Here is a 72089-nt window from a genome sequence, read left to right as displayed (position 1 = left end):
TCAATGGTCTTTGATTTATTAAAGAGGTAAGATATACAGAATATTGTTATACACACATGCATATATACAGACAGACATTTATACATACATACATACATACATACATATATATATATATATATATATATATATGCATATCTTAATAGGTAAGTTATGCAGAATATTATTACATATATACACACATACACACACATGTACATACATACATACATATATAGGTATATCTTAATTGGTAAGTTATACAGAATATATTCCACACACGTACACACACATGCATACACACACATATATATATCCACATATACATATTAATAGGCAAGTTGCACAGAAAATGATTACATATATACACACAAGAACATATATACATAGATAGGTCTACCTTAAGAGGTAAGTTATGCAGAATATTATTACATATAATATATGGAATAATATATATTATTATATTGCTACTTGCAGAGGACTTGCCGGTCATTAGATGGTGTTTTTATAATGGTGGTTTAAGAAACGAGGCAAACAAGAAGGAGTTAGCAAGAGGCAGGGAGGGGCAGTCTCTCCTTCTTGAGCATTGGGAGCAAGTTGTTTGATGCTCTCCTATCAGCTATGCAGGATACTGCTAGAAAAGACAACTCATCTCAGGCTTGCACCTAGGAAAGGCTACTGCAGAATATAATGTGTTATGGAAATAAGGGAAGATAATATTGCTCCCCTAAAGGGCTTCTGCTGCCCTTGTACAGCTAGCCTGCTGATAGGAGACAGCGCAGCTGTCTATCTGAGAAGCATAATCTGGCCTTTAGAAATAAGTGTAAAATCTTATTAAGCAGACCTGATTCATCCTTTTTTGTGCAATAAATCCCAAGGGAGGGGGGGGAGGGGTACTTACTAGGGAAGGAATAGATGACAGCTAACAAGGAGGGCAGTGACCTGCCTGTATCTCAAGACCACATTGCAGGACTAGGCAGGGCAGGACTAGGGCACCAGACATGGGCTCTATTCCTGGTGCGGCCACTGATTCGCGTTATCATCTCTTAGGACACTTGGAGCCAAGGAAGGAGGACCTGTAGGGCCGGGAGGAGGAAAGCTCAATGAAATGGCTGCTTCCTTGGATGAAGGAAAGACCTCCTGTTTGAACCCAGGCTCCTGGTCATTTGCTGTATTGAACTGGAATTTAGGAACGATGTGGTTCACAGTTCCCTTAGGTATCATTATCTTGTTAAAGACACTCACCTCGGGCCTCTATTGTTATATATTTGCTTTCATCTTGGGGGAGCAACCTGGAGGAGAGACACTCAACAGGAAACAGGCTCCCCATGCATGGAGCAATGGATTGACTTCAAGAGGTGGAAGGTGCGCTGAGCTGTGCCCATCCCACCACCTGGTCGCTAAAGCATTTTGCTGGGAAGCGAGAGGCACAGGGTCAAGACTTCTCTGGGTAAGGGGGTGCCAAGCACCTGCATCATCTGCATTGTGGGGAATTGCCAAAACCACTTGGCCATTGAGCTAGCGGTGAGAGGGACCTCCCCACCAGTCTCCTTCCAGCAACTCCATCAAGCAAGACAATCCCAGTTTGCCACAGATGGAAACAGAACCTCAAACCGTAAGAGCCAAGAATTGCATTTACATGCAATGGTTATGTACGTGCTACTTTGGTGCATGGAGGCGTTCATCTCTGTTCGTACAGCTACCCACTGTCTAATCTGATTGTAAGGGTTTTCGGGCAGAGGCTGCATCTGCCCATTGCCCAGCACAGTGCTTCTCAGCCCTGGTGCCTCTGTGAGATCCTTTCAAAGGTGCCGCACCGTATTCGTATGAAGGTGCGTGCAAACATGATTCACAAGATCAGTCCAGAGATTTCAAATGGGAATATTTGATGAAGAATGAAATGAGTAGTGTTGTGCTCAAGGGACATTTGTTCCTGATGCTGAAAAAAAGCACCCACTCATCACAGATGCTATTAATTTGGAGAATATACATTCCTCTCCTTTCTTATAAAACATTTGGGCAAGTTGCTGAGCTCTCTGCAACAGAAGAAGTGCTCTATCATATCTCTGTAGTCCAAAACGGAGTGAAAGCTAGGAGCTGGCATTTTCCAAGGGGTGCCTTGAGTCTAAAGCGGTCGAAGGCCGCTGGTTTAGCAATGAGCCGCTGTCACATGTGGGACTGCTGAAAGGTACTGTAATGCAAGTCTAAATAATAATCTCTGTTAAGGAGCAATTCCAGCTCACAAGACAGTGGGAGCTGTACTGGAGTGGAAGCAGGGATCCTGAAAAAAAGGTAGTTTCTAGTTTTGACTGTGTCAAGGATTATTTTTTCCCAAATGCATGTCAAAACAGAACCTGCCATTTTCCATACCAACCCTTTCACAAAATCTCCTAGTTAAAGTAACCTCTCCTGCTTCCTGACATCCACGGCAGACTTTAGGTTGCATGTTTCCTGATGACACAAGCATGCTATTTGTGTCCGAACAGCAGAATACAGGTGTGGAGATGCCCCGAGTAAAAATCAGGTGACCTTTGGCTAAAAGTTTCCAAACTGTGTGGGGCTTTTAAATAAGAATAAGGTCTTGATCCTCTAGATGACATGGATGCTCTTTAATTTGGGCAAGCCTACGCTGTTGACTGGTCGTGATGTACTGCCATGAAAACATGCCTGCTTGTGCATCCCTGCTCTGCACGTGATGGTAAATGTCCAGTCATCACATTTTCAGCACGGGTCTCAGCCTCAGCCAGACTCCACAGAGCCAAGCTGGATATGCCCAGCCCCTCTCTAATAGCGGTCCCATGCTTTTTATTTTCATATGGGGTAGATGCAAAATAGGGATGAGTAGAGGGGCATGTTTTCAGGGCAGCCCTCCCTGTCACAACCTGATGCAGAGCAGACGTGCCTTTAGTGTCTGTATGTAGATTTGAGAGTTGGTGTCACGTGCAGCTGTTATGGGCACCCCTGTGCAGTGTGCCGCTGCTGTCGGAGTCAATGAGTCTGAACTGAAGCGTGATGCCTTTTAATTCATTTGAATGGTGCTGATGGATCTCAGCGGAGGACAGCACCCAGAGATGTCTCTAGATGAGCCCCAGAATCTTTCCTGTAGAATTAGGTTTCAGTTTTGCTTCCAAAAGTTATAATATTGCAGTTTACATAAAGTTAAATAAACTGACCTCTTGCCTTTTGGTCTGCAGCCATTTCTGTGTACTGTGTACATAAGAATCAAGACAGATACACACGTCAGCGTGCTCACACTTCCAGCGCTGATGCCAACTGAATTTCAGTGGCATATCTGTCATCAGAATTGGGCTTGTATATCGTAGCAAAAGTTACTTCTGTGCAGAAGCATGTGGACCTTTCTTAGGCCAAATTCTCGGAGGGTGTAAGTGGACCAGTTTTTACACTGACGGATCATTGATCTCCTGGTGGATTTTTTCTTGAGTTCCTATGTGTTTAAGGGAAATAGCTTGAAATAATTTTAAGAAGTTCTTTTATGGTGGCAATATTAAGGTGATAAGCTAGTTTTAGTTGGAATGAATTGCCTTTGGTACCAAATATCTATCTATCTATCTATCTATCTATCTATCTATCTATCTATCTATCTATCTATCTATCTATCGAGATATTTGGTATCAAAAGATATACTAAATATAGATATATACATATGCATACATACATACCTACCATATATATACACATATATACATATATACCCCCATATACACACACACACACACCCCCCTCATATATACATACATATATACACACACACACAAATATACATACATATAGATATATATGTATACCTATACATATGCATATACATACATACATACACACACACAAATATACATACATATAGATATATATGTATACCTATACATATGCATATACATACATACATACACACACACAAATATACATACATATAGATATATATGTATACCTATACATATGCATATACATACATACATACACACACACAAATATACATACATATAGATATATAGATATAGTATCAAAAGACACTTTTTATATACATACACACACACACACACATTTATTTATTTATTTGTGTGTAATTGTATGTATATAAAAGCTTCATAAAATTAATTACAGTAGCTTTAGATTTTTTTAGCAATGGACTCATACAACAGTTAAAAGGTTCCCAGTGGAACCAGAATGTGGTTGTGTCACGGCTGCCATAAAGAGTCATTCATTATAAGTATTAAGCACCTTGAATCACATTGTTACCAGAATGATAATCCCATACATGAGGATCGAAAAGGCTACACACAAACTCTGCCTTATTACTGTAAAAAATGCAGGCTGTCCACACACAAATGTGCACACACACGCACATATGCATACACACACATATGGTTTCATAATGTATCTGAGACTGCAAAGAACAAATGGAATTTAGGAATGATGTGGTTTACAGTTCCCTTAAGTAACATTATCTTGTTAAAGACATTAACCTCAGGCCTCTACTGTTATATATTTGCTTTTATTGTTTTCATCCTGGGGAGCAACCTGTAGGAGAGACACTCAACAGGAAAAGAGGGTTCAAAGGTCATCAAAACATTGATTTTCAAGATGGCTGAACGGCTGTCTTGGGAGCGCTGAGCAATTATGAAAAACAGACATCACTGTTCAACCATCCTTTTTTATTAAAAATCTTCCTGTGCCCTTTTAGACCTAATAATTGGGATAGGTCTCAGCTCCTTGTTGTAGATTTTGATAGATTTGTCCCTGTGCACTCCACAGAGGAGAATGTAATGCTTAAATATTTCCTCCTTTCAACCACAGAAAGCTATTTGCTGAGCAGGCCAAATGAAATGGATTCAGAGATATCCTTTGAAAAGTTGCCTCCCCAGATTGGAACGCTCCATTTAGGATTTTAAAGCACGTGTAGGCTTTATTATTTCTGTTTAACCTTGGGGATTTTTTGGTTGCGGTGAAGGCATGTCGAAGTTTACAAATCCTAAAATAAATTTTAGGAATAACTTTCCGAGTTGCATTGCTTGACAAGTCCATTAGTAGATCCCATTAAAAGTCTCTACACATACCTAAGAGAGGCCATTTCAACTCACAACAATAAAATAATACTAATTGCTTTAGGACCCCGGGGTGGCCCTCTCCTCCGCGAGGCTCAGATGACCTGCTGGGGTCTCCATGGACTTATCACCTTCTTGGGTGAAGAATGAAATGAGTAGTGTTGTACTCAAGGGACACTTGTTCCTGATGCTAAAATGAGCAGCCACTCATAACAGATGCTGTTAACTTTGAGAATATATATTCCTCCCCTTTCTTATAAGTGTTGATCATCACTGGAAGATGTAACTGACGATGTAATTGACACTGGAAGATGTAATTGCAGATGTAATTGACACTGGAAGATGTAACTGACATTTCAACCATGAGGAATAGGGCTATTTGGAGTTCTCCTGCTCATTACTTCAGGCTGCCGGCGGAGTCAGGCACACACCACATCCTTTGCAATTGGTTACCTGTGTGAATTTGGCTTTCCTTCTTAATCAGAAGGGTTAGAAACTTCCTTGAAGTAAATGAAAGTTTGGATTCTGGAGCATCAGAGAAGAGCTGGTGGTGTGGCATGATGCTAAGTTATAGCTCAAATCAGAGCCCTGCTTAGATGCCCAGCCAGACAGGCCCCTGCCTCTTCTGCTGGTCCCCAAGCATGTAGGTAAGAGGAAACCCAATAAAATTCTCCTTGTGAGTTTCTTGGGAGCTCTGCTGTCCTTCAAAGTATTTTGCTAGGTTCCTAACCCCATTTACTTTGCTTTTTGTAAGGCATGCAGAGGACGAAGCATTCGTTTTTAGTTACCCATAGGATTAGGAGTGGTGTCCTTCACGCCTTCAAATACTGCAGCAGTCAAATGCAAATGTAAGATTTCTTGTCGTTATTTAGGAAACAATTCTGTCAGTGATATATTAATTACACAAAAGAGGGGATGGGGTTCAATGCACATTTTAGGTGTCTGACAGCAGTTTGTGCCTCTTAAGCTTTTTAGACACTTTTAGTTGCAATGATAGGGTAATCATTCATTATGGCAAGAAAGCAATTCTATATAACTCATGCTTTTGAATGTCTTACGCTCATTCATTGGAGACCTGGAAAGCAAAGTTGTCCAAGTACTTTTCTTTCATAGTGGTCCACTGTACTCTGGCAATTTTCTCCAATATTATTTTAAGAAACTGTGGAATTGTGTTTTAATTATGACTGATGGAAGATTGTTCATTTATATTCCAGGAAGTGGTTGCTTTTTCATTCTCCACTACAGCTAGTTTCTGATTAGAGAGGAATCCAGCTGTCAGATGTGCCGTGGAATGATGAAATATTAAAATTACTGAAAAACACTTTTAAGGTTTACAGTTTTAACATTATTGTTATACCCACAGGATTGCTAGCCCTGCAGGCACATACCATGAAGTGTTGGGCTTACAGTCATGAGTAGGCCCAAGTGAAGTTGCACATGACAAGAGAACAGTTTATTGCTTAACTGTTTTCAGATTAATCATAAATTATATTGATCCCCCATTTATTCCCATTGCAGTAAGTGACTGAAACCATTGAGGTAAATCACTAAAATATGGACTACATTGGCATAATTTCACTAACTTCAGTGGAACGCCAATGATAGACATTAGCTCAAGACTTGGATAATTGATTTCAGTAGAATTGGGCTTTCTGATCCAATTCTATAAATCCTTCAGGACATCTACTTGTAGGTTCAGACTTTAACACTTGAATCAGACCTTAATACTTGATTTGGGACACAGCAGTGTTATGTAGGGTTTGCAACAATACATCATCGCAATGCAGACAGTGAAAGATGCTTAACGGCCCTGAATTCGACCAGAAGACAGGTAACAAGCTGTCCACTAGCTGTTTGCCCCAGATAGCAATGAAGGGTGTTCCTTTATTAATAGAACTGACTTAATTAAAACCATACAAGGTCATGGATTCTTAATTAGTATCTCCCTCTTGGCTTCATATGGATCAAGGATTAAATCATACCAAAAGGATGATGCAGCTAATACTAATTTGCTGCTAATACTGATTTGACATACTAATTTGCTACTGCTGTGAGCACATCTACATGTGCACCATTATTGCACAGTATCTTAAGTTATGCTTGATCACAGGAGGAACATGAGCCACCAGTGAGATACCATAGTCAACAGAGCTAATAGCATACTGGGATGCATTAGCCGATGTGTTGCAAGCAGGGCTAAGAAAGGGATACTTCCTCTCTACTCAGTGTTGGTGACACCCCAGCTAGAGGACTGTGTCCAGTTTTGGGCGATGCACTTCAAAAAAGATGTGGAGAATCTGGAAAGGGTCCAGAGAAGGGCCACAGGAATGATTAAGGGCCCGGAGGACAAACTTTATGTGGAAAGACTGTTCAGCCTGGGAAAGAGAAGACCGAGGGGGGACTTGGTGACCATCTATAAGTATGTAAGGGGTGAATATCGGGAGCCGGGAGAAAAACTGTTCACTAGGGCACCCCAGAGGAGGACAAGGAGCAATGCCCATAAACTCTTACAGGATGGTTTCAAGTTGGATGTAAGGAAAAACTTCTTTATGGTAAGGGTGACCAAAATCAGGAATAGACTTCCTAAAGAGGGGGTGCAGTCCCCAACCTTGGACGTCTTCAAGAGGAGCCTTGCTGGGATCACTTGATCTCAACAGTATCCCTGCCCAGAGCAGGGGGGTTGGACTCGATCTTTCGAGGTCCCTTTCAGCCCTTAATTTCTCTGAATACAAGTATTAAAATGCAAGGAACTAATACACTGGAGAAAGCTCTGATCTTTGAAAGGTCTTGAAAACTAAGGATGCATTACAACTCAAAGCAAGTGGCAGACATCATACTTGGTGTCAACGGGTTAATAGATAGCTATCCAAAAGCTCAGGGGGCCTTCTTTAGGGTGGGTATATATTAGGATTGCATAGTGTCAGGTGCTTGAATGCTTGTGAGCAGGATGACAGGAGCTCAGATGGGTCGTGAAAGAGAGAAAATGACATGGTTCTTCTGGTCCAAGATCAATACTGGATAATATCAATCCTATCAATACTAACAGCATGAAATCTTTATTACAAGAAGGCCAAGACTAAATCCAGATTTCATGGGATGCGTTGCATTCCTACTTGCATCGGTGACCATTACAAAGTCGGAGGAGTTCACCACACTGCTAAAGCCATCAGAAGGAGGATTAGCCCGTAGTCCTGTAGCTCCATAACGAATTGATTCCACCATCTGTGAACTCGGGATCTTGAAAACCAAATCTAAACCATTCTCCCACCCGCAGCTCTCAGCATTCATCCCAGCAGCCAGGAATTTCAAGGAAGCCCTACACTGCCCTGTTTCTCTGGATGGGAGAGAGGAAATGGCTGCATTTCACTGCCCTTTGGACGGGAGCTGTGATGTGAGCGCCACGCAGTTTCTGTTCTGATTCGATGCTACTGCTGTGTTTTCCTTGCATGAAGGGACGCCGCAGGGGAGCTGGGGAAGCTGGCTTCCCAGATGTTTTGTGTGGCTAAAATGACACAAAGCTATCTAAACAGAGGCAAAAGAATCAGGCCTTTGGCATTTCGATCTTCGAGAGAGAGCTGCAAGGTGAGAATCTGGCAATTTTGGCTGAGGCCTCTCTCTATTTTTGGGCTGAAACAACTCTGAAGAGCACTGAACTGTGTGCGTGTTTTTGTAATGAATGTGGATGAGTCACTATGGAGAGATGGTGCCTGGCTGTTGCTGGAACACTGTGAAGAAGTTGAAAACATTTCCAGACTATATTAAGGTATGAGTGGCCAAAGGCTTATTCATGGATTTAGAGATGAAACATTTAGCTTTTCTCGTTTTCTTGAAAACTAACAGCTCTGTGATTGTCTGGCTCCCTTTCAACGCGAGCACAAGCAATTTCATAGAGCAAGAAATAGTAAGGGCAATAAAAGATGAAGCATGCAAGTGCAAAGCATGTCTAAGATACAGTGGCAGGCACCATTGCAAGTCTTATTTGGTTTTCACTTGTTTTTGTCCTATGGGTTGGGCAACTTGGTGTTGAAGGGGGAAAGGGCTGGTCCTTGCCCTTGAGGTTGGTAGTTTGATCACATTCCAGCTGCCACTGCCATGTAGATGCCACTTGGGTGACTGCGGGATGGTATCACCGGGAAAAAGCAAACATTATGAACAGGGAGCGGCAGGGATGCCCAGAGCTTTGCAATGACGATGCCCCTCGGTGCTCATGCATCATATATATCCCTGCCCAAGAGGATGGCTCAATGACCAGTGGAAACATCCCTGAGCTATTTGCACATGGAGGCTGTTCTTATATTGGCAGGAGATAGATCGTCTTTAATTTCTGTGCTTCAATCCTCTTGTGCACGGTTGCCAATTGTATATAGCATCTGTATTGGGAAAGCTCAGAGATGCCAAGTGTGAAGTGTATTTATAGCAACACTGCGATGCAAAATAGCATTCAATCAAGGCACTTGCTGGCCTTCGCTACCTTGTAATCAATCCTGGTTTCGATTTTATGGGTGTATGTAAGGACTAGTCAAGAAGGGAGGCCAGTTGTGCTAGCCCCCGTGCCTACACTGAATACTACAGCTGTGGCTTACTGTGTAGTGCTGGTGTCCTATACATTAAAAGCCTTTTTTGTATAAGGGTCTGATTTTTTTCCAGAGGTTTTTGAGCAATCCGTTGGATTCACTAAAGTCCGAAGGACCCTAGACATCAGGTCCAAAACCTGCTTTAAATCCCAGCTGCAACGATGGGAATACACTTCAATTCAACCAAAAAAAGAACATCTTTCATCGGAGCTGACTCCTATACACCCTGTTGGATTTCCGAACTTGGAACGTGGCTTCAAATATAGAACATGACATTATACACAGCCTGTCAAAACCATTGTACAGAACCCAGGCCAGCTGGCCAAAGCAAACGGGCCTCTCTAATTGCAGGTGAAAAGCATATTTGCACGCACCTTTAAAAAGAATTAAAATGACACGCTCATTGGGGGGCAACATTTTTCTCTGGGTGCCAACAGCAGCTCTTCCTGAGCAGTCCTGTGATGTCAACTTGCCATCTGCAATCATATATTTTCCCTCTCTGACGTGATTTAAATAAGTATTTTGTGCCTGACTGGAATCTACTACAGCTCTGCTTACAGGAGGCCCACCAGGAAGCAGAAACATGAGCAACAGAAATATAGGGCGAGATCTTTAATTGCTACCATCTAACACATGTCTATGGACACAAACTGAGAAATCTGCCATCAAGTCTGCTGGAACCAATAGGGTTTTTTTTTCTTGTAGGGGTTAATGAAGATGAAAGTATCCTGGAATTCAAAATAACCCTTTTAAAATTCAAACTGGTGCTGGCTTGCAAGCTGTCAGCAGACCTCAAGGGGAAAAAGAAGGATCTGGAGGAGTAGAAGGAATTGGCAGCATCTTGCCAGGGTAGTTAGACTCATGGAGTTGGAAAGACCCAGGGACTCATCTAGTCCAAGCCTCCAAACCGACCCAGGGGTCATTAGAGGATAGGTCATAACTTCCCTCAGCTGCTCGTTTCTTTGTCCTGCTCTTCTGACTATTTGCAAGTCTTTTGCTGAGATTTCCTGTGAATTAGCTTAGCTGACCTTTAAACCCATTGCCAATCAACACGAGCAATTGTTCTCCCTCTTCTTTACAGCAGCTTTTCCGAAATATTTGAAAACTATTGCATCTCCCCTTAATCTCCTTGTCTTCATGCTAAGCATGCCTAGCTCTCTCAGCCTCTCCTCAAAGGGCTTGTTGCCAACCCCACCTTTCGTTTCTCTGCATCTTTCTTGAAATACAGTGCCCAGATCTTCAGGCTGGGCTCCAGCTGAGGCCTAACCAGCACCAAACCAAGGGCTATTATTGCCTCCCATCTCTTTCATGCAACACTGCTGTTAATACCACCCAGAATTACATCTGCTTTTTTCTGCAACAGCATCCCAATTGCTGACTCTAGCTGGCCAGGATCTGGGGATGATGGTGGATCACAGCCTCAGCATTTTATTTCTCCTTCAGCCCTGGAGCCTTTGGTTTTCCTTCCCTAGGGGTATCACCATTTGTCTGTGTTGAATTTCATGCTGTTGCCTGTGGCCCAGATTCCCAGTTTATCTGTATCTGTTTGAATGCTAAGTCTCTCTCTCCCTTTTGGTTTTGTGTTATTTGCAAGTGTGATCAAGAAGCTCCCTATTCCTGCATTGAAACTGGTACTAAAAATGCAAAATAGCACCCGACCAGTACAGCCCAGAATGCCACCAGACCAGTACAGCCTTGCGAGCCCTACCAGAGACACCCTGCCCTGCTGACTGTGGTGCAGTGATTTAAAGTTACTCTTTGCTTGTGTCTGTTCAACCAATGCTGTATCCACCTAATGATAATTCTTCCTATTGCACATCTGTTCAGCTGAGGACTCTCCCCACATAAGGGGACATCCTGTAGCCTGACTCTAGCTTATCTGTCCTTCCAGCAGACCACTGCCCAGCCTCCAGCAGTGACCAGCTGCCACAACCACCTCTTGTAGGATGCCAGGCATAATTTACAGCAGCCCTGAGGCTGCTCTTGTTTGCTTCAGGGCCTGCATCAACTTTTGGCTGCACTAAAAGAACAAGAAAACTGGCACTGAGCCACCTTGCCTGACTCACTTAGGCTAAGGACAAAAGTTGCATATAAACCAGCTTGAGTAATCAGAAACTGGTTTAAATCTGTAACAGAACAGAAGCTCAGTGCACGTAAACCAGTTTCAAAATGGCTGAAACTGGCTTAAGATAAACTTGATGAAATGTAGTATCAGACTGAACTGATTTGGGTCAAATCAGTTTATGAATCTTTTATCCCACCCCTTCCTGGGTCAAGTTAAATCAGAGTCCCCCAGCTTTTTGCAGCCCTGGGCTGGGCTGTCTTATCTGCTCCAAGGAGCAGGGCTGGCCCCGCCCCTCTGCTTCCTGGTTGGAGCAACCAGGGCTGGATGACTGGGGGAACAAGCCTGGCTGGGGATGCAGCCCAGTCTACAAGGGGAAGTGGGGAAACTACCCCCACCAGGCAAACCTTGGCTGGGGTCTGAAGTCAGGGAATAGGGTTAAACACCCCTCCCCCTGCTCAAACTTACTGCTGTCTGCAGCTGTGGACTGCAAATCCCAGAAGCACCTGGAAGCAGGAAGAGGAAGTGAGCCACCCTGCAGAGTCCTGCTGTTGTAATTCTGGACTACAAATCCCAGTGCCCTCAGGGGCAGCAGGAAGAGGAAGTGAACACACAGGCAGAGAGCCATGCTCTAGCTCCCCCCAGCTTCTGGCCTGAGCCACTGCAGGCATGTGGCTGCATTTCCTGAATCAAAGTGAAATGTGTGTTCTCTTCTGCTTCAATTTAATCTGCACAGTTTAGACTAACCTGCAAAGACTGAATCGATTCAGCCTTGGGCTGTTTGGCTGTCTGTACCTAGCCTTGGGGTTAGGTATCTTCAGGGAGTTCATTTGGACTCAGGCCTTTATACTTGTTACTCCCAGAGGGAAGTGGGGATGGGAACCGCAGGACTTCCTCGCCAGGAACTAGAACTGTACTTGCAGATCTTGCTTGCGTTGAAGCCTTTGGATGCAACGCTCACTCACCAGCACGTGCACTCTGAAGTGGCCATGGGAAGGCAGCATCTCTGTCAGTGAATGATTATACCTGGCAAAACTAGATGCCATGTAATCTCTGTTCTTCTGGAGAACGCAGTTCCCAATTGCCCGCTCATGCTGATGAATATTTTCTTTTCTTTTCTTTTTCCTTTTTCCTTTTTCCTTTTTCTTTTTGAATAATAAGAAGCTTGTAGCACTTACAAAAACACAGGCCTGGCCGGCAGGTGTTCTCACCCGCAGCTCCGGTAATGCCCGAAGTTCTGCTCTTCTCCAACTCCTGCTGTTCTTCAACCCCGGGCCCCTCTTGGCACCGATACCCAGCAGTTTCTCAAGATCCATGAAGACTTGAAGACGCTGCCAAAAGCCCAGGCCATCTGCCGGGAAGACTTTCTCCTTTGTCTGGCTCTGGCGGGTGAAAATCAGCCCTCAGAGGGATTTTGCACAGTATTTTGCACAAAACTGCAAGCTGCAGGTGCTCCTCTCATTCTTCCCCAGTGAGCTGGTGAGAGGGAAAATGCAGCTGCTCGTTCTGTTCCTAGCCCACGTGCAACAGGCTGCAACAGAAGGGATATTCACCTGGAGGGAGTGTCCCGCGGCGAGCCAAAACCCGGCTGAGCCTGGGAGATTTTGTCCCCCACCCCGAGGACACCAGAACGAAACAACAGCAGCAATTCTGCCTTCACGGTCTGGAAACAGGGTCCCTCTCGGAGCCCCAGCATCTTGCAGGCAGGATGGGCTAGATGCGGAGAGCTGGTGCAGGAGCTTGGCCTTTGGGGGGATGCTTGGGGAAGGTGAGGGAAGAGAAAGAAAACTGCTGCGGGGATCTGGCTGGGAGTGCGGGAGGCTGCAGGTGCCAAGCAACCTGCCGCGGGAGCGAGGGAAGTGAGCAGAGTCCGGCCATGGGAGTGAGCAACCAGGAAAGTAGACCCACCAGCCCTGTCTGAGGGGCACAAAGGGGTGTTGTAGGGGAGGAGGAGGCCGAGCAAGGGCACCAGCAGCAGCAGGAGTGCAGACCCGAGACCATCGAGGGAGCTCCCATCACACCCACACCTGACTGATTACACTTGCCTGAACTAGAGTGACTTCACAACTATGATAGTCAACTGAAAGACTGTTGTTCTGGGTGTCTACGACAGACCTACTGAGACTGTATCCTTTTACACAAAGATGGGATATCCCTGTTTTGTTTCTTTGGGGTTTTGGACCCACATAAGGTTGCCTTACTGTATGGGGAATAGATCTACTGTGGCTCTACCGGGGGCATGAGCACCTACCTATGCGTATATATACGTTGTTACAAAGTTACCTATTTATAAGCATTGATGTTCATTAGTATTAATATAACGTATGATGTTCATAAGTTAATTGAGTTATGAATTAAACCTTAGAATAGATCGCGGTGTACGTATACGAATATACATATTTGGGTGTGTATAAATATCTGAATATAAATTCAGACGTATCTATATCTCTTGTAAATAATAAATCTTGCAAATAGCTACCTGTTCTGTCAGAGTGCTGCTACAGGAGGTATCCCCACACCGGGATCCCGAGGTTCCTCGTTAGCCCAAAGGATCCCAAAAGGACGGATCTAGCTGGTGCCCCCCGGTTGCACGAATTGCCACTGGCAGCGGTTAGTGCCCCACGGCGGGGTGTTACATATGGACCCGGTATCCCAGGGAATTGCAGGAAGGTGCAGGGAAGCATTATAGCAGTGGCTAAATCTCTTCTTCCACCTGGGCAGTAGGCATGTGTCTGCTTGCCAGTTCTCTGCAGGTATGGGACAATGAGCCACTCAGAGGGAAGGCTGGGATTGAAAGCAATGGCATCTGAATGCCCAGCCCCTCTGAAAGCTGAGCCATTTCTAATTAAACCTCATTGTATTAGTGAGTCTGTGCAACTCATGCCCACAAGACGTCGCGAAGGCCAGAAAGCTTTCAGGATTCAGAAACCAACGGCACATTTGCATGGATAAGGAGAGCACGATTACACGAGTGAAGAAACACATCAAAACCACGCACATTGGGCAGGCTCCTATACCCACATGTTTCAGAGCCTCCTAAAAACTCTGGGTGAGGAAAGAAAAAAGGAAGAAACCGTTCTCCGACGGGCAAAGCCATTCCTGCCCGTTTCGGCGGTTCACAAAGGTGACTGGCCACTCCCAGAGCCAGGACCCTGCAGCGGGAAGACATTTGAAGGATTTGGTGTACGAGCGTATACAGCGTAGACCCGCTGTGTTTCTAGTGACGCAAAAACCAGCTCTGATCATTCGCCTTGCTGGCAAAAAATAGGCATTTGCTGCTAACGCTCGCCTTATCAGTACCTCCCCTGATCAGCCATACTCTTCAACTTGAACTTGACCAGAAGTCAACAAGAGGTCTCGATTTCTTCCCTCCCCCTGCCCCCCATCTTTAAAACCAATTTCCTTCGACAGGTGTTTGCTGTGTCTGAGGTTACTCTGTTTATATAACCCTTGTTCCATTTGGAAGGATGAAAAATATCACTCCATTTTATTGTAAACAGCCTGAGTTTCTATTAAACACTAAAAGGAAAGGTTACTAGATTAGTCATAACCCTCCCGCTGCCTCCCCTTTTTCTTCCTTAATGCATAGGAGCCAACAAAGATCCTTCCCTCTGTTGACGTAACAGTGTGTGATGCCTCTGCGAGATGATCTCCGAGTCATTTAAAGAGGGGCAAAAGCCCTCATCTGAACGAGCGGCGAGCTGCAGGCTCTCCGGTGCTCTCTCCGAGGATCTGCTTGCAACGTGTGGGGTCCTTGCGTGCTACATGAGCGCCGGCTATCAGTTTTCAAGTATGAGCTTGAAATTCTGTCCAGGTTTTATCTACTGTTCATTGCCAACAATTTCCATTTTGATTTTTTTTTTTCACTTTTTTTTGACAAACAGCCATGAGTGAAAGCTTGATCATGGAAAGACAATTTTTTATAATGACAGAAACAGAGCCAGGAATCCATGTCAAAGGGCCAAGAGGCTGTACTGCTTTAAAAAAAAACAATAAGGAGAGCAAGGACAAAGCTGAGATCAGTGCATATAAGGTGTAGGGGGGCAGGGAAGGGAGCAAGGGCCAAGCTAGGATGCAGCACATCTATAGCCGGCAAGATGCTGTGGATGAAGTTGAGAGATGTTCGCTGGACCCTGGCGTCTCTGACCCTCTTTTCCATTAGTTTCCCTTTCGCCCAGCGTGCCTGTGTTATGCCTTCCTGTCCTAATGCAACTTCGCCTCGGCCTCGCTCTGAGCATTTCTCTCTGGCATGTTGTAAACCAAGTGAAGTGTATAAATGGGCTCTGCTCAAAGTTGTGGGCCTCCGTCTTAGCAATGGGGCATAGCAACTGACAGGCCCCTAACATAATGCATGTGTGCAAGAGCCACGCTATGAATCATCCGCTGGGTTCAGCCACATTTATTAAGGATCCAGAGTCAGAGCAAATTCCATCCTTGCTCTGGGAGCAGAGAAAGCAGGTGTTTTTTTCCATAAACTGTCCTTAGCACTAAAGTGAACTGCAATAAATTAACGAAGGAAGAGGGGAACAGCAGATGTTAACGTAGGAATCCACAGGCTACGTCTGAAAGATTAAGCTAAATATAGATTGAAACAAGAATGAAAGAAAGATACCTACCTCTTTCCGGATGACAATCAAAGGGTCTTATCCCTTCTTCCCTTGTCCCCCTGTGACATTCGGTTCCAAGATCTACACCTTGCAAGCGTCCTTCGAGCTGCATTCATCTCTCCCCTTCTACCCAAACCCGTGCTGGGCTACTCATGGATCTTGTCAAGTCGAGTCTTACCAGCAATGTATACTCTGCTCCCGGCCAGGCCTTCCTGTAGGCTTTGCTGTTTCCCCGGATTTGCCAAAGGGTGTGAGGGGAGTCGTCAGAGTGTGCGTTGCAGATTATTGTCAGGCTTCTGGAATAAATAATCCCTTATCAGCACACATAGAAAGCTGATTTTTCTCTAATTGTCCGTGGCTTTCCCTAAATACCGTCAGGTCTTCCAGGGGAGGTTGGGTTTTTTTGACGGGGGGTTGTGGGGGGTGGGATTGTTGCACCAGCTCCCAAGTGCAGGATGAGGAGGTGTGAAATCTGCCCATGGAGAATACAGGCGTTCAAAAAAAACCCACCCCTGGAGCCCAAATTGTTTAGAGGGAGAGCTGAATGGAGTCTGATGCTGACCAGTCTAAACAGTCTTTAGAGGTACTTAGAGGATGCCGACGGAGAGGCATTTGAAAGAATTCAAGGCTGTGAAGGAGCCAAACCCCTATTTTATAGCCAGGAGCTGTTTATACCTGCATGTGCAGGGACCATTAGAGTTCAGCTCCTGGATCTAGAAGCCAGTGGATATTTGTAGCCCAGGGAAAAGACCATCTGTGCATCAAGGATTCACATTCCCTGTTCCCCAGGAGCTACCCCAGAAGGACCCAGCTGGAGGAACCGGGACATCAGATAGGAGCATCATGCAGGCAGCACCAGACCCTCGGTGGGGTGCATGCTCTGCCAGCCAGCCTGGCCCAGGCAGGTGCAAAGAGCTGGGGGAAGCTCAGGAATGGGGGGGTGGATCCAATGTGGGTCTGATGGGGGCCGGGAGGGACCTTTCTTTGCCTTCCTGAGGAGCCAAGAGGGAGACGGACCTGCATCAGCATGTGAGGGGCATAAGCTCCGGGCACTTGGGTGTCTTCTCAGCTTCTGCTCTCTGCTTTGGCACTTTCCCCTCGCCCGGGGCAGCGAGATCTCCCGCTGGTGGGTGCTAGGTTGTCCCCCAGGTTTTGAATCAAAATCCCACCTCACTGTGAATGGACAGCAAATACCATCCCGCTCCACCCCGCCCCCCTCTATGGAGTTACCTACACACACACACTGACCTTGATGGAGTTATCTCTTGATACACACACACACACAAACACACTCAATGGCGTTATCACCTGATACACACACACTGGTATTATCTCCTGACATGCACACACATGTGCACACAAACACACGATGGAGCTATGTCCTCATACACATGTACATGTGCACATGCACGCATGCACACACACACAATGGGGGTCATCTCCTCTCACACACACACACACACACATGCTGCAATCTCCTGAGAGGAGAGATAATGGCTCATCCCATGATCAACCTGTTTCTATTTGAATCTCCTACATCTACTTCTCCTTCCCCATCCCTTCCCTGCCCGCCTGCCCCAGGTTACCTAACAGACCTCATCCTCCCAGGAAAAATAGGTACTGTCTGCGCCCCCACCCCCACCCCAGGGATGCACAGTGGTTAAGAGCCACTCTACCCAAAACACCAGGCTGGAGGCAGAAAGGACCAAATCCTAACTGAGCTTCCCAGGCCCAGGGCTAGTGCTCGTGGCAGCACTATGAGTCTCCAGATGGCCAAACTCATCATTTATCTTTGGGTTTGTGAAGGGTGGGCAGGGCTCACCAGGCCTCCTGCACACCTGTCCATCAGGGGCTTGGATGTCGTTGGCAGGGCAAGCTGGGACCAGTGTAAATCCTGGGCTGGGGTGAGCTAGTCTTTTCGGGGGGGCTCTGTGCCCTGGCCTGTGTGTGTATGCAGGAGGTGCTAATCTGGCCTAAACCTGCCATCCCCATGGTGTTCAGTTAGAAACATAAGAACTGCCATGGATGCCTCCAGCATCACAGAGCAGCGTGAACTGGGCATGACCAGGATTTATTTCCCTGCTCCGCTCTCACTTGCAGCCTCCAGCACTGAAGGGTGTAGAAGGTCCTCATTCAGAGGCTGTATCCCTACTTGCCCTGCTCAATAGCTACCGATGCCCTTTTTCTCCAGCAGTCTGTCCAGTCCCTTCCTGCACCTGCCTTCTGGATGCCAGTTCCAAATGCCTTCTGGATACCAGGCCCCGTTCAGCAATGGGGAAACTGAGGCACGCAGAGATCTAGCCTAAGGCAGGGGCAGGATTCGGGTGTCCTTCATTCTTCCAAGCAGCCAGAGCTCCCACGGCAAAGCTCCCTCCTCCCTTCTAGTTTAAAACGCGTCAGGGCGCAGACGGACGCACGGTGGAGGGATCCCGGGTCTTAACAGCGCTCCGGTCCTGTAGCCTCTGAGCCAGTTGCCCCCAAGCCAGCTCCCAGGGCGGTGCCTGGGACAAAACCCAAGCCCCTGCGGGAGCCGATGGGGCTGGTGCTCAGCTCCCCCGGGGGGAATCACAGCATGGCTCAGACATAAAGGTAGCCGATGCGAGTGCAGGAAGTTGGCAGCACCAGGCACCTTCCCCCCCCCCCAGCTTCCTGCTCCGCACCCCACGCCATGCCTGAGCTCGTGGGGGAGAAACACGCTGTGCCCCGCGCCCACCCCATCCCATCCCATGGACTGGGCACTCCAGCTCCAGGGACCTTCAGCCTGGACACAGAGACACACAGCCTAGTTTGTTATGTGGATGATAGAGATAGAGCGAGATAGAGAGACTATTGATCTATCTATCTGTGCGTGTTTGTGTGTGTGTGTGTGTGTGTGTGTGTACATACATGCATGGGTCTGTATGTATAGATACACACATACGCGTATATACATGCACACGTATATGTGTGTATCCTTATATATGAACATACATACACACATCTATATACACATTCTGGTGTATATACAGATAGATACAGTTATATATATATATCATTATCTGTATAGACATGAATGTGTGTGTGTATGTGTATGTGTGTGTATGTGTGCGCGCATGTATGTATATTTATATATCTGCATATTCATGTATGTGTTTGTATGTATATATATATGTATGTATGTATAATGTGTTTATTTATGTCTGGGCATGTGTGTGTGTGTGTGTGTGTGTGTGTGTGTGTGTGTGTATTCATGAATGTGTATATGGATGTGTGTATATATATTCATATAGATAGATGCACAGCCACCCATGTATGCACACACATACATTCATGTATATTATATAGATCGATATATAGAGAGTATCTGTCAAGCTATCCGTGTGTGTGCGTGTATGAACAGGTGTGTGTATGGATAGATATATATATATATATATACACACGTGTTCGTATATACATACCCACATACACATATATGTGTGTATGTATTTATGAATATACATACACATATGTGTGTGTGTGTATTAAACCAAATTGTGTATGTTGTTGTATATATATTAACTGCGTGTGTGTATAAACAAATAAATAAATACACACAAACGTAATTATATATTACACATCTACATGTATACATATACACAGAGACAGACACACGCACACTTTGATTAACCAAAGTGTGTTTGCATGTGTGTTTGTGTATATTAGATAGATGGACATATAGACAGTATCCATACATCTCTTTGTGTGTGTGTGTTTATATGTGTATATGTGTAAATATATAAATGCGTATATACATGTATGCATATATACATGCACACACACATTTGTATACATGTACACACATAAACCCGCACGTGGGTGTGCATGTATATATGAATATACATAGACACACACATATATATACACAGATATTCAGATAGATAGATAGATGTCAATATCTATCTATCTACAAATAGGTAGATACATATATCTATATCTATATAGATATACAGTGTGTACATATCTATATTTACACACATCTATCTATCTATAGATCTAGATCTATCTGAGTATACTGGAAGATTATCTATCTATCTATCTATCTATCTATCTATCTATCTATCTGGGTATACTGGAAGATTATCTATCTATCTATCTATCTATCTGGGTATACTGGAAGATTATCTATCTATCTATCTATCTATCTATCTATCTATCTATCTATCTATCTATACCGGAAGATTATCTATCTATCTATCTATCTATCTATCTATCTATCTATCTATCTATCTATCTATCTATCTGAGTATACTGGAAGATATCTATCTATCTATCTATCTATCTATCTATCTATCTATCTATCTATCTAGATATACTGGAAGATTATCTATCTATCTATCTATCTATCTATCTATCTATCTATCTATCTATCTATCTATCTATCTAGATATACTGGAAGATATCTATCTATCTATCTATCTATCTATCTATCTATCTATCTATCTGAGTATACTGGAAGATATCTATCTATCTATCTATCTATCTATCTATCTATCTATCTATCTAGATATACTGGAAGATATCTATCTATCTATCTATCTATCTATCTATCTATCTATCTATCTATCTATCTATCTAGATGAGTAAATATAGACACCAATATCTATCTATCTATCTATCTATCTATCTATCTATCTATCTATCTATCTATCTATCTATCTATCTATGAGTATACTGGAAATTATCTGTCTGTCTGTCTGTCTGTCTGTCTGTCTGATAGATAGACAAGCAGTGTGTGTCTAGATGGGTAAAGATAGGCAGATGGGTGGGTAGGTGGAGGTGCACTGCGCCGGGCGGAGGCGGCGGTGGCCCGGGCTCTGCGCCGCTGTCTCGGCTCGCTCGGGGCCGGTCGGGGCGGAGCGGGTGGGTGCGGGATGGAGCGGGGCGGTGCGGGATGGAGCGGGGCAGTGCGGAGCGGAGCGGAGCGGAGCGGAGCGCTGCCGAAGTGGCCCCCGCGCCCCTGCCGCCGAGGCGGAGCCGGGGGACGCGAGGGAGGGGAGCTGGAGGGCAGGAGCAGCGCGGAGCCGATGACAGCGCTGTAAATGCCTAATTAACCTTTCCCGAGAGTTCAGCACCTCGGGGGCCGAGCGCGAAAACCAGGAGCCGCTCGCGGCCCGGCCTCGCTGCCCTGCCCTGCCCTGCCCTGCCCCGCGCGCGGCCGGCAGCCAGGGCACGAGGCGGCTCCGTTTGCCCGGCAGTGTGTGCAGGGAGCCGTCGGGGCAGCCCGGACCGGGGCAGCCCGGGCCGTGGCTCTTTGCAGGGCAGGCGGTGGGATGGGGCCCAGGAGGGACCAAGCATCCCTCTGCGCAGCGGGGGCTCAGGCAGAGCTGGAGGGAGGTGGAGGCTGAGGTCATCAAGTCCTAGGCAAGGAGGTCACATCCAACCCCCTACTCAAAGCAGCACCATCAGGTCTCCCCGGGGCAGCTGCATCTTGTGACTGGGACACGGACCTGGGAGCGGAGGCAGGGGCTGGGAGGCTGGGCTGGGGCTACCCTAACCCTAACCCTAACCCTTCCCCCTTTGAGATGCCTCCTTGGCTCTTACGGCACTCCTGGGTGATCACTCAAAGCCCAGCAGCGATCCTGCTGGGCAAACCCCTGCCTTCAATTCCCTCTCTGGACTTAAACCACGTTCTCATCTGTTCCCTTCCTGCCAAGTGCCCTGCAAAAAAAGACTTCCAAGCAGTGGCTTTGAATGCAGTAGCTCAAAGGCACCCAGCCCAGAGCCACGCTGGAGCCCCGCTTATGGCTATAACTTGCCCATCGATCGAGCAAAAATTGTCACTTCTGTCTGCATTAATGCATGAATCTGGCTCATTAGGAAGGACAGATATTCTTTTTTTTTTTTTTTTTAAATCAGCAACATGCAAAAAATGGGGGAAACTCCCCTAACATAACAGTGCTCCAGTCCTTACAGCCTTTTTTTTTTTGCCAGCAGTGGAAAAAAAAAATGAAGCTATTGCGACCACCCATGAAGTTCACGGAGGACTTAGAGACGTGACACATGATTTGCAAGGAAAGGGAGGAGGGGGGAACCCCCAAGCCCACGTTTTAATGATATCTATTTTATTGCCATTTGCTATAAGAAGCACTTTGCATTTGTTGCTGGCTGTCAAGCATGAGCTGTACCTTTCTGGTGCGGATAAAGCAGAGTACAAGAGCCATCCATTTTGCTAAAATAAAATTAAAAAAAAAAAAAAGACAAGCTAAATGGGACTAAGGGGCTGGGTTAGGAGCTTTTCCCCGGGGTGATGGTGATCAGGTCACATGCAGTCGAAGCCGGAAGGAGCCCTGCAGCGAGGAGGCAGGTTTATTCTCAGGATCCAGCTCTAGCCAGCAGTGTTAGCAGGAGGGGATGCTTCAAGTGGTCCAGGACATCCCCCCGGGGAGCTGGGACAAGGCAGGACCCCTCTTTCCCTGGTGCGTGGGGAAATAATTTGCAAAGCGCATTCCTCTGCATCTTGCTGCTGATCAGGCAGGAGGCTTTGCCAATAGCGTTTGCATCAAAGTCTTCTCAACCTTAATGGTGTATGACATGTCTGAGACCAGATATGGCTCCGCTAATCATATTTTAATAGCTCTACCTTTATATGCGGACTGGCTCACGGTGCACACAGTAATATTTTAATTTCTGAGCTCTGATGAGTATAATTCCAAGCAGGTATTCAGTTTCTGCATGTCTAAATCGTGCTCCCAGATGTGAAATGCCAAAGGACTAGAAGGAACAACTACACAAATATAATATTTAATACTGAATGTCAGTTTGGGTGTTCCACTCAATTTCCTGGAAAGATCTTTAAACTCCTCTTATTTAGGTTGAATACCCAATCAGTTCCATACCCCAGCCCTAGCCCAGTTGCTATGTAATTCCGCATAACTAAGTTCTCTAATTTCTGAAATGCAAATGTACAGCAGATGTAGGTGGTGGTAGAGGGGGGAAAGCTCCTTCATTTCCATCACGGCTAGTTCTCAGGGCTCTCCTGAAGCCAAGGGCTGAGAGAGACAGGCTGACTAGTCTTGCAAGAGACTCAAAAGCCATGTAGCTTCTGCGCTGCGGGCACGATTCAAAGCCCATTCAATCAGCCAAGAAGTGATGACAACGGCCTTTCCCCCTAGCCCCCCGTAAGGTGGATGCACCGGTTGGCTTTTCAGCAGCCTGCGTGCAAATCTGCAACTTTTGTGAAGGTCACCTAGCAAATGCATAAGTGGTGGAGAAGCTAATTATCCTCTGGCTAATGAATGAGAGGCCTTGGGAAGTCTGACCACTGCCCTGCATAGTTGACAGTGTTGACTTGCAATTTCTCTGCAGTCCTCCACCTGTCTCCTTCCACCGATTTCTGGTGTTATCCCTACACGGGGAACTGGTTGGAAGCAACACAGATCTCTGGTTGGTGTCTGTACAGCACCTAGCACGGTAGGGGCCTGGCCTGTGGCTTGGGTACGACAGCACTAAAAAATAAATAACAGCTCCCTGAGTAGAAAAGCCAAGGGTGCAATGGTGATGGCTAAGGTTTTTAAGCATGACTGGAGCTACTAGAGGTCTCCATCGCTGAGTGTCCAACTTGAGACACCTCCAAGGGAATCTCCCTTCTAGGGAATCAGGAGATCCAAGCTGGGCACCCAAAAATGCTCTGAAAATCTTCACCAGGTGCTGGATCACCCTTTCATCTTCTGCATCGTCCCCTTTCCTGGAACATGCAACATCATAAAGTGGAACACAAAGGTCTTGAGGCTAAAACAGATTGACTTGTCCTTTCTGTTCTTGCAATGAGGTCTGAAGTTTCCATGCCAATCTGGGGTCCTATCATTAATATTGATGTTGACGTGGTGTGGGGGAAGCACCAGAGATTTCCACAACTTTAAGCCTAGCAATATTTCCAGATCCTTCCAGCAAATGAATTCCATGTGGCTTGTAGGGAGAGAGCGTCTCCGAGCCCCATGTGGTGCATAATTCAACAATTCTCACTTTCTCCATAAAGTAACTCCGGCACACGTATTGTTTTCCAGAAATAATAATAATTTGCTGAGTGACCCACCCTAGCTCTTCAGTTTAAACATCTCAGCTGCCTCGGAAATTTGTTTCCACAACTGGGATCCATGGCCCTAGTCTCAGAAATGGCTTTCTAATGCAAGGCAACAGGCAAATGCATAATCAGCTCCGTGTAGAAGCATCCTATAGAAGAAGTGACGAGCTGGGTGGCAGTTTGGAAATCTCCCTATTCCCAGACCTGCAAGGGATAGCATGATTATTTATTGTGCTCTTTTAAACCTGTGTCTGTTCCAGCTGGATTGGTGGAACTGAAATGTATTTCCACCTTCTGCTAAGGAAGGAATGGATTTACCCCTTATACATGTGGAAACTACTCATTCACACGGCAGAATCAAGATAGCATTAGAAAACCCTCCTAAGGGATAAGTATGGAGGGGGAATGTGCCCTGACTTGTTTTTGCTTCTTTTTATTCCCTTCCCCAACAATTTTCAGCCAAAATAAAATATTGAAAACTTCTCAAAAAATGTAAGAATTGCCATTTTTTTTCTTTAAAAATGGTGTCTTTTCTGTACGCATCAAATTTAGGCCCTATCTTTGGGCACTGTTCTAGGAGGGCTTGGTGAAGGCACCTGAACCATTGGTTTGCCAATGTAGGATTGTCCCTGTGGTTGAATTCCTCCACCCTTGCTCTGTCTCCCACTTGCAGAGGTGTGGCAGGGCCCTCCTAATCCCAGCTGGCATCCTTCAGCTCAAGAGCAGCTGATTTTCCTCCCAGGGGTGGCAGAAGCGGCAGCTGGAGGTCTCCCTCATGCACCAAACCTGCGCGTGCCTACTGGGGCTGGTCCACCAAGCTCATCCCAGCCATCTCCTCTTGACCTGCACACAGTCCTTGGCTAACATAGTATCAGTAAGGGGCTCCCCAGTGGTGGGTTTTTAAGCATGGGGACACCTCTCAGAGCTGTTCCTGCCAGCCCTGTCCAGACTGGGGTAGACATCATGGCCTCGTTCACCCCCTCTGCACATTTTCAAGGCATGGCTTGCAATCATAAGGGTGAAAAACTTACCTTAAAAAATTAAAGCTGAGTTTCTGGAAAGACTCCAGGATCTGGATCTTTAGCCTGTGTCTTTTTGCAACCTCCTCTTAGTTTGCATGCCATGTCCCTGCTTCCCACAATGCTGCGTGGGCTATTTAGCTAGCAAGCGATTCAGGGTGGGGCTGCCTCTTACCCTTTTAGGATCTTAATGTCAACTGGACTTCTGCTAGGATCATTCAAATAGTAATAACTAGGCTAGCCATGGACATTACTAACAGTCATGTATTTTTGTTACTAGAGAGTTGCTTTCTTTCCGTGTTTGCAACCAGTCGCTGTACTAATGAGCCTTGGAGATCATGCAAGTATGCCCAAACCATAAAGGATCCAAGTTAATCACACTCATTTTCTCACATGGGGGGAGTATATGCCTTCATCTTGCGTTCCAGCATTGTTACAAACAAACTTTTAAAAATGTTGTTTTCTCTTTTTTTATGGGAAAGCTACTTATGCGTTCTGCCACATGAAAGCCGTTTTGCCTTCATTTGTGGCTGCGCTGATTACAAAGACGAGGAGATCTTTAATTAAATTGGTTGGGTTTTGTGTATTTCTTTCAAAGAAAACCATCAAAATAGCATTTGTGACTCATTACAATTATAACAGTGATGCTATCGTCCTTGTCTCATTATATTGCTCATTTCGATCAAAACACTGCATGCCAGACGTACCTTTAACTGCTAGTGACTCTGTGCAGCCCTCTCTTGAGTCAGGCAGAGAATACGGCACGATACCAAGATGGAAGATGCTGAGAAATAACTGGGATTAGAGGCACTTGGAGTGAATAGGTTGCACCCCCAGCAAAGATAAAGCAACATGGTTCCAGCGAAGTCGGTGGAGGTATGCCAGTCAAATTCCTCCAAACATTGAATTATGCCAAGAATGGATGTGGCTTCAAGTGCATTTACAGATAACCTATAGCTGGAGTCTGTACTCACTGACGTTACAACAAACCTAAGAAGATATCACTTGGAAATGGGCTAGACCCTCTTTGGCTAGGGGGTCTTCGTCACAGATGTGTTATGTCACCTGCTTCACATCGCTGGCTTAGACCTGCATGTCAGTGGGCTGCCATTTGAATGGTTTTCCCTGACCATGAATCCTGTCTTGTCTCTAGGAAAACAGTTGGGAAAATGGCTCAATGCAAAAAAACAGGAGGAAGGAAAACAGCATTAAGCCATTTTCCCAACTGTTTTCCTAGAGACAAGACTGCACCATTGGATTAGAAGGGATGTCATGGGTCCCCCCACCCAGGCCCCCTGCACAGACGTGGGCTGCACTGCTCCAAAAACATCCCAGATAGTTGCTTATCCAGCCTCTTCCTGGAAACATCCGATGAAGGAGATTGCACAACCTCCCTGGGAAGCTCGCTCCTTTGGTCTACGGCTCTTACAATTCGGTAACTGCGGAAAGCATAACTCCCACATCGCTCAGTATGATTTAGGGTGAAATTACACGGTACGCTTAGACCATATGAAGGGCACTTAAAATGCAAGCATCGGCATGTTCAAGCTCGTTAACTCTTCCCCAGCGCCTTCCGAGCATCTCAAAAGTTATGCCATTTAAGATTAACTCAGGGCCGTGCTACCTAGCTCGTGTTAGGGTAACTTCAGTCTGCTCCACTGCAATCAAATGAGCAATCTGCAGTCCTCCAGCATCCCAGAATGCACCACTCCCAGCCCCGCTTCCCACCCAGAGCAGGGATAGCGCCCCCTAGCCATGCCCCTGCTCACCAGCCCTCTAGTGGCAAGTCAGAGCTGTGCAGGCAAGAAACGGTATTAACCCTTAAGGTGCAAACGTTCTCAGGATGTTCGGGATTTAACACCGTTTAACATCCCACAGATTGTCTGTGCTGTGTCACATGTAACTTCACCCTCTGGCTCAAAACTCTTCTCCAGGAGGACTCAAAGGACATGATGCTTCTTCAAAAGTGCTGAGCAATGGTTTTAATTGCTGCTAGGGAGGCTCAACGTTTCTTAAAACGCAGCCCCCACTGCAGTTTCAGGTAGAGTAATTGGCTAAAACAAGCGCATATGCCCGAACTCTACTCGAGATAATGATACGTGGTCACATCCATTTCCCTGCCAGCTTTTTTTTAATGATCCCTACCCTTCCATTATGTTGTCATGTGCAGCTCTTTAAACAAGGGGCCGGACTCTCTCTGGAGAGTAGCTGCAGGAGGACACAGAGCAACCGTCGCTAAATAATAGCCCAAAGCAAGGGACAGTTTAAGAAATAAAAGCTTTTGGGACAGATTAATTCTACCCAAAATTGCCGCTTTCGGGATCGGGTTCAGTGCCACCGCAGGGAGCGATCCAGCCCGCGAGTTGCGAGGGGGACTCATTCCCCAGGGAAGAAGGCATACCTTCGATTTCAGAGAAGGCTGCTTTTCTTCACAAATGAAAGGCCTCATCCAGCATCTGTCAGGGAAGGCAGCTGGAAATGCAGGATATCGATATCTTTGGGGTCCCCTCGAAGGTCCCGTGCTGAGCTGACTGAAAGACTTAACGGTGTCTCCACAAGTTTTTAACCTGTTGAAACACCCAGGCCTTTATGAAAGGATGGGAAAGAGAGCGAGTTCTGCGGCTAACACCCAGGACTGAGGTTTGGAGGACTTTGGTTTTGCTCTCAGATGTAACACTTCCATTTCTTGCCTGGAAACTGGGCTAATAATGTTCACCTACAAGGATCTGCAATGCAGCAGCACTAAGAGGATGCCCCTGAGATGGCTATTGTGTAGGGAATAGGCCTTGTGCAAACACCGTATTAAGGGGCTCCTCCTGCCCTGAAGACCATATATACCAAACAAGACAGCAAGGGCAGAGGCGGCATCAGCCCTTCGCCTGCTTAGAGAAGCCACGAAAACAGCAGCTGCCCAACCACTGCCATTGCCCCAAGCATTGGTACCATCGAGGGCATGGACCGAGCCAGCTCTGCCTCTGGGATGCTGTACTTGGGCAAAGCCTTTCAAGTGTCTTTTTGCAAAGGCCAGGGGCAGAATAAACCACTTTTGTTCTTGTTCCTATTCAGCGGCTGCCTCAGAAACGATTCTCCCAGCGGGGCACGTGCGTGTGTGCGTGCACGCGCGTGCTAGAGGCACGCCTTTCAGCCCCGCAACCCTTCCCGATCGCTGCTTTCACTTCTTCCAACCCCCAAAGAAAATAACCGTGTTGCCGACTCTGTCCCTTTGATGCTGATATTGATTTTAATTGTCATGTGTTTCCTCGGATTAAGTTTCCGATACCCGAGGAAATCCACGTTGCGGAGCAAGTGACATGTGCGTACAATCAGTCTCAGACAATTTATTTTTACCACCGTATGTAAACACTGTGCTGAAATTGTCACTCTGATTTAGGAGGTGTCAGATTTTTCTGTTGGTCTTTTGTTCCCCCCCCCGCCCCTCCTTTCCTCTCTTTCTCTCAGCCCTCCGCTCCATCTCTGAAATTGGGCATTGCTTTCATCAACGGTGCTCCCAGCAAAGCGATGCGCACATTCAGCCGTGCACCGCCTGTGCATTAATCTCGAGATGGATTCCTGGACACTGCAACTGCCTGTTTCTAGCAAAACTATAACATCTTTTTTGCTTCCCCCCGCCCCTCCTTCCCTGGGAACCATTTTGTGCACTGAAAATAGAAGTATCATTTTAGAGTAAGCAGCTCAGAGGGACGTAATCACCCGAATGCAGATGAAATCACTTAAAATTTTTGAAACTGGCAACCTCTTATATTTTAATTACATAGTGCAGTGATATTCTGCTGAAAGCAATTACATTGTAGATCTTCCCACACACAGACATTCCCAGTTGTGCTCCACAAAGACTAGCGGTTATATGAATCAGGGATCACGTATTCATTTTTTCTTTTTTTTTTTTGAAAGAAAGAAAGAAAGAAAGGGCCCATCTTCTTGCAATCTTGGAAAGAAGTCAGCGTCTCGCCATTTCAGAGGCACGGTAATTTTGCTCACCCCCGAGTGAAATGCGAATGCCCATTGGCCTGGAGAATAATATCGTTTTGTTCCTGTTTTCATAGGCCCGAGCTCTCGCTCCAAAGACATGCTTTGGCATCCTAACCATTTTGAAATGTGTCAGGAAAGATCCTTTCTGTTCAGAATCAAATCCATGCTTCCATTCAATTAAAAAAAAAAGTCTTTCACCAGGTTGAACAGGGCCTCAGAGGCCTGGCTCTGGCCTCCTAAATTGTGGTTGAAGTGTTCAGATCCAGTTCATGGGAGCGATATCCCTTGCCCTCCTTTCAAAATTAGCCCCTATGAATGGACTCTTTTGTAGTGAGGAAAGAAACAGAGAGGAATCACAATGATCTCTTTCTAGCCAGGCCTCCTGTAGCTACAAGTGAGTCAACAAGCCTGGCCGGTGCTGTAGAAGAAGGAAAACAGCAATTTCTTAGTGGTTTCCGTGGCATGTTGGAAACGGCAGGACCTCTTCTGTTACCCAGGTCTGGCACCTCGGGCCTGCTTCTTACCGTTAACTGCTTTCCAGCCGTGAAAGCGAGACGAGATTTAAGGTTCATGACAAATTTCCGAGCAAAGAGGCACCGTCTGTGTCTCTTTAGCAGCGCTAATAGCAGCAAGGCTCGTTATCGGCCTGGGCGGAAGGGTGGAGTGGATTGCCTCCTGATGCCAAGCCCCGTGAAATGGGCAAAGTGGGAGAAACTGGTCGCTTCCTTTATCGCCCTTGGAAGGAAGGACACTGATGATTCATGTTTCTTCTGGGCAACATTTTAGCCCTCAGTAGAAAGTTATTCTTTTTTTCCTGTTATTCTAAAACTAAGTACTTTGCACATTTGGGAAGTATTATTAAATAATAATCTGACTGATGGTCTGTGGTCAGAGTTAATTTCTTCCAGTTTTCAAAGCATCTAATTACACTTTCCTCAATAGTAACTGTCAAAATTGCTTAGAATGTGCAAATACCACTTAAACAAGAAAAAAAAAAAAGCTCCAGTTCATCCCTCCTGAGTGAAGAGCTGGAATGAAACAACTAATCCACAAGATGAATGCAACTCGTGCCTCCATAGTCCTCCATGTGTTTTCTCCTTAATTTATTCCCAGGGGTGAAGAACCCGAAGGGCAGATGCTCAGCTGATGGATGTAGTCAGTTTATGTCAGCTGGGGATCTGGTTGATCTAAGCTGCACCAAGAGGAGTTAAATCAGTCATTAAACCCATCCAAACCCTAATGTCAACACTCTTATTTCAGTTTATGGGCATCTATTTTTGGTTGAACTTCACCCTGCTCCCATGGGCATGGGCATGGGCGCACAAACCAGCGACAGTGAGGCAAAAAGGACAGGGCTTCCCAGAAGGTCATGTACCCTGTGGGACGTGTCTGTGTGTATGGTCTTATCCCATGGCAAAGAAGCCAACCTGTAGCAGCTCAGCCTGCAGAGAAATAAGGGTAAATTTGGCTGGCCTGCATTTACTATGGCATAGGCAGCTACCTACCTATGGCATAGGCAGCTACCTTTCATTTACTATGGCACAGGCAGCTACCTACCTATGGCATAGGCAGCTACCTTTCATTTATTATGGCATAGGCAGCTACCCGCCTTTGCCCCACAGTAACTTGTCCCTATAACTACGTTAAATAAAAAACCTATTTTTATGCCCAGACTGTGTACCTGAGGTTTGTACTCGTTCAATGGTATCAGTTTAAAATCTCAGTTGATATGAAATTGTTGCATCTTGTTTGAAGGCACCCTCCGTAGAACAGGCTGCCCTTTGGAGAAGAATAAGACACTTGTGTAGAAGTAACGTGTGCCCCGATTGATGCATAAAACGGAGGTTCGCACTACAGCACTCACTGCATTTGACAGCCAGCGAAGAGAGGCCGATGGAAAAAAACCCCAACCACGACGAGCGATCTGCAACGTTATCTAAGGCAACACGAGCTCCCCTCGTGCCGTCCCTTGACCTCATGGAACAGCTCTGTGCTAGAGGGAGTATCGCTTGGGATGAAACCACAGCTCACTCTTCATCCCCATGCAGTCATTGATGTAAGACTGACAAGCTCAGGTGACAACTGAAATGTGGACTCCAATAGTTCCTATTTTTTCCACTGGGAATGGGTCTAGGCTGGGTATTTTCTCCCTCCTCCCTCAAGCACAGCTCCTTTCACCAAGATCATCAACAAGTTTCATATCATGCCAATATGCTGTCACAATGGAGTTAGGTGCAAAACCAGGAGCCCAGGGGTTGGAAGGGCTCTGCCCTGCTATTAGACCATGCAGGGCACCTGTGTTTATGTACAATTACTGACCTGAAGTTGATTCTGGCTCGAGGGAATGGGTTTTGTTGGTCCGTTTTCCTAGGACTAGTCTGAATTTCAGAATTGGGGATCATGCACTGATGCTCTTGGTTAAGATGTCGATGCTAGTCAAGACACTTCCAGGGGAATGGACACATTTTCATTTGAACGGCGGACTGCAAAAGTAAACGTGGTATTATCCACGATTTGGTGAGCTAAGCATGCGATCTATTTTTCTTCCTTGGGGTTTGCGATTGCATGAAACAGCAGAGAGGAAGGGAAAAAGATTTATTTCCTTACAACTGCAACAAGTCAAGGAGAGAACAGGGGAGGAAGACTTTTGGTTTTGAGCCTGGAACAAAGCTCAGCCCTTGAGATAAACAAATGGAGGGGATAGAAATTATCAAAGAAAGAGCTAGCCACAGACTTATTATGAATTTCACTTGAACAGGCTGGGTAACTATTGTACCAGAGACTGAACTGCAACCAGATCAACTCTGCAGAGTAACAGCACCGTGAAATATCGCTGTGCTGAACCTTTGCTCAAAACGCTTCCAAAAGGGATCTGTCTATTGGTTTGGGGTAGTGCTTGTTTGCTTAAAATCTCCTTAGTGACCATCTGCTCGACAGTACTGTATTTTCTTGCATACAAAATGCACCCCCTTCCTTCACAAATCGCTTCTGGAAATATAGGTTTGCTTTATATGTGAGAAATATGGCAAGAGCAGGTTCTGTCATTTACTGGGTAAAACCATAAGTAAAATCTGCAGCAATCCACGGGGAGCTGAAGAAAGGCATGCTCAGCTCCCTGCTGCTGATACTCAGCTACTTACCTTAAGGAAAGGTTTTATCCGTTACTCCAATCTACCTTTCAAAACCAAGGTGTGTATTGTATTCCCGGCTGCATTATATATATGCAAGATATATTCACCTAAAGAACCTTGTCTGCAAGAAAATATAGTACTTTTCAATCTGGGCATGGGAGATGGATCCTAGGAGACTTTTTCCCAAGTGTGGATGTCAGTCCATTTCTTTGGTCCTAGCATCTGCTTCTCAGCTGACCCACCTATAAAATGAGATAATGATCCTTACCTACTTGCAACTGGTGTTTATAAAAGACTTTAAGGCACTTGAATGAAAGACAGCATGTTAGAGTACTGCATTATTATATCCATGCCATCCCATCTGAGACTTTTCCTGTCTCTCTCTCTCCCCAGTGACTGGGAGTGCACAAAACTGGAGACTTTTTTCCCCAGTATGTGGTCCAGAATGTGTCTGTGCCTCTATAAACTGGCTGGGATAGCTCTTAACTGCCCATGGTACCATTGCAGGGATAAAATAGTGAATATATGTCAAATGGATTGAGCTTCTTAGCTGTGTGATGATTTAAACGTAAAGTGTCACTTTGCAATTGCATTGGGTGATCTGGTCAGCGTTCACAGCAACAAATCAGAGTGATTGAAAGTGGACAAAATGATTTATTTCCACACTAAATAAAAAGACAAAAAGGGGAACATTTGCTTCAGTGCAACTACACTAACAAAATCTAGCAGACAGCAAGTTGTATACTAATGCATGAATAGATACACATACAAGCTACTAAGAGCCTAGAAACAATGTGTGTCAAGACATGTCTTTGCCATGCCTACATCCTGGACATGTCTACATGTCGCTGTATGGCGCTGTGCTTTAATACTTCCATTTGCAACGTATGGGCGGTTACTGCACCATGCATGCAGCACACGGTTCGATTTTGCTGCTATGTTGCCGCTATACTGGGAGAGTGCGCCGCTACGGCGACACAGGTGATGATCACGTGTAGACCTGCATGATGACTACGTTGCTCTAGTGTGCCATAGGGAGATATAACATGCTGCTATGTCATTGTAGGGTGACATGTAGATGTGCCCCTTGTGTTGCAAAAATTCCCTCTGGTGCCTGCTGGAGGCAAGTGAGAACAAGAAGGATATCAGTGGGTACCTGTGACCCAGGATCTTCTCTACCATCAGCTTGCTGAGAGGAAAGATAGGTGGGGAAAAAAGCTGAGTCTGCCTTGCAGACATGTAATGGTTAGGGGTGTGAAGAGGTGGATGCTTGACCAACACAGCAAGGCAGGTAAAGCCTAGTATATGTGCATTTACATCTGTGCTTTTATCAGTGTAGCCTGTTTCACTTATGGGATATTTTACTATTTAGTTCTGGCGTTAGACATGCATTAAGTTAGAAGCACTCGGCAGGTATATTATGCCATGATTCCTATACTGGTTAAATGCTCCTTGTGTCAGTTCACTCCACCATCACCATTAAACTTATAGAAGTCCAGAAGAGACATTTATAACATTTTACCAATTACTTAGGTGTGTACTTCCTCACACATGGAATGGGCTAAGTTGCCACCATCCTACTCCTATATTATTTATGGCGTTGCCTTCTGCATCAGTGTATATTTATTGCTTTATTTATATAATTTCTACGCTGCTCTTCCCAACAAAGGCAGTAAAGAGTCTGGGTTTGTCTGCCTGGCACCCAAAAGTCTAGTTGCCCGGCCTGGTCAGGGCCCCTTTGGACAAGGATCTCCCCAGGCCCACACTAGATATGCATCTCTGAGGAGCATATCTTGAAGGGTCTTGCAATCCCTACCAGGGGTCAAGGAGGGGTATTGCAATCCCTACCAGTAGTTCAAGTCTAACATGGGCTACAGTGGAAACAGCAGCATCACACTGGTGAATAAACTTGGAGTCCCATTCCCTTCAATTGTCTGGAGTGCATAAAGATGCGGAGGGTTGATATAGGTCAGCTCGTCTTTTGCATTGATAATAGCGTCAAGCTCAAAGTCGGGCATTTTGCTCAATCTGTACATATGTGTGTATCACAGTTTCATAGATTTCAAAGATATTAGGGCTGGAAGGGACCTCGTTGCCAGCTTTTTCTGCATTGTAGAAGATCCTTAGAGAAGGTCTATAAACAGAGGACACCATGCGTGAAATCCCTTTGGAGCAAGAAAAGATGGCGGTGATAGCCCAGCAGGTCGTTGGCCAAAAATCTGTAAAGAAGAGAGGAAATTGTTTTAGTGGTAGGATTACAAATAATAAAGCGTTAACATCTCCTTCCTTCTTGTGCACAGTAGAACTGAAACTGAGCTCCGCAGAGGATGATCCTTAATTCTTCACATTCAGTCAGTGGGAACAAGTACAGATGTTTTCACCAACCTGTGACATGAAATCATTTGCCGGTTTTATGGAAACAATTTGTTTTATACTTTTTAATATGATGCATCCATGAAATGATTAACTAAATCAAGGAAACCTTCTGTAAGCATATTACCTCATGCGATAATCAAGTAGCTAGCAAATACCATAGCTGTGTAAGGTAATTAAATAAGCATGGTTCCATGAAACTAATATTAGTTCAATGAACATTGCTTGATCTTGTAAGGCATGAAATTGGCCTCCATCAAAATGCTCCAACTTGGCTGCAAAAACTTAGCCACTAGGGCCCAGGGCTTTTAAGGTATTTATGCTCGGCAAGGTGGAAGACCCGGTTCATCAAGGTAATTGGGCAACTCACACCAGGTCCAAATATATATAGATATAAAATTTGGGCTGGCCATGAATCTCCCCCTCCAGCTCGAGGCCGGATCATGCCTGTCCAAACCGAACCGTCCAGGTGTTTGTCTAACTCGCTCTTCAGCACTTCTAATGATAGAAATGCCACAGCGAATCTGTTTTAGTTACCACCCGCATCATAAGCAAGTTCTTTCTGGCACCCAACCTAAGTTTCCTTTCTTGCACTTTGAGACCATTACTTCTTGTCTGTGCCCTCTGGACAGCAGAGAATAGCCTATCACCACCTCTTTTTGATTTTTTCTTCCTCATTTTTTTTAAATCTTAAAATCATACAAGCTTTAGCAACCGTTTTGAAGGGAAAGAATCCACACCTTTGTTTATAGTGACCCTTTATTTTCAAATATTGGTATTAAAATAAGTGATCTACAGTGATAGAAGTTGCATGGTGCTGGAAAAGCATGGGAAGAAGGCATACCAATCTCTGCTCCGTGCACCCACAAAAGTCTAAATGACGGATCAATAAGAAGTGAACTTATCAGCTGTGTTAGTACTGGAAGCCTGGCCCAGAGGCTGGTCTGAAACTTGCCTGACAGCCTTCAGAGAATATATTTCTCCTGTATTTATGGCTACTGAGTCTGAGCACCTCAGGATCCTTCACCTTCTTGTCACTATGACAGCCCTGGGAGGCTCTCTTACTTCTGCTTTCCATTTGGAAAGGTTAAAGGACCTGACCAAGGTCACTCAAGAAGTGTTTTGGAGAGCAAAGGATTGAGGGTAGTGTTCTTAAGACTTAGGATGGTCTCTTAGCCCCTGAACCATCCTTTGTGTTCCTTTATGTACGAATCAGCACCCATTAGCCTTTTCCCACTTATTTCCCTTGCCCTTCTCTTTCACTCTTGCTTGTGAATAAACTAATAACCCCCTTCTCTTAGGGGGAAAAAAAAAGAGAGCTGGTCAGAAAGTTTCAGTAAAAAACTTGGTAGAAAATTCTTGATTCAATAAAAGTGATTCCAAGAAGTGTCTGCCTTCCTTAAAAAAACCCCAAAAAATAAGAAAAAAAGAAAGAAAAGAAAGGTCCAGTTTGTTTATTGAGAAAATGAAAATGCAAAGGGTGCTGTTTTCACTGAAATGAAAGTTCAGTATTTTGCAAGGAAAATGTGGATGATTTTTTACAACTTTTTAATTGCGATTTTGCTCCAAGAAAACATGTTTCAAGTGTTTCCAACCTGCCATAGTGCAGATCCACGCGGCGCACGGTCTGTCCGTGAAGCTCGTGTACCCAGGCATTTTGACCAATGGCTTCCCACATGGATAATTTTGGGGGAGGGAGAAGCATGTTCCTTGGCCTTTCCATGCAAGTGAAGGCAAAAATTCAAAGACACTTTCAGAGCAACTTCAGCTGAAATCATTCTTGACCTCATCCCAAGACGCACATTTTCCAGGAGGACAAAAACGGTTTGTGCGTGGATAAGGACTGCACCTTGGCTGTTCATCCCATCAAGGATCGTTTCCTGGCAGAATTTGTGACAAATGACATGAAGAAATACTCCTTCATCCCCTATGGGGAGTGAGCAGCATCCAGGTTTATATCTGTGCTCATTTCAGACTCCATTTTCAATCCCTTCCCTTCTGATAAAGATACTCCCCCTTTCCCCTACTGAGAGACGTCAGTGCTTCTAGTACATAGAGCTCCTCTGGCAATTGTAAGGTCCAGATTTGCAACCCAAAAATCTCCCAACAGTACAGCTGCAGCTGCCTCCTGGAGAGGTCTCCTTTCCATTTTACCCCCTTTCTCTCCTGCCCTTATGGAAGTCTCTCTGCACGGCCCAGTGCTAGGTCGTGGGGTGAGGGATCATGCGTGAGAGATGGGGTGATACTCACATCATCCCTGCACAGAATCCCAGGGTAAAAAATACAGGCCCAGAACATGGGGAACAGAGGGAAGAATCTGGGTCTGAAATACTATGTGTTCTAGGGAAAATTAGCCATGAAAATCCCGGGAAATAAAAATTGCTCAAACCTACCACCCTGCTCCAAACCACAGGCATCCCCACACACTCTGAGTCCAACTCTGGGGAATTCACCCTGGCCTTGGGTATATCTACAGTGCCGCTGTGATGAGCAAGGGGTGCTGATAACCATGCCCCCGCCATGCTGCACCCCAGCAACGTAACTGCTGTGGAGCAGTGCTGTGTGAGCCCAGAACAGTTATTGGGGTGTGCTCAGGGCTTTCCCAAAGCAAGTGTATTGCCTCATTTTCAGATTTGGACTACGCAGAATGGGAGCTAGGGGACCCTTTAGATCATTTTGGGGCAATCCCACTGACCTTGTGTTACTCTGATTGGCTTCAACAGGATGATTAAGGTGTGTAAGATCAGGAGAGTTGAATAAGGTGTTGGTTAAAGTATGAAAGATCAGGAGAGTTGGCTTCAATAGATTGATTAAGGTGTGTAAGATCAGGAGAGTTGGCTTCAGTTGGATGATTAAGGTGTGTAAGATCAGGAGAATTGGGTAAGATGTTGGGTAAAGTGTGTAAGATCAGGAGAGTTGGCTTCAACAGGATGATTAAGGTGTGTAAGATCAGGAGAGCTGAATAAGGTGTTGGTTAAAGTGTGTAAGATCAGGAGAGTTGGCTTCAATGGGACGATTCAGGTGTGTCAGATCAGGAGAGTTGGCTTCAATAGGACGATTAAGGTGTGTAAGATCAGGAGAGTTGGGTAAGATGTTGGGTAAAGTGTGTAAGATCAGGAGAGTTGGGTAAGATGTTGGGTAAAGTGTGTAAGATCAGGAGAGTTGGCTTCAATAGGACGATTCAGGTGTGTCAGATCAGGAGAGTTGGGTAAGATGTTGGGTAAAGTGTGTCAGATCAGGAGAGTTGGCTTCAATAGGACGATTAAGGTGTGTAAGATCAGGAGAGTTGGGTAAGATGTTGGGTAAAGTGTGTAAGATCAGGAGAGTTGGCTTCAATAGCATGATTAAGGTGTGTAAGATCAGGAGAGAATCAATAAAGTGTTGCACACCCAGCTCCTAAGTCTGAGGTGTCTTAGGAGGAGGCAGCCAGGCTCCTGATACAGGGTGTGAGGTGAATTAGGCCCCTCAGGATAGGCCAAACCAACTAGGATGGAGATCAGGGAGCCAAAAGGAGTCAGCTTGCCCAAAGCACAGCTGCTTAGAGTGCAAGGCAATGATGAAGGCACCCAGGAGGCCTAAGACCTGCTCCACCCAGGGCTGCAGGTCAACACCTCCATCCACATATGATCTACAGCCATGAACCTGCTCCTTGCTTCCAGGAATAAAGCAGGGCTTGCTTTTCCCTTTGAAAATGCCAGAGTGGGGAGAGCAGGTGGAGGCAGGGATGGTGTTGGTCTTCCCCCCAGGGTCCATTTCTTCAGTGGGTAGAGCACTCACTTAAGGGGCTGGAGTTCAGGTCCCTCATTTGCTTGAGAGGATTGCAGTCTACATTTCTTGCCTACTCCGTTTAGGCCTCTCTAGGGCAGCAGCTGAGCAGGGGGTCAGTCTTTGCCTTGACATCCCACTTGAGATGTCTGCGGTTATGTCTACCTGGCACACTTAACATGCCTGACAGCAGCTCCCGCAGGCATACTGTGATGCTCCAGCCTGGCTGCCCTCCTAAACCCCAGTTGGCTAATTAGCATGGGGTGGGGTACATTGCCCCGTCACTCAGCAGTGCTAATTAGCCGGCGTGAAGCGCTTCAGGACGGTGGCTGTACTGGTTCCAGTTTCAGAAGCAGCCTGTCCAGAGCAGTGTGAGAGGCACAGGGTAGGTTTACTGTATAGACATGGCCTAAGTCCTTGTGTTTTTTGGAACTGTTCCTGTCCTCCACAGCACTTCAAACTTTGTAATCCATTAACATACTTGGCTCTCAACAGGGCTTTTGTTCCCAGCGCAGAGAGCTGGCGGTGTGGAAAGATTACATAGCTGGGGGCCTATATTATCCCTCCCTGGGGAACTGGGCCAGGCAATTAGGTGAGAGAATGATGTGTATCTGCCTACCACCCTCACCTCCCCACTTCCTCTGCAGCTTTCCTTGTCCCTGGTGCTCTCGCCACATGGTGCCCACAGAGCCTTCCACGGGGTCTGGGGAATAGGGAAAACAATGCCACAGTGTTATCTGATCCCACCCCCTCCTCCCATGCACCGAGGGCTGGGAGCTCGGAGCATGGAGGCTCTCCCAGCCCCACACCACATCCCCTCTGGGTGCCAATCGCTGGAATACAATACCAAGCCCAGGGTTGAGAAATGCTTGTGCTTCTCCATCTATAGCACGGTCGGCCTGCGGAAAGCTTTGGGGTATGCGCAACGCAACCACATCTTGTTATAGCGAAGGCCGAGGAGAATGTCATACGTGTTTATACAAACGCGGTCCCTCTTGCAATGCAGGCCGAGCCGCAGCGAACTCTACCTCTGTGACAAGTCAGCTTGCACCTGCCCTCGCTGAAATCCCGCACGCTTCCTTTGACGTCAGTGATTCATTCGTGCAAACAGGTTGGATCGTTAGGAGGTGCCATCACCATCACCGCTCAGCATCTTGGAGTCCAGCAGATGCTGGCTGGAGCCTGTGAGAATAAGAATATTGCTTACTGATTAGGAGTTGCCAGGACAGACAAAGCCAAGTGAGCCTGAAGGATTATAAAGGTGTGGGCCGTGCTCCATATTTAAAGTTCCCTTGAGGATTGGCGCTGAAGCTGAGTTAGTTCCTGCATGAAGCACAAGTGCATTGAAGAGAAAATCTTTGCCCTCTTTCTGCCGAGAGTCTGTACGATGCCCCATTCTTAAGAGGAGTACCTGTTTTTCATAAATAAAAATCATCATTTGGACAGTGGCCTTTACAGTTCAGCTATCTTCCCTTCAGTGCAATGAGGACCAAAAAAAGAAAAGCCTTACACTGACCTTAGAAAAGTTATTGAAATAAACCAGATAATAAATAGAAAACATACAGTTTATCCAAGAGTGAGCAATCATGCACTCTCCCCAGACAAAACAATAGAGCCATTGTATTCGCCCATCTGAGCAGTCAGCAAATGCTGGTAGTACAGGGCTGTAATGAATTAAAGGCTTTTCTACAGCAGATACAGATTGCTGCGTGTTACTAAGAAAAGAACAGCATTTTCAGGGCTCCAGTTGATAAAGATGTAAGTGTTTCAAAGGCAAAATAAAAACCTGGGATGAGGAGTTACCAGCTCAGAGTGACTCCAATTTTATGCTGGTTTTTCCCATTTGGCAGGCTAGATGCAGGACTCTGCATACCTTTGTCTGAAACGGAGGGGGCTGGCAGACACTGGATGTGATGGACCGCTGGTTCGATCTGCGTCCACAATGCTTGTGTTATGGTGATGGCAGTAATAACAGTGTGGATAGATTTGGAATAGGTTTCTAGCTAAACAGTTGCTCTGGAGGTAAAAAAACCTAACAACCTTCTCCTAAGTCAGGGAACTTACTTTCTACTTTCATCTCTGCCGCTGCCCAAAGGCAGTTATTCTTCATTATTCTGGCTTGACTTAATGCTGACCATGCTTCTTCAGGGCAAGGACTGTATCTTGTTGCCTTCATAGTCCTGAGCATCACCTGTGAGATCAATGATAGCATAGACATATTAGTATCATATCTCTCTAAAGCAAAGCAGATGTCATTCTAATACATCCCTTAAAAAGGTAAAGCTCTATAGGGTAACATTTAAAACATTTCTGCGGTGATATGTGTACATTACACTATAAAGCTTGCACAATGAGTGGCTAGGCCCAAAGCTAATTTTTTGGCTAGAATTATAACAAACCACATTCATTTAAGGGGGTTTAAAATACACAGGTCATGGTTTTAATTAGAAGCAGGGGCCGTGAGTTATTGACATTGACATTGGGTCTTGTCCAACAGCCCTGGGAGTCTAGAGGAGTTTTTGCCATTGACTCCGATGGGAACAAGATCCTGGCCATGTTCACCAGCAGTTGGACAGGGTTCCCAGAACCGGGGAACCACCGCCCTCTCGTCTCCCCGTCGCGCAACACGCACATACCATGTGTCATGCTGAAACTGGAGGCACCTGCTAGAGAAGCAGCGTGGGGGCAGAGATGACACGTCAGTTATAAATCCTTTAAGATATCAACAGGCTTTTGTAAACATTTGGACAATCCTTCCTACCTCTCCTTCGTCCAAATATTTGCATCATGAGGGGCTGCTAGTCATTTCCTGACATGCTACATAGCGTGTCCTCAGTTTGTAGGTCGAGTGTAGCATACAAGGATTAATGGCATCATTTTAATGGACTAGTGGCTTGACAAAAACAGGTCTGTCCGCTGAGCAGAAATTCAAGTTAAGATGGATAGAAAGGACTTGCAATGGTAAAGGGCCCTTTTTTTTAGGACTGTTAAGATCTGATCCAAAGACTTATAAATGAATGATGCAGACCCCTCTGATAAGTTAATGGACACATTCCCACGGGACTTAATGAACCTGTAGAGAGATGCAACACTCACAGGTGACTTTTCCAGTGCTCAGTGTTGGAAAAAAAACTCCCCAGTCAATCTGGGCTTTTAAATACCAGCAGCTGTCTTGGAGACTGAAGCCAGCTTTGTCAAATTAATCCTCACAAACTCTAGCATTTTCCAGATAAGTTGCAACAGGCGGGTGCTGCGATGCAAAGTGTTTAAAAAGTACGTGTGAACCGTTTAATGTAGCAAAGTTGCCAAGCTGAAATAAAACTTGTTTTTTTTTCCTGTCCTTGTAGGAAGGAGAAAGCAATCTGGATTCAGTTTTAGTAGTTAATAAGGCTGCCTCTATGTAAAAACCTGTATTTAAGACTACTGTGCTAAATAACAGTGCTAGAAAGATTGTGCCCTGCAACGCAATAATTTTAATCTTCCACTCAATACAACCGGTACTTTATGGCTAAATATACACTATAATAAGCCGGTGGATTTTCTGATAACGTAGTGAAGAAAATATTTGACCCTGAGTTTAATTGTAGGATAAAATTGCACAGGGGATCACATGGCTTCCCCAGCTAAAACTTTAGTTAAGATCTTTTTATTGTAATCCCTTTGACAAAACCAAAGGGCTTGAAGATGGAGGGTCTTCGGGGCAGATTGATTTAGGAGAGTATTTCCAGCTGCTTCTGGGAAGCAGGCAGCTATGTGTGGATTTTGCCCAGCACGGATATGGAGAGCAGGGGACTGGGATCCAGACAAAGCACTGGAAATGGAAGTCTCTGGGACCAAGCTTCAGCTTCTTTGGTTAAAGTGTTATTGGTTCTCTCTCCAGGAGGCAACAGATGGCAGTGACTGCTCATCCAAAGAAACATCCTTGCAAAAAAAATAAGAATAAAAGGGTGGGGTGGGATGGGTGGGAATCTGTGCGTGAAAAACCAGAGTGCGAGCTGCACCCAGGTGACCCCTTCTTTGTCCCTCAATGGTTTCTTCTCCCAGGCATGACTATGCATCAGGGGAGCCACAGCATCCCCTGCCCAGGCTAAATAATATCTTCAAAGACTTATTTAAACACATGTGTACATTGGGGCTCAACAGGAGAAAGTCACTGTCACCATCTAAGTGAGTTTAGGGGAGGCTGGGGGTGGGCAGGGGACAAGGAGGAGGTGGAAGCATGAAGCACCTGTTGGAGGCTATTTAGGGATTAGCCACGTGCTGACAGATGAATTGGCAAGATTAATATGAGCCATCAAGGCTGTGTGGGCTGGAGTTGTCAGTTGACATTAATGTGACACCACTTTCATCTACTCTTGCCTCTCCTTGCCTGGCTGGTGCACAGCCCCTTGGATGCTGCAGCTAGGACTGGGTGGGATGGGATAGAAAGGGTGGAAGTGTGTGTGTGTGTGGGGGGGGGTGTCTTGGGGATCCCTTATTAGATCCCAAGCAGTGAGTTTAAAGATTTTGCAATTCAGGGGGAATTTCCCCGCCTAATTATACTGTCCACAAGCTTTAAAACTCTGAAAGAAATGCAGGCACAAACAGCAGGCATGGACTGGAGCATGTGAAGGCAGGGAGCATTCATTGCAGAGAAATCCTGCTTGGATCTGAGCTTTTTCTAGAGGCTTTGCCGCGGGTCCTGCTTTAACCCCATCCCTCCTTGAATTTAACTGGAGGAAGTATTGATTTAGGGGGCAAAATGACAGGTCCCCTGCAGTTGAAGTGCTTCAAAACGCAAATTAAAGTGAAGCAAGAGAGTCCACCTTCTCCAGGGAGCCTGAAATCATTAGAGGTGCTTGGCTGTCCAGAATTTAGGCCCACGGGTCTGCACTGTATTTTTGTCAAATCCTACCCATTTACAAACAACTCTGTGCCCATTGCCTCTTTTATTACAAAAAGAAAAAAGGGGGGGGGGCGCTAATATGATGCATTAGTATTATTGAAAAGTTGGAGTGCTATTTTCGAGCAGCAAACTTAGTTCCAGATACCAGAAAAGAACAAACGAACTTGTTGGCATTGTATTGCATTGCATGGTATTGTATTGTATTGTATTGTATTGCATTGCATGGTATTGTATTGTATTGCATTGCACTGCACTGCATTGTATTATGTTGCACTGTATTGCACTGAATATTATATTATATTATATTATATTATATTATATTATATTATATTATATTATATTATATTGAATTCTTAGTCCTACCTGAAGGTACTGTTTCCAAAGACTCTCACAGCCCAAAAGGACAGGGTCATTTTTGCCTGGAAGGGTTTGGGCTGTTAGCAAGTCGAACAAAGCAAAGACACTCTTGCTTTCATCCTTGCCCTCAAAAACCGTCGGTCTAGTTCCCCACGCAACTTTAATGCGGCAAAGCAATTATCTTTCCTCATGGGGAGAGTTTTGTTTAGATTTTTCTTTCTCTTTCTCTTTCCCTTTTTTCCCCCCTCTTTCTTCTGTTTGGTTTTTGTTCGGTTAAATTCTTTCCTGCTAAAGTTTCACTCTCCTGCCCCCATTTCTGCTAATATCCTCTTCAAACGGGGCTTGTTTACACTTGGGGTTTGCTTTGTAGTTTAGGCAATAGCGAAACAAAGCAGCGATACATGGGATCGATGCGAAAACTCCCGACAACTTTCACCCGCGCTGGGGACCGGCGTGGGACGGGGCTGGACCGGCTGCGAGCCTGGTGCGGGCTCTCCGGCTCATGCTGTGGCTGAGGGATGATCCCCCTCTGCCCTACAGGTTTGTCCCGGGGCAGCCGGCCGGCTTGGACCCAGCTCATTGCTAAAAGCGAGATATCTCCACCCCGTGCGGTCCAGTGCACACAGCAAAGACACCCTTCGGGCTGCCCGGTGTCCTGGTCCTGCCTGTTTGGGGAGGCTGGTTAAAGCAACAAAAATAGGCTGGAGTCAGTCTCCTGCTTCCACAGTCCAGGTTCAATCACGTCCCTGCAGGGACAGGGGGTTGGGGATGGAAATCTCAGCGCCTCACTATTGCATTTAGGACATCTCTACAAATAACAGTGAGATGAACCGGGGGAGGGGGACCCCTGGTCCACGAGGCCGCTAATATATTGTATGCCTTGGGCTTCTCACTGCTCCCGAGCTGGGGGGTGTTTCAACCGCAGGAGAGCGATCATCGCGCTTCTTTCAGAGGCGCCTCCTGCCAACGTGTGTCAACCCCGGCGCCGTGTCCCGCTTTAGGGCAGCAGGATCGGGCCCGTCCTCCTAAGTCCGAGGGGCTGCCAACCTAAGAGCATCCCTCCTGGGCACCGTTACTTACTTACTTGCTTAGGCAGCTAGTGACAGCTTTTGCAAAATGCCATTTCTTGAAAAGGCTAAGATGCCCCCGAAGCCAGTCTGCCTTAGCCTGGGGGATCCCCATGGCCAACTTCGTACCCATCTTGAATCAAAGCAAAAGGGGGGAAGCGAACACACACACACACACACCCATACATATACACACGCACACATATACACATCTAAATCTCCTGCCCCAAAGAATGCAAATGTGTTTCTGCTAAAAATACAGAAATCATATTTGCTCCCAGAACTGATTAGGTTGGAAGTATACAGTTTAGACCAAGCCGGCAGCAACATCCAGGGCATTCAGTGGTCTGTTTGTAATCTCATCCTTTTTCATTAACATAAACACTACTTCAACAAAAATATACACGGCCACCTACTAAGCCAGCGAAGTCAACGTAGAGACCAGCTCGGGGCTTTCAGCAAGCGTATTAGCTGGGCTTAGCGAGTGAATGAATATGGGGGGGGGGGGGGAGGAGTGTGTGTGTGTGTGTGCGTGTGTGTGTGTGTGTGTGTGTGTGTGTGCATTGACTGGAGAATCCTTGCTTTGATGGACATTAACCATTAGCACTCTGCTCTCCATCATGTGAAATGTATCTAAAAAGGTGCCTCTCTATATTTTATATACATATCACATGATAGAGAGCTGTGTGTACAGATATGTGTGTGTGCACGTATGTCCATATATATATATATATATAGTATGAATATATTTATAGTTTTGTATGTTTATATTTTATATATTAATACATATATGTAAATACATTATATACTTTATATATTGATATATTAATACATATATGTGAATACTTATATATATATATATATATATATATATATATATATGAGAGAGGGGCATATTTTTAGATGCATATCACATGATGTAGAGCTGAGTATATGTGTGCGCGCATAATTCTAGTGCATAACGTTTGATATATTATATTATATAATGTGCATTTTCATGCTGTTACCCGAGATTTAAATAGGTATTGCTCGCTGGGGAGCTGGATCTAGATATGCATCTAACATCAAATCCGGGATTCTCCGGTCAAGGTGCAGAATATTTTGTGGGACGTGAACTGTCCTTCTCATTGCCATCGTTTGGTTCTTTCTTTCTTTTTTTCAAGAAGAACTCGGGTTAAAAGCTAATTTTCACTCCTGGTTTGGATCTAACATAACAAAGGCTTGAGAAACTCCCTGCCCTCCTGCTGCAGAGTTCTCCAAGACAACCCGGGGGTGATGCATCCAGGTGTGTCTCCTCCGGGCAGTATAATCGCCCGCCTCATCTGGTTTTTACAGCGTTACTTTTCTGGCTGGGAGGTGCACACGCACGGCTGTTAGCTCGGGTTAGCTGGAGGGCGAGCGGGTTAAAGCTCCCCCGCTTGCGGACCTGCCCGCCCTGGGCTCCTGACAGCCTTCCGCACCCCTAGCTTGACTCCTGCTCCTATTAGGATCCCTCTGCTTGTTATCAGGAGCGGTGTCTAGAGAATCAGAGAAGTGGCTAGTTGCCCTAGAGAAACACAGAAGTGGCTCCTTGCCACTTCTAATAAGAGAATCACTATTGATGGAGTAGCCTTTTCACTTGAGAGCTTCCCCACACCCCTCTACTCTTTCCCCACCTCCATCCTTCGTCCCCTGCAAGGGCATTTATCTGAGCAAGGATGTGTATTTCCCCATATGCCCCCCTCAACCTACCTATCTGTTTACCTCCCTCCCTATCTAGGCATCCACCATGTACCACCGCTTGTCTATCTGCCATCCTACCTACCTATGCAGGTAGCTATCAAAATAGGGAAGCTCTCTTGTTTTCTTCCAATAGCTGAATCAAAAGCTTGTCGCTATGGAAGGGGAAATCTCTATCCCTAACCTGGAGCTGGGGGGATCTTTCAGAGAACCCGTTTCTTCAGATAACTTCTGTCTGCGACTCTGGAGCCGTTTTTTCCCAGTGTGAAGCTAATGCCCCTTTCCGACCCGCCGGCGCTAATTTCATAGCACGTGTGTATTGGGTCTAATCGGAGCACTTGATACCACTTGACAGTCCATCAGGAGCGTTTAGTGCCCCCAGATGCTGGAGTGGGGGGGGTTAGCTAGATCTGATTTTAAGTGCTCAGCATCTGACATTGCTGCCGGGTGTGCAATAAATCGGTGCAATTTGTCTGCCTGTAATTTCTAGTCTCCCTCTGAGAGACTGCAAACAACGGTTTCCCCAGCCGGGAAGGTTCAGGGTAATTTCTAGTCATACCACAGGACTTTTCTCAGCTTCATCTCTCCTCATCAGTGCAATGAGGTGCGGTGGTTCTCAGATGGGGGTGCAACCTAAATCAAGGACCAGCGAGCAAAGCTCCTCGTGTCCTTTCAGGGTCGAGGAGGGGTCTGAGCGGTGGAAACCACGGGACCTGACACGTGCCTGTGCCTTGAGTCCCAAGAGCTCAGCTTGGCACTGCTGGTGCCCGAATGAGTGCAGCTGGAGGGGCGGGAGCAGGGAGACACACCTGGAAATGCGGCACGGGGGAGAGGGCAGAGAAAAGGCAAGCGCTCCGGGATTTGGTGCGGGGTGGGAATCTGCCTATTAATGCAATTAATGATATAGCGTTTAACTAATTCCTACATATCCAGGCACGATATCATTATCGCTTATAATTGCGTATATCATGTGTCTATCCCGCTATGAGACTCAAGGCTATCGTTTTTTGGACCCGCTATGTAGCTGGGATAAAGTCAGGCTTTTTAATGCAAGACATGCGTCCCTATATGGTTTTAGTGTATGGATATCTGCATAGAAGCGACATCAGTGGATAGATAGGCATACAATAGACCGAGGTATTAATTATCGTTGTAACGATATCAGGAGACTGCGCGCGGCTGTGTGTCTATATACCTAAAGTATACAGGCAGGAATTGCATTGGTAGGAAGATCTCACAGATTCGTACATAAATCATCTCCAAGCAGGCAGTTAATGTTAGAGTGATTCTGGCTGCACACGGACACGACAACTCGGGGTTAAATCCTGTTTGTAGAAATATTTCAGGGAGGGGGGGAAAAAGTAAAGCCTCAGCCAGGCAGTCCTCTTTCAATTGATGCATTTCCTGATGGTCTCAGATGCTGGAAATTAATGCCTTTAAAACATGGAGCTTTATATCTATTCCAAGGGGGGAAATATGTTCGGGGAATAGATCTATATCTATATCTATATCTATATCTTTCCCGAACATATTTCCCCCCCTTGGAATAGATATAGATATAAATTGATATCTATCTATCTATCTATCTATCTATCTATCTATACAAGAACTCGGAGTGAATAATCCCTTTAACTATTTTTTCTTTGCACCACGTTTATTTTTTCTTACATTCTGGATACGCTTAGATTAAATTATATATATATATATGTGTGTGTGTGTGTGTGAGTGTGTGTATGCGAATGTGTGTGTTTATATATATGTGTATCTGTGTATGTGTGTGTGTGTATATACATACACACAGAGAACTATGTATATGTATAGGTAGATCTCTCTCTCTCTCTCACTACACACACACACATTTTTAATCTAAACGCATCCAAAATGTAAAAAAAAATATAAAATAAAATAAACGTGGTGCAAAGAAAAAAAATAGTTAAAGGGATCATTCACTCCGAGCCCTTGTGCCCTACAGGTATAATATAAACTGACATTTCATTATTCAAGGCGGTTTGTTTCCAGTGCTTTCTGATGAGACAAGCCACGCTAGAATTAAACTTCGCATTTCTCTTTGATTTGCCAATTTTAATCTGATTAAGCTTCAAAAAAGTATATATGCAACTGGAAATGCGTTTGCAGAGGAGGCAGGAACTGGGGGTGTTTTGCTGGCCACTCTTAGACATTTCAGAGCGTAATGGGACTGAGAAAATAAATGTATCGTTCTGGACTCGGCGTTTGCAATGAGTTTTTGCAAAGTTTTCCTCCCCCTGCTCCATGCAAGCACACACACACTTCCCAAGGAACAGATGCACCCACTGGGAGAGCTTAATTCATCCGACCCCATCGCTAGACAGCCTCGCGGAGAAATTGCCTTGCTACAGCACAGCTTGTGACTCCGGAAAGAAACACCGGCGTTTGCCTACCCTGGGATCTGCCCTTTGTGTTTCCATTTTATTCAAACGCAGTGCAGTCCTCCCAGGATCTCTCCCCGAGTGCAATTGCAGGCAGTATCGGGGAGTTAGGATAATGGCAAATACCGAAGCTAATAATAACCGATTCTTAACGAGGGATCACTTTACGAGGCTCCTATTCTGGTTTCTAAACAGGAAATGAAAAATGAGATTTTCCGACTCTTCGTGTATCCGAAACCCCCGACTCCAGTCCAGCCCAGGCCGGGGTCACCCATGCACAACGTGCTGGGATTATGAACCCAGTGCGGCGCCCAGGGCAGCATGTTTCGATTCGGATTCAACATCATTTCAGCATTTTAGAGCTCTTGAACCAGCCTCCAAAGGCGTTTTTTTTTATTTTAGTCTCTCCACGTGAACCACTCCTTGGGCTACCAATTCTTGGCAATAAAAATAAAGACACCCCCTACCTCCCCACAAAGCCACTTTACAATTAATTTTGGAGGTGCTGGTGCTGGGACAGTTTCCAATCAAAACAGGGTTGTTCCCCCCCCCCCCCTTAAAGAAAGAAGAGTGGGATGAGAAAATTGCATTTTCCTATGGGGCTGGGGGGGCCAGATCAAAAGTGATTTCTAATGTTTATACAGTAGATACAAACTCGGAGACACCCACTTACTGTTTTGTATGTAGCTTAAATTTGAGCTGCGCTATGGAAACAGGGTAAAAAGCACGGCTTTGCCTCCAGTATTAATTGGCTGAGTAAACTACAATCAATGAACCTAAATATATTTGGGCACCGCTATACTTCCTCCCTCTCTCTCTGTATGTGCGTGTGTGTGTGTGTGTGTATGTGTACATAATCTCAAACACAATTTTGGCCCCATTGAATTCAACAAAAGTCTTGCCATTGATTTCAATGGGCGTTTGCTTTGACCAGAGGCCCCGATCCTCTCTGCCCCAAGGAAGCAGACCCCTCACTGAAGCTAAGTCTACTTCTGTTTGGCTTCAGACCCAGGGATCTGGCCCCAAATCCCCCCTCCTCACACCCCGCCCCCCCCCCCCCCCGGAGATGCTCATCTCTAATACTGAATTCTTTAGTCCTACATTTCTTATGAAATTGGCTTGAAAAAAGAGGGGGCGGTGATTTTTAATGAAGGGGGGAAATAAATGCAAGCAGCTACGTGCGGATCCTTTCCCAAATATCCACTTTGCTGTAGTCCACGGATAAGGGAACATGCCCAGAGGACCCCAGGGCTGTTCCCGGGAGAAACTGCTGGTGGGAGGGAGGGGGGGATCGGGCCCGGGGGCTCCTTTGTTGAAAGGGGGGTTTATTTCGGTGCAATTTAGCGGACACACGACGCGCAGGAAACTGGGAAGGTTACTCAGGGGAGGAAACTTTCCCCAAGGGTGCTCCCTTGAATACATGCGACCTGGAGGAGACAGGGGCGCTTGCAGAGCTCCGGGTGAAGCTCGAAGGAGGAGAGGCAGAGCCGGCCCGGGCTGGTGTCTCTCCCCGCTCCTGTGCCTCCGGCGCCGGGTGGCTGACTGCAGGGAGCTGCCAACCCGGTGCAAAGTAGCGATGTGCTCCGGAGAAGCCGCGGAGCGGGTGGCAAGAGCTGTCCCTTAGCAGGTGGCTGAGCCGGGCCAGCTCCCAAAAGCGGCCTCGGTGATGCTGCTGGATCAGGGCTCGGCGCACAGAGGAGGACGTTGCGGGCTGGTGAGCCCAGGCACTGCTTGGGGTGGGATGATTTTCTCCAAAACACCTCGATGCTTCAGGGGGGGACACAAGCACGGGGGCATGGATCCAGTGATTGGAGGCCGGGCACGGGCTGTGTCTGCACTTGACCGTGGCAGGATGGTCGGGGAGGGGGCTGGCCTGGCCCCGCCGCCCTCCTTTCTGGGCACCTTGCAAAGCCCGAGGGTGCAGGGGAGGCTTTGAGCCTCGCAACATTGCCTGCTTGAATGCAACCAGTGCAGAGAGTGTCCTAGGGTTGCCTGTCCCGTGCCAGCCCGCATGGCCCGCACTGCCCTTGAACCCTGGTGTCTCCTCCAAGCCCCCCGCGGGGCATCTCCGGGAGCCGCAGCCCCCTAGCCCGGGCGATGCTGGAGCCTGCCCCTCCTCTATGCTCTGCCCGGGCCTTCAGCTCACTGGTGATGAGGGAGGTGGAAATGGGCACCCCTGGTTTCCAACAGAGCAATCCGATGCCGTGCGGGCTGCCAGCCCGGCTCCGCTTTCGCCCCCTTGAGATGGGCTAGAGCTGGAGCTCCTAGAGCCCGCGGCTTTCAGCACAGCTCCGCTCTTCTGCGTCCCCTCAGTGGTTTTAAGGCTTTCCTAGAACCGGGGGAATGTATGTAACAGGGGGGAGAAAAAAGGACCTTCAGACCCTCGCTGTCTCGCCTTTTCCAAGTGGAAACCTGCAGCCCCAGCGCGGTTCCCTCTGCGGGCTGGGGCAGCCTCCCCCTCCTCCGCTTAGCCCCGGATAAATCCAATCAGGGTTTGCTTTTGGGGTCGCAAAGCGTAACTAGAAATCAGGGCTTTTTGTCAACCACAAAACGGTGTCGGCTTCTTCCAGGGGGGACGGGGGAGGGAATACTTTGCTGACCACACCGCAGCAATCAAAACTATTTCCCCTTGTGCGCAAACAGAAAACGCAGCTCCCCGAGATGCAAACCCGCCCGGCTTTGGTGCCTTGCCCTGCCTTGCTCACTAGCTGAGATCTGGGTCATCTCAAACGCCCGGGGGCGATTAAGGTTAAAAAAAAAAACGAGAGGGGAAAATAAATGCGAGCAACATTTGGAGGTGGGAAGAGGCAGGTTCTGCAACTTCGCTCCAGAAGGACCGGGTTAGTTCGTTGGACTAGAAATCATCGTCTTGCGGCGGCTCCGGGGCTGGTTTATCTTCACTCCGCCCCACCCCTTGAGTGCTTTCCTAATTATTTTCGTTGTAGGGATTTTTGTGTATCTGTAACATAAATGTCGTAGCATCGACACAGTCTTTCCAGACATGACATTGCCCCGAGCGACGCTTTTCTAGCGGGTAACACGCGCTGGGGTTAGGCACTCTGCTTGCCCTTGGACAAGACAAATCCAGAGAGAGGGCTTTGCTTCCTCGCTTGCTTTCTGTGCGTCTGTGTGTCCTTCCTTCCTTCCTTCCTTAGGGACCACGCAGATCCTTTCTCTTGCTTGCTTGCTTGCTTGCTTGCTTGCTTGCTTACTTTCTTGCTTGCTTTCTAAGGGACCACGCGGATCTCCAAATACTTATTTTTTTTCTGGACGTTTTGTTCTCAGCCTAGTTCAGCCTTCCTGTTCAACCAGGTTGCGCGGTGTGTGCGCGCACTGCGCGAGATGCTCTGAGCGCGCAGTGCTCTGGGTGTTAGAGGGACCCTGGGTGGGTTTTAGGCAGGGTTTTATGGCTCTGTTGAGCGACACCTTAACACAGGTCCAACAAAAAGACCCCCCCGGCAAGGTTCAGCTGCAGTCCTGCCCCGGGGTGCGAGCCGAGGGTGTCCCTGGATTTAGGGTCGCGCTGGGGGAAGGGAAGCTCCGAGGCAAAGCACATGGGCCAGGCCTAGCTGGCAAGAGGAGTGGGAGGAGAGACTGCCTCCACGGTCCCGACACTAGCCCTGAATGCACCAGGCATGGCATGGTGGAACAGGGGCAGCTTTCTCTTATTGCACACCCCGTCTCTCAGCTGGGGTGCCAGCAATGCTAGGACGCCTGAAAGCGTTGCCCCCGCCTCCCAAATTCAGCCCAGTTGTACGAGCCAGCCCCGTGCTCCAGCAGACAGCACCAGCTTGCAGAGCAGAAGCCCGATCCTGCTTCCCCTGAGCTCCCCGGGGCAGGCTGTGCAAAACCTGGAAAGCCAGGGGAGTTTCCCCACAGATTTCAAAGGGGGCAGAACTGCACACTGGTGTAAGGAGTTGGTTGAAGGCACCACACCTCCAGTCTAAGTCGTCTTTATTTTTTTAGCCCCGATGTAGCGAGGCAGGCTCGTAGCTAAGCAACCCAGGAACAGCCTCTGCTGCAGCCCTGGTGCCTTGCTGCAGCCCTGAGTCCCAGCCAGGCGGATGGGGCCCGAAGGAAAGTATTCGTGCTCTCCCCTCCCGTGCGCCGGGATATAAATACACGGGGATATTTTAAAGATCGCCTCTGTGGGAAGCGCTTGCGGATCGGGTGGACTCAGCCAAGGCCCTGAAAAGAGCTGGTCCCTGCTCCAGGGGCTGGAGGGGAGAGCTGCACATTCCTATGCTGTAATGGTGTCAAATATTTCATTGCAGAGCGTCATGGAAAATGTGGGTGTTTTGGGGCGAGCACACGCGAGACCGCATCCAAGCGGGATGCCCCGTCTGATTCCCCCCTCCCCCTGAGCTCAGCAGACAGGGCCAGGGCCAGGCACGGCTCCAGGGGTGCTCCTGGGTGCAGAAATGGGCCTAACTCCTTACTCCGGGGCAACCAAGGGCAAGTCTATTCCCTCCTGCTGAACCTGCTCCTCCAGGGCTTGTATCTCCCACGCGCTCGTGGACATCATGCCTGCGCCTGTGCACACACGTGTGTGCTGCGGGGCTGTGCTCTGGGCCGGAGAGCGCTTCGTGGTGCCTTTCCGAGGTAAATGGAGCCTCTGATTCTGCATCCGGAGCAGGTCGTAGCTAGTCCCTGCAGTGTGGACGCGTGCATTGCATTTCCCAGGCTCCTTGAACCCCTTGTGGCAAAGCTTGGGAAGGGGGGGGCACTTGCACCTCTCTTATTGCCTCGTGCTCAGGGGAAGCTCACCCTTGCCCCACACCTGGATCACCTCCTCCTGAAAGCGTTGCCCCCAGCTTCCCACACTGCCATCCAGCCCCGTGCTCCAACAGACAGCACCAGCTTGCTAAGCAGGGGCCCGATCCTGCCATCCCTGAGCTCCCCGGGGCAGGCTCTCACCTGGATCCGCTCCTCCCTGGCTCCCTGGTCCCACCCACAGCCCCTCCTGGGCAGGGCGATGGAGCCAGGCCATGCCCAGGCCGTGCCCGCAGCCCCTTGCAGCAGGGGCTACCTCCAGCGCCCTTGTCTCAGCCTCCTCCTCCCTTGTGTCAACTTTTAAGGATCAATTTGCAATTGGGGGGGGGGGGCAGATTTTGGGCGAGGAGGCAGGAGACTCGCCTGCAAAAGGGGGGAGGGGGGGAAAGAGAAGCCGAGGGGCTGGTCTGAAGCCCCTGGTGTTAATGAAAAGCAGGGGCAGGGGGGAGATAGCCGCACGTCGCTGCTGCCCTCTGCATGGGTGGTCTGCGCTCGGATAAACACGCCGGGCCTCTCTGCAAAGGAGCACCCCAGTGCAGAGCCTGCTTCTAACAATACTACCTATATACATTTCCAGCCTCGGATTACAGGCCGGCTTGTTGCAGGGTCTAGTTCACTTAAGCAATTAGCTAGTAAAAATACCTTCGGCCCAGGAAAAGGAAGAGAGCGCGGATTTGTCTATTTTTACACAAAACACCGCCGCTTTCCCCCTTTTTTCCCCCTTTAAATGAAGGGGAAGGGGCAGAGCTTTGGAAATAACCCATTTTCAGAGCAAAGGGGTCTTTTCAAGCAGTCGGCTCGCTTTAGACTGGGAGATCTGGCTCTGTCTAAAACCCCCAAGAGATTCCTCACCCCCCCCCCCCGCCATGATTATGATTTTTTTTAATGTAAAAGAAAAATCCTCCCAACCCCCAGCACCTATGATTTTAGGTGGGGTTGGTCCTGCTTGGAGCAGGGGGTTGGACTAGATGTGACCTCCTGAGGTCCCTTCAACCCTCATGTTCTAGGAGCCCTGAAGAGTCGCGGAGCAGCACTGAGGTGTCTTATGTCTGGAGGGCGACTGGCCCTTGCCTGCCTTGTTTTCTCCCATTTGACAGGGACAGTCAAGGCCTTGGCTCGCTGGGAGCCAGAATCCCGGTCCCAATACACTCCTGGGCCGGCCTCTGGTCCCCACCTCTTCCCTTCCCCCAGTGTACAGCTAAGTTGATGCATGAAACACCATCATTTCTCCTGCCCCCCACCCCCACAGCCAGACCTATACAATACAGCCATCTTCATTTAGTATGCCATAATGAAGATGGCACACGGATAAACTTCCCCAGACCCAATATCGATATTGTTTACCAGATAAAAGAGATGGGAAAGAAAATATTCACACTCCCAAAAGTGACTGGGCTGATTTCCTCGTTGCTGATGAGGTCTTTGCTCCCCCTCACCCAATGACTAGGAACCCAGCAGATGTACCAGCTCTTGCAATTTTGTTTCTTGAGATGAGTGTACACACACACACACACACACACACACACACACAGACACACACACACACACACACCCGTGTTCGTTTAGGCTAAAGAAAACGGTTTCATTAAAAGCTCTTCCAAAAGGGACCTGATTGCTGGAGCTAATTATTTTGCTGGTACAGTAGCTGAGTGACTTCTGCGTGCAAATTGCCTCCCAGCTTTTAGCTTCTATGCAAGCTGCAGCCACTGTTTATACTGCGGGAATTTACATCAGTGATTTGGGGCGGGGGGAGGTTCTCCCCCTGCCCCCTTTCCCCCAAGCTGTTTCTTATATTTTGGGGATTTCTTTCTAAGGACCCGGGGGGGGGGGTTACCAATCAGGTTATTTTATAAATAAATAAATAAATTATCTATAAATAGGTAGCTAGAAATAGACACACTGATATCTATATATCATCTATCTATCATATCTATATATAATCTATCCATCTACAAATAGATAGGTATGTACACACTGTATATATAGCTATAGACCTATCTAGCTATCTATACACACACACACACACACACACACACACACGAAAAGAGTAATTCCAGCCATAACATATTTGTCCATTTGGCAAAACAGAGGAACCCGGGGTAGGTAGGACTGCGGGGAAAATGCTATAAAAACCTGACCCAGGAGCTACTTTTCCCTTGCGATCAATGGTGAGAGGATCTGTTACAGCGGGATCCGATCATTGCTGAAGATAGGGGATGTGGGTTTTGGTTTGGGGTTTGTTTTTGTTTTTTAAATTCTGGACAATACACGATGCACCACTCACCTCCCCTGCTTTGCCCTTTTATTTTATTTTCCTTTTTTACTTCCCTCTGGTTTTAAACCGCTGGCTTTCAGCATGTTGATGGGACCCGCAAAGAGCACTTCGGGGTGGCGGATATTTTCTCGTCTTCCTCTAGCTAAATTGGGAGGATCCTATACAAAGAGACACCCCGCAAAGCATTGTAGGTGTGAACGATGCTGTATCCCAGGCCCTAAACCCCACTCTTTCCTAGGTGGCAAGGAGTTTGCCTTCTGTCTAGCATCTTAAGTGGGGGAGGAGGGGGCAGCTTGGCTGGGAAACAGCAGTAGCAGCCTCCCCACTGGAGCATCGGCTTCATCCACGCTTCATCTCTTCCTTTAAAGCCCGCTGTTGCAAGGCCAGGCGCCCCGCGCCCTGCCCACGCCCGCCCGTGGGGCTCGGTCCCACGTGCAGCTGTTGCCCGGGCCGGGGGGGCAGACGTGCCGCTGGCTTTGCAGCACGCTGCCAATTGCTTCCCGGGTTAGCAAAGGGAGCTGGAGGGGGGCAGACGAGGAAGGTCTGGCTGCTGAATCCCTGTTGGTGGTATCACAAACGTGTCAGGCGCCCTGACGGCTAGTAACGATTGTTTGCAAATAAGAGGGATTTTTTTTTTGTGTGTGTGTGTGTGTTGGAAACCCGATGGGTATCTATCTTTCTTGTAAAAGGTATTAAATTATCATCCGACCTTTAAAAGCAAATCTGGGGAGGAAGGGGGTGGGGTGGCAGTGATGGGAGACGAGTCTCCTAGCCCTTTTGCTGTCCCGGCGGGGCTTGCTTAAAGAGAGGCAGTTCGGCTGGGCTGATTTCACTTTGGCTGGGGGGATCTTTGCTTTTCCTCCCCCCATCGTGACAAGAGATAAAATTGCAGAAGCCGGTGCATCTGCTCGGTTCCTAGAGATGTACACTGAGAATATAATCTCCCCCCGCACGCACACACATACAGAGCACATACACCCACAGAGGACATATTCACACACATACATAGACACAGAGAGAACACACGCACACACACACAAACACAGACAGAACACATGCACGTACAGAGGGCAAACAGAGAGCACATGCACACAGAGCACACGCACATGCACATGGAGAGAGCACACACACAAACAGAACATACGTATACAGAACACATACAGAGAGCACATGCACACACAGAGCACACAGAGAGAGCACATACACACACAGAGCACATACATGCACACACCCAGAGACCACACACACACACACACCCGCCTCCAGTCCCCCCAAACCTGCCCACGCGCGCCAGGGAAGAAGGCGACAAGAGGCGAGAGGCACTTACCCCGGTGGGTGCGGGACAGCCCGGCTGATGGAGAGATGCTCCGACCTCATTTTCCCCCTTCCTGTGCTGAAGAAGCCGCAGCCCCCCCGCCCTGCCCCCCCGCCCCCCGGTGGCGGGTCGGTTCCAGCCTGCGCGCGTCTGCGCTCGTGTGTTCACTCCGAATCCGATCAATGAAAGCATCGCTACGTATTGACATAACAGCAACCACAACACCCCCCCATCTAAACAACCCCTGGGGGGGGGCGCACACACACGCACACACACAAACAGGCGGCGAGGCCCGTGCTGGGAGAGGCAGGCAGGGGCCGGCTGAGAGTTTTTTCGCCGATTTCTTTTTATTAAAGAAGCCCGGCGCCGGTGTTTACATTGGGCTGTGTAAACATCCTGCCCCTGCTCCTGGCCAGCCCCAGCAGCCTGAGCCGCGGGCTTCGCGAGGGGCTGAGGAGGGCAAAGCCCATACCCCCCCCATCTTACCCCCACCCCAGCACCAGCTCGCCCGCATCCTGCCCGCTTTGCTGCTGTGCCCAGCCCTCCCCCTCCCCCCGGACCCGCCTGGCAACTTTCGCTTTGCTGCTGCTTGCTGGAGGATCCTTCTATTTTTTCTCTGCGTTTCCTTTAAATCCCTGCACACATTCCCCCCCCCCCGCCCCCCTTAGATTTAAGTGGCATCATCAGGAGGGGGCAGGAGGGTGGTGTTGACCCCCTCCCCCCCAGGACAAGCAGGGAGGGGGAGCCAGTGTGTCCGCTTTGCACCGAGGTAAATCAAGCTATCCCCCCCCCACCCCACACACACACACACACACACACACACACACACACACACACACACACACACCAGGCCACGTCAATGCCCCCCCCTCCCAAATATAAACCCGCCTGGCTGCGGAGGGCTCAGCCTTTCGTTTGGGGCAGGCCGGGCGGAGGGGGAAGGTCCCTGGAAGTGCCCAGCAGCGGAGCTGCAGGGGAGGGTGGTGCGTGTGTGTGTGTGTGTGCGCGTGTGCATGTGTGCGTGTGTGCGCTGGGAAGGGGAGGGGGGCCGAGGCGAGCTGGGGGAGTCGCTTAGGGCGGGGATCTCCTCGGGCTTCTTACGTCTGAGTGTCAAGAGCCGCCAGACGCCGCTGACAAGAGATAAAGTTAAAGGCGATCGCAGCGGCCGGGGGCAGAATCCAGCCCCGCTGCCATGAAACGCAGCTCCCGGCAGCAGCAGCCGCAGCCGCCGAGCCGGAGCCCCGGAGAGGAGCAGCGCGCCTGGATCTAGGGGCCAGGGAGGGCGCGGGGGGGAGGGCGGGGGGCGCTTGCTTGCAAAGGGGCGGGAGGCTGGGAAGGGGCCCGCCGCTGCCCATGACCGCGGAGCCCGGCCCCATGTCCGCAGCCCCCGACAAGCAGCAGCCCATGGAGCCGGGCGCGCCGGCAGCCGGCCCCGCCGCCCCTTCCAGCAGCGGCGGCGGCGGCAGCGGCAGCGGCGCGGGCCCCAAGGCCAAGAAGAGCAACGCGGGCATCCGGCGGCCGGAGAAGCCGCCCTACTCCTACATCGCGCTGATCGTCATGGCCATCCAGAGCTCGCCCTCCAAGCGCCTGACGCTGAGCGAGATCTACCAGTTCCTGCAGAGCCGCTTCCCCTTCTTCCGCGGCTCCTACCAGGGCTGGAAGAACTCGGTGCGCCACAACCTCTCGCTCAACGAGTGCTTCATCAAGCTGCCCAAGGGCTTGGGGCGCCCGGGCAAGGGCCACTACTGGACCATCGACCCGGCCAGCGAGTTCATGTTCGAGGAGGGCTCGTTCCGCCGCCGCCCGCGGGGCTTCAGGAGGAAATGCCAGGCGCTGAAGCCCATGTACAGCATGATGAACGGCCTGGGCTTCAACCACCTCCCCGACGGCTACGGCTTCCAGGGCTCGGCCGGGGCCATCTCCTGCCCGCCCAACAGCCTGGCGCTGGAGGGCGGCTTGGGCATGATGAACGGGCACCTGCCGGCCAACGTGGACAGCATGGGGCTGGCGGGACACTCCGTGCCCCACCTGCCCTCCAACGCCGCCCACTCCTACATGGGCGGCTCGGCCGGCGCCGACTACCCGCACCCCGACGGCTCGGTGCCCGCCTCGCCCCTGCTGGCGGGCGGCGGGGTGATGGAGCCGCACTCGGTCTACTCCAGCTCGGCCCCCGCCTGGGCGCCCCCCGCCTCGGCCGCCCTCAACAGCGGCGCCTCGTACATCAAGCAGCAGCCGCTGTCGCCCTGCAACCCCGCGGCCAACGCGCTCTCCTCCGGCCTGTCCACGCACTCTCTGGACCAGAGCTACCTGCACCAGAACAGCCACAACGCCGCCGAGCTGCAAGGTGAGCGAGCCCGGGACTGGAGGGGAGAGCCGGGGGGCACGTGTGTGCGGAGGGCCGCGGGCCGCTTCCAGGCACCTGGCTGCCGCGCGCGAGTGCAAGCGGCCGGGCACACACGGGTTTTTTTTTCGTGCAGCTGATGCATGTGTGCAAGCGATCGCATGCAACGTACGTGCACGAATGTGCAAACGATCGGGTGTGTTATACATGCCGCTTACATGTAGCTGATTAAGGCACACGTGTGTGAGCGATTGGGTCTACTACACATACACTGATCGAGGCACATGTGTGCAAGCGATCGGATATACTACACATGCCGCTTACATGTAGTCAATCAAGACACACATGTGCAAGCGATCGGGTATGTAGCCGATCGAGGCACGTGTGTGCAAGCGATCGCGTGCAATTTACATGCAGAAAATCAAGGCACGAGTGTGCAAGCGATCGGATATATTACACATGCCGCTTACATGTAGTCAATCAAGACACACACTGTGCAAGAGATCGGGTATGTAGCCGATCGAGGCACATGTGTGCAAGCGATCGCGTGCAATTCACATGCAGAAAAGCAAGGCACAAGTGTGCAAGCGATGGGGTGCACCACACATGCCACCCCACGCAGCAGCTCCAGGCCCCTGCCCGCCGCTCCTACAACGCACACGCGGAAGGGACCGGGCCGCAGCCGCGCGGCTCCCTCGGCCCGCGGGGGCCCCTTAGCCCCGGTCTCCCACTCCCATGATCACCCCCAGCCTGGGGCAGGCTCAGCTTTTCCCTTGCCCGTCGCCGGAGCAGCGCTGAGAGGCCTTTCCCAGTGGATAAGAAGGGGCCGCTGCCGGGGACGGCTCCTTCGTTTGGAGCCAAGCCCCACGAGCCGCAGTTTTTCCACCGCTCTGCTTCCTCCTTTGGTGGCTGCTCTTGGGGCTGTACCGGGGTAGGAGCAGGGATCCGCTGGGGCTGCGGGGAGCCCTGGAGGCCCCCGGTGCTGCCCTGTGCTTGCCCCACTAGGCTGGTCCCAGCCAGGGACATCTGCCCCTGCCTTTGCAACAAGCCAGCAGGGAAATGCCCCCGGTCCCCTGCCGCTATGGCCCGGGGAAGGCTGTTCTGCCTGGCGGAGCCGGGGAAGGCATGCCCTAGGCCTAATGCCTTGGCTCCGCAGCCTGGGGTCTCCCGCGGGCTCATCCTTCTCCCCGTGCGGTTCCTCGTGGGTTGCTTCCCCAGCCAGCGGGTCCGCGCTGCAATCCCCCTGCCCTGCTAGGCCCGGCGCTGCGGGGGAAAGCCGGGCCCTGGCTTTTCCTGCGGGGCTCGCGGAGCAGATCCCAACGAACCGATCCCAGCCAAAGCCAGGATCCGCGTCGCATAACCCCGGCCCGTGGTCCCCTTGCAGGCAGGCAGGAGCTGCGCTGGGCTTGGGGGGACACTCACTCCCGGGGAGTCCTTGCTTTCATGGGCTGGCTTGCGTATTTGGATACAGACTGACTTCAGGAGGGGTTATTGCGGGGGGATCGGTGCTTCCCAGGCCCAGGCGGACTCTTTGCCCCTTGCATTTGGCTTGCCCCCATTGCAGGGGAGCCGAGGCAGCGCGGATCCGAGGTAGAGCCGGCTCTGAAGGCGTTTCCCAGCCGCCTTTGGGGACAGGTGTATGCGGGGCTCCCCGGAGCCCCCGACCCGGGCAGGGCGGTGTGCTGACAGCCTGGCTGGGGTGAGGGAACAGGGCTCTGCGCTTGCTGGGGCAGCACATCAGCTGCGAGGCCGGAGCGGGGCAGGTGAGAGCGACACGCCGGGCTTCACCCGTCGCAGCCTGCGGGCAGCCGGGGATGCTTGCAGCCGCCGGCTCCCGACGGGGGAAGGCCCTTGCAGGACGATCGCAGCAGCCGGGGGCCCGGCTTAGCACCGCAGGGGGTCCGGAGGCCTCGGGGCCTGCTGCAGTGGACAGGCTGCTGCGGGGTGGGGGCCGAAATGCGCTCTCATTTTTATTCGGTTGCAGCCCGTGAACCCCTTCCCGGCTGGAGAAGCTCCTGCCAACCCCGCTCCTGCTTGGGGATGTCCTGGGGGGGCCGGCACCTGTGCATGCCTCCCCGCCCGATCCGCTGCGCCCGGGTAACCGCGATCTCTCTGGTCTGCCCGCAGGAATCCCGCGCTATCACTCCCAGTCCCCCAGCATGTGCGACAGGAAGGAATTCGTCTTCTCCTTCAACGCCATGGCCTCCTCCTCCATGCACTCGGCAGGGAGCGGATCCTACTACCACCAGCAAGTGACTTACCAAGACATCAAGCCCTGCGTGATGTGATCTGGGGACCACCCTCCACCCCCGGCCCTCCTGCTCCATCCCCGGGCCCAGGACCCAGCCGCGCTCCGGGGGGAAGGCACCTCCACAGACCCAAGAGCCGCTCTCCAAGCCAGCTACAGACTGCCCCGAGGTCCTTGCTCATGAGGTATATAGCAGCCACCGGCACAAGGGAACCCGCTGAATGAACTGACCCCCACCCCCAGGGGCCTCTGGGGAGCCGGGGAGCTGGGTGTTGCCTCCCTTCCTGGGGCTGAGTATGGCAGATTCACGTGCCTTGAGCTCTTCTTCCTTCTCTCTAACGCGATCGGTTAGGGAGAAAAAGCAACAGGCCGGAGTTGCCCCCCCAGCCCTTGCTCTATTTTGCAAAACTCTTGTTTTATCCGAGCCTTCCTTGCTCGGGGAAGGGAAGGGGAAGGGTTAGGGTGATCCAGCCGCCCCACTAAAGCCTGGGGAGGGGATGGGAGCTCACTAAGCTTCTCCAGGACCCAGAGGAGACCTCTGGCCCACCCCCCCCCCGTGCCTTTGCCAAAGGAAAGTTTTCCTTCTCGGTGCCTGGGAGGAAGGATCAATCATCCACCCACCCAAGTCCAGGGCAGTTTGCAGGGACATCACTCCCCCTCCACCTCCTTTGCCGTCTGCCCCCCAAATCCTGCTACGTGTCAGATGCGCCCCTGTGCCACTGAGGGGCTGGGCGAAGAAAAGTCTCTTCCCACTGACTTTCTCCTAGTTTCACTTCTATGCCCTGATTTAGCCAAGGGGAAAAAAAAATCTCCTTTTATATTTTTTCCCTCTGCAGTAAGGCAAAAAGAAAACCTCCCCGAGGGAGTTGTGTTGTTGCCTGCATAACGCCCCTATGCAGAGAGAATAAGGCACTTTGAAAAAAGAAAGAAAGAAAAGAAAATAGGAAAAAAAAAAAGCAAGGTTCATCCTGTTATTTATTTTTACTTGTTTCTGATTCCTAATAAACGAGACACCAGTAGCCTCAGCTGATCAGTATTAAAGTGGTGTAACTTTGTTGGCAATATTTGCCATATAGATTTTTTTTAGTTAACCATTGTAAATTTAAAACAACGCCGATCTGTGTAAAGACAATCCTCCATATGTTTTATATAAATATATATATAATGAAGGACTATTTTCCCACTGCCCTCACCCCCATCCTCCTCTTCCTCCTCCTCTCCCCCACTTTTTTTTGGCCTGACTTTGTACAGACTGGTGACACCTATTTTAATTTCCTTCTGCACTGTATAAAATTGTAATTATGGGGAGTTTTTTTTTTTGCCCCTTTGTGTACGTTTTGTCCTTAAAAAAAATCGAACCCAAATAAAACATGTATGTTATTTGTACATGGTCTTCACAAGTGTATGAACAGCAAATAAAATAGCATGCGGTATAATATATGTAGTGACATGTTAAGAGTCTGTGACCATCTTGGGGGGGGACATCAGGGCCCCCCGGATCCGAGCTCTATGGGAGTCTCTTTATGGACTTCAACGAGCTTTGGATCAAGCAACCGCGGTTTCCATCGTGTATTATTCGCTTAAAAGCCAACTCCTAGTAGGATGTTAGGATGCTAACATATTTGGATAGAGAAAAAAACCCCAAACCCTTCTGTTCAGATTTCCATAACTCCTGTCCCCACCGCTCAGAAATAATTAACTGCAAAATCGTTACCACTTCTTTATAACCAATTTACATCTCAGTGCAAATTTGAAAGGTGCTGCTATAGTTTTTGGCGGCTGTTTCCAACAAGTCCTTTATCCCCGTCTAAATTCTGTCCCTTTGCTCTACAGAAATATTTAAAATAATTCATAAAAAATACTGGAGGTGCACACGTAAAGATAGATAGATAGATAGATAGATAGATAGATAGATAGATAGATAGATATCTTCATCAGCAAGAAATTCCTTCACCATAAAAACCCTGTCGAAAAAAAAAATCAGATTTCAGCTTCCCCTAGCAAATCCAAGTCAGGGCTGCCTTTCTATACGATATGATAGGAATATATATTCCCATCATAATATATCTCTATATCTATATTTCTCTCTCTCTCTCTGTGTCTTTATATATAGATAGACATTCCCATCTCTATTTGGATAGGGGAAAAAAAACCCTCTTCCTCCTGTTCAGGTTTCTGTAACTCCTGTCCTCAGCGCTCAGAAAAAAATTTTGGAAGACCTTTACCATTGATGATATACTCACATCATATCATATCCTATCGATAGGAAAAGTTCCATATATATATATATATATATATATTCCCTTTCTATACGATGAGAAAATGCATAGCTAGCTAGATGGATATATAGCTAGATTTATATAGATATGGATATATCTATATATATTTATATGTAATAGATATATAGATCTATCTATACAGATAGATATAAATAGATCTATATACAATTCCTTTATATATTTATTACCTTATATATGTGATATATATATAATTCTCTATTATTCCCTTGCATCTATCTATCTATCTATCTATCTATCTATCTATCTATCTATCTATCTATCTATCTATCTATCTATCTATCTATCTATCTGTTATGTAAATAAATGTATAGATATCTAAATCTACTTCTTTTTAGTTTGCTGCTCCCTTCCTCCCTTGCTATTTGCTTTTGAATTTATTTATAGGATGAGGAAATAAATCGGTGGGTTTTTTTGGATGCGGAGAAGGGCTATTAAATTACGGTGAAGGCAGTGGAGGGGCGAGAGGCAGCCCGGCGGGGTGGAGGGTGCCCCGCCGTCGGTAGCTCGCTCCCCAAGCCCCCGGCCCCGGCCCGGGCCCGGGCCCGGCGGGGGTGAGCGAGCCCCTGCGCTGAACAAGCTCCTTGTCCCTTTCTCCTCCCGGCCGGGTCCCCTCTCCCAAGCTGTTTCTTTTCCAGCTTGACACTCGGGACTCCTTGGTTGCGGAGCCCGCTCGGCCCCAAATGGATGGACGGGCGCGGCCAAGTCGTGCCCCCACCACGCTGCTGCTTGTCCCGGGATGGGGGCGTCTCTGCGGGGCTCGTTTGGCGCAGGCCGGGGGCTGGGGAACCCAATGCCTCCCACGATGAGCAATCAAGAGGCAGGCGGGGAATCGCCTCCAGGGGCGGAGAGCCCGCCGCCGGGGACCCGCGGGAGAGGACGGGCCCCGGGAGCTGCGCGCCCGAGAGAAGCACAGCGGGGTGCCGGGGCCCGGCCCGGGGGCGCTGCGGGGCTCCCCGGGACCCTCCGCATCCGCCGGGATTGCTGCTGCCACCGCGGCTCCAGGCTGCCTCCTGCAGCAGGAGCTGCCGGCTCGGGAGAGTCCATTTTGTGCCTAAAAAGTGCCTCTGTGTGCTTGTGTGTGTACATGCGTGTGCGCGTGCAAACAGTGCGGGGATAGATCCTCTTTTATGATTGCAATGCGATCTTATTCAATGTGAACTTGCTGCTGTATGTAACACACGTTAGGGGTTATGCATCAGATACAGGACCACCGTAATGCTATGATGCGGTAATACACGTACATAGCGTATAGGAGACAATGCAGCATCCTCCCCCCAGTGTTTACACGCGCGGGCACATATATAACGTACATATATATAACACCTCATCCCCCACTGCTTACGCATAGACGTATATATAAATATAGATTCATAGATGTTAGGGCAGGAAGGGACCTCAGTAGATCATCGAGTCCGACCCCCTGCATATCTCGCACACCTATGTTATAGGCACACACACATTTACATGTACATATGTGTGTATGCATACATTTATCTCGCACACCTATATAATACATAATCCCCCGATATTTGCACACACACACAAATATAACGCACCTAATCCCCCAATATTTACACACGCACACATATATAATATATGATCCCCAATATTTATACACCCACATATAGTACCTAATCCCCCAAGTGTTTGCACCCACGCACATAACGCACAATATACAGTACTTAATCCCCCAATGTTTACATAGACAGACATAATACACACATATATAATCCCCCAACATTTACACGCACCCAGACACACAGTCCCTAATCCCCAGCGTTTGTAAACGCGGGGTATTATATATGCGTGTGTGCATAGGCACATACACGCACACACAACTCAGACGTATATAAATACATAATCCCCCACTATTTACACTCAGACATACATAGTCCCTAATCCCTCAGTGTTTACACACACACATACTACCTAATCCTCCAATGTTTACAGACACACACACATATAATACATAATCCCCGCGTATTGACACCGGGTCCGGCTCAGTGCGGGCAGCGGGACGGGACTGTGAACCAGGAGCGGGGGAAGCAGCCCGGTCCCCGCTCCCCGCACCCGGGGCTGCACCCGCGGCTCCGGCTAGTTGCGGGCGGCCGCGGGGCTGGAGCCGCCGTGGAGCAGGGGCTGCCCCGGGGCATGTCCCCTTAGCGCAGCCCGTGCAGGCGCGGCGCGCAGGGACCGGCCGCACCAGCCCCAGCGCCGGAGCTCGGCCCGGGGGCCGCTGCGGGCCAGTGCAGCCGCGGTGGGGCGGGAAGCTGCTGCTAAAAACACAGCGGGACGCGCAGGGATCCAGCGAGGCTGTCCCGGGGCCGGAGGCCAGCGCGGCTGCGAGCCCAGCCCGTCCCTGCACCCGCAGGCGCTTCCACTCGGGCCGCTCGCACGCACACACGTCCCCGGGTGTGCAACTTATATACAGACATGGGCAGCTATGGGTATCTATAGCTACCCCGACAGGCAGACAGATACTGGTATCGATATTTACCCAGATGTCTGTCTATCAGACTAGGATAGCTAGCTAGATAAGAGTGTAATCAATTTAATTCAGACTAGATAAGATAGATAACAATATCTATCTATCTATCTATCTATCTATCTATCTATCTATCTATCTATCTATCTATCTATCTATCTATCTAGATGGGTAAATATAGACACCAATATCTATCTATCTATCTATCTATCTATCTATCTATCTATCTATCTATCTATCTATCTATCTATCTATCTATCTATCTATCTATCTATCTATCTATCTATCTATCTATCTATCTATCTATCTAGATGGGTAAATATAGACACCAATATCTATCTATCTATCTATCTATCTATCTATCTATCTATCTATCTATCTATCTATCTATCTATCTATCTATCTATCTATCTATCTATCTATCTATCTATCTAGATGGGTAAATATAGACACCAATAGCTATCTATCTAGACTAGTAAATATAGATAACAATATCTACCTATCTGCCTGCCTGCCTATCTATCAAACTAAATAGATAGATCTAATCTACTAGATAGATAGATAGATAGATAGATAGATAGATAGATAGATAGATAGATAGATAGATAGATAGTGTTATCCATTTAATTCACAGTGAAGCCTTCCTATGATCCAATCTTTTGAAGAACGTCTTTCTGACTACAAGGGCAGTGAAGGCCTGGAAACAGCTATCTGTGGGATCGTCTTCATTACAAGTTTTTTTAAGAACAGGTTAAACAAACATTTGTGGGGGAGCAGCTAGATAAATACCAGCCTGCTTCAGAACAGGTGGATGAGCTGGATGAACTCGTAGCCAAAGTCCTTTCCAGCCCTGTATTGCTTTCCTATGAAGACCTGATGAAGACAGCCTTGTATTAGAAAGCTTGTCTAACTCAATCCAAACTATACAGTTAGTTCAATAAAAGAGACCACCCTAAGAAACCCTTGCCTCTCCCATATACCTTTCCTGGAATATAGAGATAGAGGTAGATACAGATATACTTGTGCAAAATAAATAAAAAGCCATTCATGCACAGTCCATACATATACCTCCACATAACACTATATATACTCTAATTTACTTATATATTTTAGTACAACACTATACATGCATACACACAGATATATGTATACATTTATTAATTTCTGCATCCCTTATATCTATTTAGTTTAGAAACAATTTAAACTACACAGGTCAAAAAGAAATCTCAGCCCTAAAGTATTCTCTGTCTTGCTACCCATCCATCTTTCTATCTAAATGCATTTCTCTGAGTAGCTCTGCCAGACCTGATCCGTGTTAACGTATATTTTAACGTACAACCTCAGGTCAGGGATTTTGCTTCTGAAGCAAATATCTGTACTAGGTGCGCCAAAGATAAAGATCCAGGGGTTAGAAGTTCAAACTCTGCCAAGTGGTTGTTTTCCTTGAAGTCTCCTTATCTTGCTGCAAGATTCATTTTCGGCCTCCAGATTCATTTCAGGCTTGCCTTTTGTGTACACAATAAATCCCTGGAAAGCCTGGGTAGGGGGAAAGGAGAGAAGAGCACCTTGCGAGATGCACACCCAGTCTTCACCAGGCCCATTCCCCAGGAAAGAGTTGGTATGGTTCACACCCCCCCCCCGCACCAAAAAAAAAGAGAGAAAGAAGAGAAAAACCTGGAAAAAACAGAACCACCACATACCATGGACACCACATATGCCTCAAGCCAGTGAGCACAGTCTAAACAGACAGCCTGCTCTCCATCTCATCCCCCTATGATCAGGGAGGAAAGGATGGCACTCTATGGGTTTCTTCCATTCCCAACCCTTCTCCTGTTCAGGGTGAGCCCTTTCATTTCCACTGTGCTTTCTTCCAACTGGTACCAAATATTATCCTTGATACTAGGAATGGGAATGACATTAGTGGATCTGAATTTATGCTCAGGTACAAGCAGGAAAGATGAGCTGGAAATAGCATATGACTCAAGTGTCTCCTGCGTGGGGTCAGACACCACAAAGATTGCTCATCATTTAAGTCATTTCCCCAATCATAGCTTGGACCAGTGAGGGGACCTGGGCCTAGCATGTACATTTAATTTGAGATGCTCCAATGGCTTTGATGACAAGAATATCACCTAGAGGACCATGTCCAGCCTTGCCCTTGATACACACAGCCTGATAGTCTCCTTGGGAAATCTGTGTGAGCAGAGGTAGGTACCTCTGGGCCTGACACATATTTGAAACAGGGCCAATCCAGAGGAAGACCTTAGGCAGACAGTGGGTTAAGTCTTTCACAAGGTCAGTGAAGGCTTGCAATTGTTCTTCATCCACTTTAAGACCCGCCTTTAGGAAAGGGTGAACTGTTGCTATTTGAGAGTTAGGAAAAGAAACCGAGGCATTGATTCAAAAGACTATGGGAGGGGTAGGTGTGATGTATATATATATCTAAGTGTGTATATATATATATATATATATATCCCAGGCACTCACCAAGGAAAGAAGGTGTGTGTGTGGCGGAGGGAAGGATCAGATCTAGAAGGCACTAGGAACTGCAACATTTCCAGGAGGCCCAAAATCACCGGCAGTGGAGGAGTTAAGTGGTCAAGCGGCCTTGCCAGGCTCTGCTGAGAACAGCGACAGCGCCATCTGCTGCCTTCTTGGGGGCAGCTCCTTCAGGGCTGCACGATGGGAGAGGCCTGCACCTAGTTCATTGAGTCCCTCTTTTCTAGGATGCCTTGACAAGCAGCACCGGGTGCCCATGCACAACCACATGCAAAGCAGAACAAAAAGCACGAAACGCAATGAGGGCAAGCACCGAGGGCTCGAATAACCAGGGTGAGGCAGAAGGCATTCTGCCTACATGCATGCAAGAAGAGCCATCCAAACATACCCCTTCAAGCGGACTTATCCTTTCCAGCTGCAGTGGTGCTAGCAATAGGAAGAGGCTTAATATAAACAGGTCTCCTTGGGTTCACTGGAGGCTCGAACACTGTGTTATTTACCAGCAGACAACTCAGCTCTTTGTCTAAATCTTTAAACAGTTCCCACCAAAATACATCTATCAGGTGCCGCTTTTTCCCCTTCACCAAAGTGCTCAGGAAAAATGAGTCAGTTTGGATGAAACTGTCCATTTCTTTTATGCATTAAAAAAAAAAAAAATCCAAATTGGAATTAAGTTAGTTTTGCATCCAAGTATCTGTTTCCTTTTTGGTGCCTAAAACATAAAATTCACTGAAACATCTTAATTTAATTTCATCACCATCATCCCAGCCCAGCCCCAATCAGCTAAAGTGTGCACAGTTTATATTTTTCCCAGAAATATTTGGCAGCCAACTCTACGCTTTTGACTGCAGCGTGGGTACAACCAGTGGAGCTGAAAGGAGGTTAGTAACAGTGGGAAATTTTAAGAGATGATAACTGTAAGGAAAAAAAACACCTAAGAGACTTAAGTTTCTAACATCCACTTCTGGAAGGGGCTTCATCCCAGATCCAGAAAGGGATTTAAGTGTCTCAAGTACATGGCCAAACCTGGGGTCCTCAACTCCTAATCAACAGCTACTCCTGAAAAGGAAGGTGAGAAGGGATTTGAACCTGGATCTCTCACATCATAGACAAATGAATTAGGCATGCCAGTGAAGGAAAGGCAACCTCACCCCATCCCAGACTGTATCAGGTGCTCTGAACACATCCATCACAGGTTTTCCATCCCATTAGGACACAGGTACTAAGCAGCTTGAGACTGTCAGCACTTATGCATAGACGACATCCTATCGGTCCCCTTGTAAATCTAGTGTGTACTCATAAATCCCACTGACCCTCCATTCATGGGTGAGGCTTGAGAAATGACACAGAGAATGAAAGCAGATCCTCCTCACAAACAGGCTTGAAATGTAAGAGGAAGCCTGTTATTTAGCTAAAGTTTCCCTGCAAATAACAGGGCTAGCTCCATACAAAAGCAGAAAAGTTGGCGATTCTTCACTGCAGAGCAATGAAGATCATGGGGACCATTCGTTGTTGAGGTCCAAAAGTGGGTCTGTAGGAACATGGGCATGAAGTGGGGCTCCTGGGTCACTGAGTCTGGTCTCCTGGGGTCACTAGCAACCAAGTCCTATAATCCTGTTTGTAAACTCCATCTTAAAGCCAGTTTGGGGTTTTCTGGCCTATTGGGAGGCTGTTGTAGACCCTCGGTTGTCTTCAAGACTGTCATGGAAAGAACATGGAGGAAGGGACTATCACAAGTGCAAGACAGTCTCCTTTGGATGTTGGAACAACACAGCGTGACTCAGGATGTCTGCTGGTCCCCGATGAAATGAAGGCCTGATTCTGATCTCACTTTGGTGTACAGAAGGAAATAAGTCCATGCAAGTCCATGAGGTTACACCAATGTAAAAAAAAAAATAACCTGTGCCAGTCAAACCAGGCTGTGAGGATTTAGCAATAGGTAAAACCCTAACTTGTACAGCATGGTTTTAGGCGAATTACCACACAAATAAAGACACTCATCTGGGAAAGTGAGATGTCAAGGAGCCTGGAAAGTTTTGAAGGAACCTGTTGTCTCAAGAATTCACATGAAACAGGGATTGCCACTCAGACTGTATTTATAGATGGTAGTAAAGGAAAGATCCCATATGTCAACTGCCAGAGTAATCACTCCCTTCAGCAGTGGAAAACATTACATTTGGGAGCCCAAACAGCACAATGACTGGAAACCTTCTGAAAATGCAACCCTCAGCTTAAAATGTGAGGGTTAATCTCCTTTAAAAGATTAAGACAGTCATGCTAGCAGGCTGCTCAGCATCACGCCAAATTGACAGCAGTGGACTTTCAAGCGTTAATGTGCAGAAATACAACAGCTTTTGCAAGCTGGGTCATGAATGAAGCTTTCCCCTCATGCTTTCTCCTGCAATTCTGTTAGAGCGCATTAGTCTTTCCTTTACGTATACCTGATGCTATGGTATCAAAAACCACGGCTCTTCCTCTCTTAACCGAATCAGCTAGTGCTCTCTCATGGTCCATAGGGTGGGTGCTAAGTAGCCATTTTTGCAGCTACAAGTGGAATAGCCCAGCACAAGGTTATTTTAGGGTTCCCAGACTTTTTTCTTGGAGCAGATGAATGCAACCCCCCTCAAAAAACAAAGAACGAAACAAGACCTCTGCCACTCTGCATTGCACACAGCTGCTCCTAGTCTGCTTTTATTACATGCTTCTTTACATGCTCCCCTTCCAATGTTTGAGTCATCAGCATATTTGATTATGGTTGAATCTGCCCAGAGCCAAACGACCTACAGCTATCACAGTTCTGGAAAAGCTAGGTAGGAGGT

The 72089-nt window shown here is 47.9% G+C and overlaps 1 protein-coding gene and 2 long non-coding RNA genes across 3 annotated transcripts; 1 reads left to right on the top strand and 2 right to left on the bottom strand.

The window, feature by feature from the left end:
* Positions 1–29076: 29076 nt before the first annotated feature.
* Positions 29077–32946, bottom strand: LOC132243615 (uncharacterized). Its single transcript, XR_009455309.1, has 2 exons — positions 31649–32946; positions 29077–30521 (listed from the first exon to the last, which is right to left on the bottom strand). It is a non-coding gene; the product is annotated as an uncharacterized LOC132243615 (long non-coding RNA).
* A 148-nt stretch (positions 32947–33094) lies between these two features.
* Positions 33095–57472, bottom strand: LOC106740242 (uncharacterized). The gene is made up of 4 exons (XR_002090526.2): positions 57410–57472; positions 40663–40789; positions 39627–39780; positions 33095–34679 (listed from the first exon to the last, which is right to left on the bottom strand). It is a non-coding gene; the product is annotated as an uncharacterized LOC106740242 (long non-coding RNA).
* A 1245-nt stretch (positions 57473–58717) lies between these two features.
* On the top strand, positions 58718–63372 carry FOXF1 (forkhead box F1). The gene is made up of 2 exons (XM_059713910.1): positions 58718–59741; positions 61866–63372. Exons 1-2 carry the CDS (start codon positions 58751–58753, stop codon positions 62024–62026), a joined length of 1152 nt encoding a protein of 383 aa, XP_059569893.1. The 5' UTR covers positions 58718–58750; the 3' UTR covers positions 62027–63372.
* The last annotated feature ends 8717 nt before the right edge of the window (positions 63373–72089 follow it).

The sequence above is a fragment of the Alligator mississippiensis genome, chromosome 10 (assembly GCF_030867095.1).
Source record: "Alligator mississippiensis isolate rAllMis1 chromosome 10, rAllMis1, whole genome shotgun sequence".
Lineage (NCBI taxonomy): Eukaryota > Metazoa > Chordata > Crocodylia > Alligatoridae > Alligator > Alligator mississippiensis.
This window is presented reverse-complemented; position numbering and strand designations above follow the sequence as displayed.

What these genes read in the sequence shown, in the direction of transcription:
- FOXF1 (XM_059713910.1), top strand. Translation starts at nt 58,751, where the DNA reads ATGACCGCGGAGCCCGGCCCCATGTCCGCAGCCCCCGACAAGCAGCAG. An exon ending in CAACGCCGCCGAGCTGCAAG is followed by an intron (nt 59,742 to 61,865) that starts GTGAGCGAGCCC and finishes GTCTGCCCGCAG; the next exon opens with GAATCCCGCGCTATCACTCC.